The sequence below is a fragment of the Acinonyx jubatus genome, chromosome D3 (genome assembly GCF_027475565.1).
Source record: "Acinonyx jubatus isolate Ajub_Pintada_27869175 chromosome D3, VMU_Ajub_asm_v1.0, whole genome shotgun sequence".
Lineage (NCBI taxonomy): Eukaryota > Metazoa > Chordata > Mammalia > Carnivora > Felidae > Acinonyx > Acinonyx jubatus.
In genome coordinates, this window is record NC_069392.1 from 87,400,571 (window position 1) to 87,472,659 (window position 72,089).

Below are 72,089 nucleotides of genomic sequence, written 5' to 3' on the forward strand. Positions count from 1 at the left end.
CTATCGGTGGGGTGCAATGACTTGGACAGAGTAAAAGAACCTTCTAGAGAAGTGGAAAATATCTGTATTTTACCTGAGTGGAGAGTGCATGAGTAAAATGTAAAATGTCATATAACTGTAGAGTTTAGATTTGTGTACTTAATGTTCATTATAACTCGAAGTTTAAAAAATCTAAAATGGACAATGAAAGGAGGAAAATGTCAAGAATCTCCTTGATTCCCTTTCTTGTCTGTCAACAGTTTACAAGTCTGATGACCTCCTGTTGACGAGCTGTGAGGAAAGAGATGCTGTCACATATTCTGCCAGCAGACAGAGGAACCCAGTGGCTACGAAGGCTGATTGGCGACGTCTATCACAATTACATATGCACGTGCGGGCACCCTTTCACCCAGACATCCCACTTCAGGGAATTTACCACATGTGAAAGGATGTATGTATAATGTCATTCACTGATGTTCAGTCGGCAATAACTAGAAAAGGTCTGGGGATGTCCCAATGTCCACCCATAGGTCACTGGTGAAGCACACTCTGAGAGCTCCACACAACAGAACCCTACTCAGATGGAAGAGAGATAAAACCCTCCCTGCTCACTCACACGGAAGGGGCTCTAGGAAAAATGGCTAACTGAGAAAAGCGAGGTTTAAGCCTGATATGGAAACATGTCATTCGTATTTAAGAAAGGGAAAATAAGAATATCTTTTCCTATTTATTTGCATGGAGAAACCCAGAACAATGCAGGATGGGGAGGAGAGGGTGCGTGGGGTAAAGCTAGGAACAAAATCACTCAGTATGTATTTTGTAACATTATTCTGGTCTTCGAACCAAAAGAATGTGTTACCTATTCAGAAAACTAAGTTAAATTATTTAAATGGTGCTGGCTCACATGGCTACATGTGTTAAAAATCAAAAGAAATTATGGGGCACCTGGGTGGCTCAGCTGGTTAAGCATCTGACTTTGGCTCAGGTCATGATCTCATGGTTCGTGAGTTCAAGCCCTGCGTCAGGCTCTGTGCTAACAGCTCAGAGCCTGGACCCTGCTTTGGATTCTGTGTCTCCCTCTCTCTCTGCCCCTTCCCTGCTCTCTCTCTCTCTCTCAAAAATAAACATTTTTTAAAAACATTTAAAAAAATAATAAAAACAAAAATAAATTAGATCCCTATCACATACCATACTGAAAAGATAAGAAAAGAAAGCAAACTTCAGAGTTTAGAAGAAAATATAGGAGAACATTTTTATAATATAAGAGCTAGGAAGGATTTCTTTAAAATATATAGAGACAAGTCAAACATGAAGGACAATACTGCATTAAATTTGAGACACATACAGAAAAAAAGACACTATAAATAAATTGAAAAGAAACCCACAGATTGTGAGATGATATTTGCAATGCGAATAAACCACCAAGTATTTTTATAGAGCATTCATAAACAGCCCCTTCAAGCCAATAAGGGACAAACAACCCAAGAGCAAAACAGGCACAAATATGAACAAGGAACCTAGAAGGGAAGAAACTTGAATGACCAATAAGCATATGGGGAGGAGAAAGACACAAGTGTAATAATGGGGGAAATGCAAGATGAAAATGAGATACATAAGACACCTGTCAGATATGTAAAATTTTTAAATATGATAACTAGAAATGTTGATTAGGATGTGGGAAATGGAATTACACTTTATAAAATGATACCAACAGTTTTGGCCACTTGATAGATCCAGCAATGTTGCAGTTGCCTTTAACCTCTGGTCCAATGGTTCTACTTCTATGGGTCTTACCTAGAGGAACTCTCACCCACGCGCATGAGAGACCCCTCCCTCCAAAATAAACACAACTTAACTATAACTCAGTAGGGGGATGGATAAATAAACCATTTATTCATTCAGTGGAACACTACACAACAGTTATGTTGTATAACTAAACCTACAAGGGTCAACATGGATTAATCCTAAAGACATTTTGGGATCAGAAAAGAAAAGTCAAGTTGCAAAGCAATATGTACAATATGATGTCATTTGTGTGAAAATTTTGCACTCAGGTTTACACGAAATCTACATGGGTACATAAATATGTGATAAATATAGCAATGTGGAAGTAGGCTTAAAACCAATCAACTTAAAAATAGTAGCCACTTTTGGAGGAAAGCAAGCTAATGAGATCTGGTCACCCATTCAGTAAGTGCGTATTAAGGATTTACTCTGTGCCAGACACATAGGTATGAGGGATGCTGTGAAGAGCAAGACAAATTTACGAAGTTTATATTCCGAGTCCAGGGATGTGAGAGAGACAAACCAATGAATATGTAATGATCTCAGTTGTTTATAAACACAATGGGAAAAATGGAGCAGAAGGAGAGAATGCAGTGTACTGATGCAGGGAATCTGTGTGGGAATATCTCCCAGAGGACATGCCCTTGAGTGGGGATCTGAGGGAAGGAAGGGAAGGAGCCAGTGAAGATCCGGGGAACAAGCTCTCCAGAAAGAAGAGCCCAGAGCAGGAATGAGCTTGTCGTGCTCAAGGAGCAGCAGACAGGCCAGAGCTGGAGGGAGGCAAGAGGCCAGACAGACCAATAGCCCAGATGGTGTTGGCCCCTGGCAGCCACCATGACAAATGTGGATCATTTCTGAATACGATATGAGGAGTGTCTCAGTCCGTTCAGGCTACTATAATAGAATGCCACAGACTCGGCGACTTATAAACAACAGACATTTATTTCTCACAGTTCTGGAGGCCGGAAGTCCAAGATCAAGGTGCAAGCAGATTCAGGGTCTGGTGAGAACCCACCTTCCAGATGGCCATCTTCTCGATGTGTCCTCACCCGGGGGAAGGAGCTAGGGAGCTCCGTGGGTTCTCTCATTAGGGCCCTAATCCCATTCGTGAAGGCTCTGCCCTCGTGCCTTCGAGCCTGGGCTCGAAGCCTGGCCTCGAGCCTGGCCTCATGCCTGGGCTCCGCCCAGGCCTTTCCCAAAGGCCCCGCCTCCTACTACCTCGCTCTGGGGATTAGGTTTTAACAGGAATTTTAGGGACACAAATGTTCAGTCCACAGCTGGCAGTGACTGGATATAACTTGCTCTTTAGGAATCACTGGGTTGTGGTGTGACAGACTGACTGTAGAAGATGGGGGGAAACAGGGGGACCATCTGGGAGATGATCACCAAAGCCTGGGAGGGAGATGAGGATACAGGGAGACTGTGTATTTGGGAGAAATCGTGGATCAATTGATGCACTGCAGGGGTGCGGCGTGAAGGAAAGACGGGAGTCAGGGAAAGATCCTTCATGCTAAGCAGGTGGGGGAATGTGAACACCTTTTACTGACAGGGAGGAGTCTGAGGCATGAACATATTCGGTGGGAAATCAGAAGTTTTGTTTTGTGAAGTTGATCTGGGGTGGATGGTATACTCTCAACCTGACCTGAAACATCTCATTTCTTAATTTAAAAGTTGTAGGGCAAATACTGCAGAATATTCACATGTGTTAAAAATCTCAGCACTGGGTACATGGGCATCAATAACCCAGAGTATGTTCAAAATGTTTCATTTGTAACAAAAGGAATAGTCGGGCTCACAGTGGAGCAGTGCTTTCTGGGTAGGGCCAGCTGATTTATCTGCACTACAGAAAGGTGCATGAACCATAATGCCATTTCCATCCAAAAACTAAGAAGAGAAGGAAGTGGGAAGAGCAGAGAGGAGAGGAAGTAGAGAATGTGGCTGCTTTATCTGGTTCAGTTAGAAGTTACAAGGAAAGCGTGTGAAAGCTGGCAAGCAAGGCTTCATCACGGAGTCTCCCTGAGCCCAGGGTCTGAAATCACACCATCCAGCCCCACGCTCATGATCCCTGAAGACCCGTCTGTAAAACCACATTTCATACTCACAGAAGGCTGTGTAACACACATGGTGTTTCATGTGCCTCACATGCCTGGGTTTCCAGCTCAGTCCTTGGGCAAGATGTCTGACCCTCTGCATGGCTCTGTCTTCTCATCTGGAGACAGACCTGAGGGGCTACCATGAGCATGTGTGTGGCCAAAGTCCCTCACAGAGGAAGCAGTCAGAGAATGGTGGCTGTAGGAACTGTTACCATGGGTGCTGCTGCACTCACTGTGTCCCTCCTGAATCCAACGTCAGATCAACAAAATAGGACAACTATGAGACGATCGGACCTAAGCATGCCACAGAGGACCCTTGAGAAAACAGGTCATGTGGGATTACATCATGACATTTTTTACACAGACAGGGTCCTGAACTTGATTCTTGCTCTGTCTCTGTCTACTCTGTGACCTTGAACAATCACTAAAATATTCCCAGTACCAGCTGCTCAATCCAAACATGAAGATAGGATCTGCCATATCTCTTCTCGGGGCTTTGGGGACCAGGAGGTAAGGGATATTAAAGCATTTAAAGAGCAAGCCAGAAAGCATGACTGCCTACCCGGCCAGAGTGTGCGTTTTTGCAAAGGAACGTGGACAGGTGTGCCCAGAAATGCCCCAAGCACATTGACAGCCAGGTCCAATTCTTGCCTTTCCCACGCAAAGCCCAACATGGCTTCGAAATGCCCTGAACTTCTCCTCTCTCCACAGGCAGCATTTTATTCTCTCTCCGTGATAGAAACAGGCAATTCCCCATATCAGTGCCAATGTGAGAAGGAACCTGCAGTCATCTGCATGATATGCCGTGAGCCAAAACTTCATAAATATGAGATTTGGGGTAAATTATTAAATATTTCCAAAGTCTGTTTTTTTAATCCATAAAGGGGGAAAAGTGAAGCTTCATGTATAGAACAGTTGGAAGCAGTAAATGTAATCATTTGGGTGGAATGTCTCATGTTGTGTTTAACACGTAGCAAGTTCACAAAAAATGTGTCCTCCTGTCTCCTGAAAGTCCACGATGCTATAGTCTCTCAACATGTCCTGTAACGAGGGATTACTCTTTTCTTTAGGTCAGGGAACACACCTCTGAGAATGCCTTCTTAAAACCAAAATGAAATACCAACACAGACCTACCGGAATTGCTGAAACTGAAGAGAATGGTAACGCCAAGCACTGACAAGGACACAAAGCAATTGTAACGTTGGTAAGGGTAAATGGAATGGAACTGTGGAGAGATGATGCTCGAGAGATGTAGAAGCCAATCAGCCTCGCCGTCTTAGCTTTCAACCTGTTCATCACATTACTATCTAGCACTTTCAGTGGCCGGGAGCCAAACCTGAAGGGAATGAGGTTTGATGCTTTTGCAGGAGGGGAAACATGTTCCTTTAGATTGAGCAAGAAAGGTTCAGATGAGTGAAGGGTAGAAAACCTTCAAGGTATTCTGGGTACCAAAGACAAGATCCAGCAGGTGGGAGAAATATGAAGACAGGCACAGGCATCAAAAGGGAGGGGATGAAAGTCAAGCAGGAAGGTATCCCACACGAACCTGACAGCCCAAGATGATCTATGAAGCATCCCTCAATCATGAGGATAAGAAAATCACGAAGTACACATTCTTATGTTAAAAGCATTTTTTGTGCACAACATAGAAAATAAATGGCAACCTGAGGAGTTTAACTTCCATATGCACAGTGCCTTACAGCTTAAAAAGTGAACGTGTTGTGTACATGAATTTCTGAATGCTCTGAATAGTGGTTATTATTTCAGTTTTATAGATGAGGAAACTGGAGCCTCCATGGCCTCGGTTACCCAGGATCAGGGAGCTAGTGAGTGGCAGAAATAAACTTAAGAAGCCCTCCCATTCTAAGCCAGAGTTTCTTTCTTCTGTGCCAGTGGTTCTCAACCAGAGGATGACATTGCATAGCAGGGGCCACTGGCAATGTCTGAAGACATCTGTGATTGTCAACTCGGAGGGGGTAGTGAGTGATGCTATTGTCATCTGGTGGGTAGAGACCAGGGATGCTGTTAAACACTGACGGTGTATAACAACAGCCTCTATAACAAAGAATTACCCATCCCAAATATCAATAAAGCCAGGTTTGAGAAACCTGGCTTTATACCACATCTAGCTTCCCAAGTATATATTGCAAAACGAGTATTTTAAACAGCTTTTTCTCCAATTTAAAGATGAAATAACAGAAGCATAACAAAAATATATGAATTTTGCCTCTTCTTTCCTTTATTATTGGTTTTACCACCACTCAGGACAAATGCTAATCTCTGTTTTCTTTTGCTTTCAAGTCACAGCTAGTAGCTGCAGTGTGGTTGGACACATTACCATGAACTGTGAGTCTGTCCATTGATCAAGATAACATTAGGTCATTCTGTGGAAACAAAACAAATAAACCAAAACTAAAGAGGAAAACAAAGATGAATTTCTCATTAACAGTACATGTCCAAAAAGTGTGGGTGGGATCACTGCTCCACAAATACTCAGGGACACAGGACACCAGTGGCTTCACCATCTGGGAACTACGCCACCTCTAGCACATGGACCCCTCAACTGCATGACAGGAGAGAGCTTGAAGGCTGCATGCCAGTAATTAAAGACTTCACTGCCCACCATCTAGAACGAAGCACATACCAAGAGAGTATGGGGAGGCTGGAAGTAAATATAGGAGGTGCTCTGAATAAAAGGTGCCCCTCTCTTCCATGGAGGATACCCTGCACTCACTCTGTAGAAAGCGATGGGCTTAACTGAGAGCCAAGAGTGACACAACGAAAGCAAGTTCTCTCTGGGCAGGGGTGAGATAATTCGGTTCTCGGAGACACAGAATGAACTGTTGTCCCTTGTATGTTTATGGCTTGGCCATATGACCATTTAGCAATGCCTTGCACTTCACAAAAGTGGAGTCAATAGTTATGCAGTCAATTCAATGTCATTGCACGCCCTATTTGTACAAGGTAGTATATGCTTCATAGGATTGTACAAGGAATATGGGGTTTCCAGAAAGTACACGAAGGAACTGGAAGTTTGCAACTGCACACAAGTGTGATGATGTGGTTTTAGAATATGTGAATAATTGCAGCGGGTAATTTAATAGGAGGTGGGCATTTCTAGAAGGACTTTAAGCACAAGAATGCTAGAAGAGGACAAGGACTGCAAACAGACTTCTCAAATGCAATTCAAATGATGTAATGGCTGCCCAGAGCCTTGTGTTAAGCAGGACTCTGAGGCTGTGAGACCAGCACATACCTGGAATGAAAGTCCAGGTTAAGAGCATTGTGCTCCAGGCTGCCAGGTCTGTCCAAGACTTCTGACACCAGCCACCGGTACTCAGATGTCCATGGACACCCTCCCTTCAGATCACCTAGCTACAAATTCACGGATGCCCATGGACTCTCTCAGACTTGAAAATTTGCTAGAATGACTCACAGAACTCAGGAAAAACACCATGCTACAATCACAGGGGCTTTCCATAGCACTTTGTATTTCCATAACAATCAGTGCCTGCTAAAGGAAGAGACACTACTACAGACTGAATGTCTGTGTCTCCCAAATTCGTATAACACTTAACCCCTAGTGAGACGATATTAGGAGGAGGGCTTTGGGGAGGTGATAAGATCATGAGGGTGGCACTCTCATGAATGGGATTAGTGCTCTTATAAAGAGGCCCCAGAGAGTTCCCTCACCCTTTCCACCACGTAAGGACATGTGGAACATCCATGGTCCGGAAGCTCTCCCTACATACCATATCTGCCAGTGTCATGATCTTGGATTTCCCAGCCTCCAGAACTGTGAGAAATGAATTTATGTTGTTATGAGCCACCCAGTTTGTGGTAGTTTTGTCACAGCAGCCCAAATGGACTAAGCACATAGGGTTGAATCAGGGAATAGGAAGGTTCCATGCCCTCCGGGACACCTTCTCAGTATCTATCTACGGAAATATGCAGACAGAGCATTAACACCTCGGGGCCCCTGAGCTCGGTGTCCATAGTCTGTGTTGGGGTTTCATTACACAGGCATGACTGATTGAACCATGTCCCATGTGGCTGTCCAAAGTGCCACCCCTCACATCACATGTTTGATCTTTCTGGTTTGGCCAGCTCCTCACCCTGAGTCATCTAAGCATGAGCTATCAGATCTGGTCAAGCAGCCCACCACAAATCACGAAGAGGTGCCAATCCCTGGGATAATTCCACGGATTTAGAGGTTACCTCCCAGGAGCCAGGGACAAAGGCCAGACATCCCTTTGGGTAAAGCCAATTCTTCACTCAGCAGTAGGAAATACGAAGAATGTTAGTAATGATTTTATTATTAATGACTTCACACATAATTTCATAAATATTTCATTGTCAGGGATTCTGTTTATTAAGAGCAAATAGTGGGCCAGGTCCTGTGCTAAATATTTTATACAATTATTTCATTCACTCTTCCTAAAAACTTTTGAGATGGGTAATATTTGCAGATGAGGGCTCTTCATTTTATGAGGTAACTTACCCATGCATTGTTAGAGGAGAAGCTGTTGGAGACACAGGCCTAACTCCAGAACACGTGCCCTTAACCACTCTGCTGTGCTGCTGTGACCAATGAGCACTGTCCACCTCGGGCAGAGGAGCGGCACAAAGGGTGCACAGCTACTGTTACTAGGGCAGGTTTCTAGAAGGCAAGAAGTGGATGTGTGAAGCTCAGCTCCTGGGTCCACACCAGCTCCTCTACAGGTCATGTTTACCATCAACTCTGCACAGTCTCTCCCCAACCCTACAGCATCTCAGGGGACAGCACAAGCCCTGTACCCACCAGCCAGCAGACTTTGGACCTGACCACAGCTGAGAACAATGGCTCTGCATCCCTGAACTGTGTCGTACATGGCAGTCACTTGGGGGCCCCTTTGTCCTCCATGCACATGGTCTGTTTATGTGTGTCTGAAACCCTAGTCAGTAGGCTGGAGTCTGATTTTCGGACTCATTCCCACGTCCTCATCTTGTGAGTTCCATTTATTCTTTTCCCTTAATTCAAGGAATGCCCTGACTGGACCCACTGTAACAAGGGACTTCCACACTTCAGGAAGATTTTCCTCTACCCCAGAAGCGTTGCTCTGACCCTACTGCCAGGCTCAGCCACCACACTGCTCACTGCCTCCCACTAAGCCGAATCTCCTCTGATGCCACTTGGACTTGATTTCTGTCCCTCCCTATGGCTACAGTCTGCAGCCCTGTTGGCTGTGCACTCCTGACTGGCTTTCTCCTGCAGCTTCCCCTTCCCTTGCTTGGTCTCTGCCCCATATCTGCAGCCCTAGCCTTCGGCTTGCTCTTAGTCTCTGACCATGCCAGCATTTTTACCCCTTTGGGACAGGAGGTGGGCAAGAAGAAATTAAAAGATGGAAATGCTTCAAAATTAGCTCCCAGTTTGTGCAAGATGCTGGAAAATCACTCCAACTATAATTTGATTGATGCTGGCCAAAGAACAAAAAAGTTTCCTTAGACTTTCTAACATGCCTGAGGTCTCCTAGGTCTGTGGGAGATTATGCATATCAGCTGGGCCCTCACCCTGTACAACTCCTCCTTCCTCACCTACTTACCTACCTTTGAACATGTGAGAGCCTACTAGGAGAGCAGGCTTTCCAAAGACACACTCAGAACTGAAGGTTTAATTCAGCAAAGAGATAAAAAATCGTATCACAGAACATGGGAAAGAAAAAGAATGTTACTATTCTGGCATTTTGCTCTAATGAAATAATCTCCATCTGTACAGGGAGGCATGTTGGAGCAAGGAAGCTAAGGGTGGGCTCTATAAGGCCAAGGATTTCTTCTGTGTTCCCACACTTGTTCCAGATGGCTACCCACGTAGTCAGGGAAGAGTTTGAGAAACCAGCTCAGGCCACATTTGCCATCAGCTTTGGCCCTCAGAATTTTCTAGAGGTTGTCATTAAACACTCTAAGCATTCTGCCTAAAGGTTGAAGCACTTCTAAGAATCCCTCCTGGTTCAAGCAGCTATTTCAAATCTCCTAAAAGCAGCAAATTTGGCAACACTGGAAAGCAGCTTCAGGTTAATTTTTTACTTTGGACAGATGCATCAAAAATTAATCCAGAATGGCACTTATCTGTTGTTCCTTGGACACTAGTGGTCAAATGTGCCTAAGTTGGGGTTGGGACCCCCACCAAAGGGAAGAGGTCCCGATGACCACTAGCCACAGTGATCCTTGAAAGAAAGCTATTTGTAGTCCAAAATCAAAAGCCTATCTTTCCCATCCTATTTTCAAATTATGAGAAGCATTTTGAAAGTTGTACTTTCCTCAAACCCAGGCACAGCCACTTAGCAAATTGTGTTTTTGCTGCATCCTGTCCATGGGCTTCCACATTCCTCAGGATTCCTGATTATGCAAAACTCTGACTCAGTCACTCTTTCTCAGGATGTTGTCAGAGTTTCTTGGAAACAGTCATTTCCTGACTAACTAATGTAAGAATAAAACTTGGCGAAGGTAAAACATGGCAGGGAAGCCACTGGAAATGTGTCTGCAATAAATTCACAGCCCTGTTCCGATCTGGGCAAGACCTATTCCAGTGAGGGTTCTCAGCATTTTCTGTATCCCAGATAATGTATATAATGAGATTGCTTTACCTTTGAAGCTATTGGAAGAGTGACAAATGTCATGATAGGGGTCTGGTCTACAATGTCCCCTTGGGTTAGAGGAAAGATTTCCATGAATGCCACTTTTAGTAGAAAGCTGCAAAGAACAGTAAAGGGAGCTTTGGATTCAAAACTAGGGTTCTGAGCACCAGAATTAGGCCTCTGAACTAGAGGGGGAGGGTGGCCTGGCAAAGACAGTGGGGAAGGGCGAGACAGAAGACACAGCCCCACTTGTGGACGGCAGTTCCTTGTTAGGAAGGCATGGGTCTGAGTCTGTCTCACACACACACCCCTTGCACACCTCACACACCTGCTTTGCACACAGCTCTGGGGAACTCGCCCCAGGCTCCCAGTCGGGGCAAGGGATGCCGTATACCCGATGGTGCCAGGCTCCTTTGTAGGAACAGGAAAACTAACTCAGTGAGCAGCTGGGGGGAACCAGAAGGAAGAGCTGGGCCATTCAAAACTTGCCCTTTTATTCACAGTAGATCCTGGGGAGAAGCAATTGCCTGCATGTCAGCCTCAGAGATTGGCGGGTTGGAAGTCAGACAAGAGCTGGAACAGTCATGGTGCCAGATGTGTAGTTCAAGCCCTTCCAGGGACAAGCTGGAGGCACAGGGTTTTTCCCTGGAGTGAGCCGGAGGAGGAGGAGCCATGTGGAGTGTTGACATCATCGGGGGTATCTGAGGTCCTTCTTCTTGCGGGAAGATTTCTCTCCAATGGCTGAGGCAGCAGCAATGGTAAGAAGCGGACAAACTAAATGGGCACACAGCATGGCCACGAAGGAAGAGCGCGGCCACGAAGGAAGAGCACTACCATGGTAGTGGGAAAGCCTCCGGGACCAAAGCAGAACTCACCTCCTGGGACACACGTGCTGGGAGAAGAGGGGACAGGAGGGTCCAGGAATCCCACTGAATGACTGACACTGTCCTTGCAAGGTACTTCATTTCCCCATCACAGGCCTTACCTTGGGGGTAGCGGTCATCAAGGACACAGAGAGCAAAACTAGGATCCGACAGACTCCACACAAGAGCTTTCTTTTGGTAGGACTCATGGTACCTCTTTTGTTTCTTTTTCCATGGGAGGAAAGGGATACATTTAAAAACCGCTATTTTGGGGTGCCTGGGTGGCTCAGTCAGTTAGGCGTCTGACTTTGGTTCAGGTCATGATCTCATGGTTCGTGGGTTCAAGCCCCACTTTGGGCTCTGTGCCAACAGTTCAGAGCCTGGATCGTTCTTCAGATTCTGTGTCTTCCCCTCTCTCTCTGCCCCTGCTCTGTTGGCACTCTGTCTCTCTCCCTCTCTCCCTCTCTCTAAAACATAAATTAAAAAAAAAAAACATTTTAAAATATTTAAAGACTGCTGTTTTAATTTATTATTTTATTTCCAATTGACACTTTTCTTCATAAGCATCTATGGTGGATTGAATTCTGCCTCCGAAAATGATATGTCCAAGTTCAAACCCAGGGAACCTGTGAATGTGATTTTGTTTGAAAAAGGATCTTCATAGATATGATCAAGTTACAATGCAGTCCTAGTAGGTGAGGGTGGGCCCCAATGCAATGACTGTTTCCTCCTTCAGGGAGCAGCTCAGCACAGAGACACAGAGAGAGAAGGCCATGTGAAGACAGAGACAGATTGGGTGGAGGGTCTACGAGACAGAGAAGGCCAAGGGTGGCCGGCAACCCCAGGAGCTAAGAGAGGCCTGAAACAGGTTCTCCAGAAGGAAGCAAACCGGCTGGCACTTTAATTTCTGTCCGCAGCCCCCAGAGCTGTGAGAGAATACATTTCTGTTGTCTTAAGCCACTCAGTTTGTGATCACTTGTCACGGCAGCCCCAGCAAACTAATAAACAGCTTTTAAATTTTTCTCAAAACTCATAAATTAAGTCAATCAGGTGAATTTAGTGCACACACTTGTTACCCACCATTTTATCAATTATTTTACTTCCGTCCTCTGTAATTCCTGTCTCTGACCCAGCTGTCACTATAGCCTTGGACATGGTGCTTCTGGGGACAAGGCCAGCTGAGCCCCAGAGCAGCAAGGACGAGGACAGATGAGGCAGGAGGAGGAACAGGGATGGTTTCATGCAGACCTTCTAGATGCTGCTCCCAGCAATGGTGTCCTTTCCTGCCCTTCCCTTCTCTTTCTCTTCTCTTCTTTCTCACTCCCTGTCTCCTTGTCTCTCTCTCTCTGTCTCTCTGTTTCTCTATCTCTCCCTCCCTCATCTCTCTGTCTCCCCCCTTTCTGTGTCTGTCTCTATCTCTCTGCCCCCCTCTGTCCCTCTGTCTCTGTCTGTCCTCCTGGCACCATGCTGCAGGGGCATGAACATAGTAGGATCAACCCCAGCCCTGAAGCAGCTTATCCTAAGCAATACTTTTGTCTGCCAGACTGGAAGTGGAGCATTAAAAAAGAGTCATTCTGGGGGCGCCTGGGTGGCTCAGTCGGTTAAGCGGCCGACTTCGGCTCAGGTCACGATCTCACGGTCCGTGAGTTCGAGCCCCGCGTCGGGCTCTGTGCTGACGGCTCAGAGCCTGGAGCCTGTTTCCGATTCTGTGTCTCCCTCTCTCTGACCCTCCCCCGTTCATGCTCTGTCTCTCTCTGTCTCAAAAATAAATAAACGTTAAAAAAAAATTAAAAAAAAAAGTCATTCTGGGGTTCCTAGGTGACTCAGTCAGTTAAGAGTCTGACTCTTGGTTTCAGCTCAGGTCATAATCTCACGGTTCCATGAGTTCGAGCCCCATGTTGGGCTCTGTATTGACAGAGTGGAGCCTGCTTGGGATTCTCTCTCTCTCTCTCTCTCTCTCTCTCAAAATAAATAAATAAACTTAAAAAAGAATAAAAGTCATTCTGTCTTTGTTTCCAAAACAGAAGAGAAAGCAGCTACAGTAAAGTCCTTTTATCAACATGAAATAGATGCCAATTGCTTTTTTATTTAAAAACATTTATTTATTTTTGAGAGGCAGAGAGAGACAGAGTGCAAGTGGGAGAGGGACAGAGAGAGGGGAAGGCACAGAATCCGAAGCAGGCTCCAGGCTCTGAGCTGTCAGCACAGAGCCTGGCACAGGGCTTGAACCCATGAACTGTGAGATCATGACCCGAGCCAAAGTCTGAAGCTCAACCAACTGAGCCATCCAGGTGCCCCATGCTGTCTTTTTCTTAAGATACCTTCTTTTTAAAAGAAGGCAGGTTAGGAAATATTCAGATCAGTAATAGGAGAAACATGGATCAATAAACAAGTTCTTGAAGGCAGTGGTAAGCGTGGCTGCTGTGGCACTGTGGGCCACCGGTGCCTATCAAGTGTTTACTTGGAGTAGTTTACTGGGCACAGGGCCCAGAGGGAGGAGAGATTCCAAACATGTCAGGAAATAGTTGACGCTTACAAGAAAGTCATCACTAATAGAGAAGGAATATTTCCATCAAATTAAGCTTTTCTGAACTTGAGATGTCCTTGGGGACACAATAGACAAATGAAAAAGGTAACACGTGAGAATACTCACAGGAGAAAACCAAAAATAAGTGCAAATCAATACGTACGAACCTTTGCTGATTTGGGTTAACTGAAAGGCCAATATTAATTAGTGAAAGGTCTGAAATATAGAACCTTACCTAAAAATATCTGTTCATTACTTGAATGTTCCCTTGGAAGCACACACCAGCCTGCACCTGCCACTAACAGAGATTGGAAACCAGTCTACGGAGTGATTCGCAGGATCTAGAAGTTTCGCCGAATCTGGGTTCTAGAACAGTCAAACAGTGCATGGACAGAGTGTGGTGTATCCACAGCAAGAACTCAGAGCCCAGAACTGGAGCTGCAGAATTCCTCCAGCAGGGCTCGGGGACCACACACACCTCACAGAGCGAACCAACACCAGAAGGCAGTCGGCCGGGAGGCCGACGCTGGATTCCAATCCAGTCTCTCCAGGGGTGTCAATAAACATGGGCAAGTTACCTAACGACTCTCTGCCTCCACATCCTCCTCAGTAAATGGGCATAACAGGAGCACTTGATCCCACGGACGGTTGGATCCCACGGACGGTGCTGAGTAAAGTGAGTCACTTCTGCCACCACATCTGCTACCACCACCGCCTGTCAGGTCTTTGTAGCGGAGGCTGGACAAAGAGATCCAGTCGGAGCAGTGGCTCCCATGGGCCTACTGTCCGTAGCCCCCCTTGACCCAACTGCAATCCTAAAGGCTCTGCCACAGAACTGGACTTTGCCCCGCCTCCGGGACACCCTTCCATTCTACTGGCAGGGTAAGCGTGATTATCCCACCTGGGGCAAAGCTGGTCCGCTGAGCAGCACCTGCCCCCAAGTGGCTGGCCCCCACACAAGCCACCATGTCACTTCGCTGATGACAAGTTGGGCAGCAATGGTGGTGTTATCTAAATCTGCCATGGCGTGGGAGACATGCCGACAGCTTGTACTTGGCCTTCGCGCCCAACACCTTAACCAACTCTCTTCACGGCCCGTCCTAAGGCACTGGGGCTAAGGACAGAGGCTGGCTGACACCCACGGAGCAGTCACCTTTGTGGCCGGTGCCATTACTTAGCATTCCACAAGGTGCTCACGTATGTTCCCACTGCCATGAGACCACTGACGCCCTCTTCCTAAATTTACATGCATCCTGTCATCTTCCTTTGGGTCCCTGAGCAACAGCCAAGCCATCTGACACAGGCCAGAAGTCTGCAAACATACCAGTACCTGGAACGCGTCCACTCCATCCAAAGTGGCTGATCCAGCTCCCAGGCTGCCCCTGAGTGAGGCCGCAGTGTGGCTGAACTCCATTCTCTTCTAGCACCACGATATGGAGCCCACTGTCCAGGAACCAGGCCCGGGTCTTTCTTCTCCTGTTAGTGGTCACAGCAAACCTCCAAGGCCACAGCTGTAAGCCGAGGTGTTAGTGTGACACAGGTGCACAGGCCTGTTCATGTAGCTGACAGGACCTCTAGACCTGCTCGAGAGTGATCTCCAAAGAAACAGTTTCAGTGTAAGATCTGATGCTACACCTGCCTGGCCCACTGGCTGGGTCTGATAAGACCCAGCTCCCCACAGACACCTCCAGCCATGCCTTCAGGCCAGAAACACATGTCTTTCAAGTGGGGAGTAGCTCCTTGCTGCAGACGGTATGTTCTTGCTCCGGATCTCAAGGGGTCTATGCTGACTCTTGTATGTGGGGGTTACTACACCTCTAATGAGCACCGTTGTCCACCACGGATACTTCTCTACCCATCCGACTTGCTGAGTCATACACTCTGATCAACAGAGCTGTTTGCTCTGCAGCTAGACCTGCTGCAAAGCTCAATTTTGTTCTGGGAATCTTTCAAAACTGAAAGCGTTTGAGTCACCTGATAAATGGGTTGAACTACACTCTGCTTCCAAACGCCAGGGAGTCTTACCCAGCAACATGCCTCCTTCTTACGAGTAGGGAAGGTGAATGCAATCACTTGCCATTTATCTGAAAGAGGATAAGACAGTGTGCTCCAAACAACGGGCACCTGAAACCTCATCGAGGTGGCTGGGCCACTGACTCTGCATGGAACCCATCTCCCACCACAGGGCGTTAGTGTCTCCTTGTGGTAGTCCAGGATTCATTTTCTTTTTTAAGTTTATTTATTTATTTTGAGAGAGAGACAGAAGTCAAGTGGGGAGGGGCAGAGAGGGAGAAAAGAGAGAGAGAGAATCCCAAGCAGACTCTGCACCATCAGTGCAGAGCCTGATGCAGGACTCGAGCTCATGAACCATGAGATCATGCCCTGGGCCAAAGTCAGACGCTTAGCCAACTGAGCCACCCAGGTGTGCCAATGGTATTCCAGGATTCTTAAAGGCACTGGTGTTTGTCCCTCTCACCAGGGTTCCCAGACTGCTTTATTAAAGGGTGTGTCCTCTGAGCCTCTCCCAGGAACATAATTCTAGTGACAGGTTTTCTGCTCTCACATAATAAATATATCCCCACATCTCTTCCACCTTGAGCCTTCCTTCTGATCCCTTCTCGATACCATGCCAAGGCATTTGGGGATCTCTAGCTCATTTCTGTAGTGCATTATGTGTCTCAGCTTCAAGGGTGCACTCCAGCATCACCATGGGACCTGCCCTGACATCCCTGGAAGGATGCTGAATCACAAGCAAGAAAGCTCTCATGACCATAATTCTCTCTTAGCTGAAACTTATCCCAAATCACTGCTGGTGCAGCGTGAATCACTGGGACACATCTACACACCCAGGGCTCTCACACCCCGGTTACTCAGTCCCCCTAGAACATGGTCCCCTCAGTCTAGAACATGGTCCAGTTCTAGAACACCATCCCCCACACTACCATCCCCCTGTCTTTTCCTGAAAGCAGAGCCAGACACATACCCCAGTACAGGTACTCTTTGGAGCCACATGGTCTCAGAAACAGAAGTGGGGGCTGAGCAGAACAAAACAGGGAAAGAGAACTAACACACAGGTATGTTTTTCAGCTGTTCACCATTGTGGACATGAGCTCGAGTCTGCTGGGCCCCCCTGAGGAATGATGTATAAAGTGTCTCAGTGTATAAAGAACTGTTCAGAAAAGAGGAAGGTTTATCCATCAGAGCCCCTGTGTCAATGGTGACCCAATAGGTGTGGACCCCTTATCCTGTTGGGCTCGCACCCGAGCCCAGGTGTGAACCCCTCGCACTGCCAGCTTCACACCTGAGCCCCACACGTCAGCCTCAGAGAAGCTCTGGAACACGAAGAGGAGGTCGCGAAACCATGGGAAATTTCGTGAGGTCACGTGCGAAGTGGCTCCCAGCAATATGAATGGAGTCGAAGATAAACGGAGAGGATGTGAGACACAAGCCGTGTCTGGTCTAGAAGTACAGAGGCTTAGAAACAAGAAAGCCACAAAGAAAAAAAGTGAGTAACCGATTCTCAGTACCAGTTCTCATAGCGGAAGGCATCTATTTGCGGACCTGGACGCAGCAGCAGACGGCCCTCACGTGCCATGAATACTTGCGCCATGCGACAGGCCCTCCTTGCTCTCAGTTCCACGCTCAGCACGCTCACTGTCCGAATACAATCTGGCCTCCACGTGACTCAGCTTCAGCAGGAGAATGCGCCAGAGAGAATGTGATTTTCTTGTCCTTACGGCAATTACAGTCTTCATTATAAACTAATTAGGGCGATAGGATTTGATACATCAGGCTCTTGTGTCCTATGAGACTGAGTCAGCAGTCCCAGGGCCAATAACCACACATAAGATTGACTTTGGAGACTGAAATGCTTTTGCTGTGAGCAGGGAGAGAAAAATTTTCAGGGGTCCAAGTTACCTTGGTGCAAGCGAGCCTGGAGGAGAGGGGCCAGTACAATTATTAGTCAGCATTATTTGACTTTATGTGTATCAACAGACTGTCAAACCTTAGGAAAACCTCAAATTATAACATCCATATACAGCGACTCAGTTTGTCATTAGCTAAAAGGCTCCTTTTGCACTCTGGAGGTAAGGTCCAAGAGGGGGTAATTTACAGTATAAAACCGAATCGCTGGGTTCTACCCCTGAAGCCAAGAATACACTGGATGTTAACTAACTTGAATTTAAATTTGTAAAAAAGGAAGAAGATTGGGAGTTTAAAAAAAAAAGACTCGAGGTAAGAAGTCTCTGTGTGTGTGTGTGAGAGAGAGAGACACTTAACGTAAGCTCCACTCTCTTGACAAATTCAGTGCACCCTCCAGCCCTGTTAACCCTGGGTGGTATCGTACAACAGACCTGTAGAGCTCATTCACCTTGTGTGATGGAAACTCTGTACCCACTGGATGGCAGTTCCCTCGTCTCCTGTCCCCTCGCCCCTGGTAACCACCAGCCTCCCCTCTGTTTCTGGGAGTTCGACTATTTTAGACACCTTACGTAAGTGGAATTGGGCAGTACCTGTCCTTCTGCGACTGGCTTACGTCACTCGGCATAATGTCCTCAAGATTCAGCCACGTTGTTGCAGATGGCAGGATTCCCTTGTTTAATGCTGAGTAATATCCCATTGTATGCATGTACCACATTCTCTCTATCTACTCCTCTGTCCACGGATATTCAGGCTGTTTCCACGTCTTAGCGATAGCGAACATTGCTGCAATGGACAGGGGAGCGCTAATATCTCTTTGAGATCCTGATTTCAATTCTTTTTAATACCTGCATGTGGGACCCTGAACAGTAGGGCAGTGCTAGCATAATTTTTTGAGAACCTCCACATTGTTTTCCTTAGTGACTTCACTATTTTCCAACACTAGCTTATACTGCTTAAAACCCAACAGTGTACAAGGGTTTAAACGTTACATTCTAACACTTGTTATCTTTTGTTGTTTTTTAAGGTAGCCATCCTCATTTGTGTGAGACCATCTCTCGTTGTGATGTTGATTTGCATTTCCTCACAATTCTGATGATTCCTGCCGATATGGGACCATCCTTTCATGCACGTGCCGGCCACTTGTGTGTCTTCTTTGAAGAAATGTCTGTTCAAGTCCCTTGCCCATTTTTAAATCAGGTTATTTGGGGGTTCTTTCTACGATTGAATTGTTGGATATTCACCTATTATCAGATACATACGGCTTGTAAAAAAAAAAAATCTCCCTTTCTATTGATCGCTTTTTACTCTGCTCTTCCCTTTTCCAAGTAAAAACTTTTTAGTTTGATGTAGCCCCACTGGCCTATTTAAACCTAGTTTTGCTTTTGTTGCCTGTGGTTTTGGTGATAGATTCAAGAACCTTAATCATTGCCTAGACCAATGTCGTGAAGCTTTGCCCCCTATGTTTACCTTAGGAGTTTTATAGATTCAGGTCTTACATTTAAATATTTAACCCATAGTGAGTTGAGTTTTGTGAACAGTGTACGAAAAGGGGGAGAAGAATTTCATTCTTTTGCATAGGGACATCCAGTTTTCCCAATACCATTTGTCAAAGACTGATGAGAATTCTTGACGGCTAATTAGCTGGCCTCTCCCGGTCTTCAAGAGAGTCTTTTAATTAGTGTTTTTACCACCTGAGAATATGCAAAAAAAAAAAAAAAAAAAAGCCAGCAAGTGCTCAGAACTTACTATATACAAAACACTACACATAAAAGAAGGGAAACTCAAGAGCAAAGGGGAAGAAAAACAAAACACAAACCACACCCTATTAAGTGGAAAAGTGAGTATAAGCAGCATAATATTGGGGTGCCGGACATTCCATTTTTATGTTCAGAGTCCCAGGCCCACAGTGCCTCTGCCTTCAGAGTATGATTTGCAATTCATATAAAAGCCATGGTAGCTTCAGACCCCACCCACCACCCTCCCTTGTTTTCAAGTTTCCTCCTGTTTCCACTACAAAAGAGTAGCCACCTTGGGCGTTGGGGGGAATCTTACTTCCCAAGTCCTGATAAGAGGATTGAGGTTCTTTGGTAAATACAGATGTTCTGTCACTATTCCAGAAAAGGTTCCATTTGCCGGGAAAATAACCCTGCCCCTTTGCCACCTACAAGCATCCTACACTTCTGAGTGTTTTGGCATAAAGGGCTATTTAAGCAAGCACTTCTATTGCTTTTAGAATGCGACGCAATAAACAACAGCTGTGATTATTTGAATGCTGAAGCGGGCTGAATGCATTTAATTCATCACAAAAGACATTCACTGCAAATGAGCTGCAGAGGCAAAGAGATGCCTGTGATTATACCAAATCGGGCAACCTGAGAACGTTGCTCTTAACTTCAATAGTGGTTTCAAAACACAAATGCACCCGCCCTTCTCGTTTGCTCTAATAATTTAGTGTACATATTTCAGGAATATATTTAATGCAGTCACCAACGTCAACTGGGTAGGGATGTGCGCAAATCACAAGAATTTCAACAAGGTAGAGGGTTTCTTCCTCTATAATTCAAAATGAAGAGTAGAGATGAGCCTTCTTGGGGATGTTCTTGACGCAGAGAGAAAAGGGAATCCTCGCTATCAAGGTATTCTTAGAGAAGAATTCTCAGACAGAGTGTGTTTGGGTAGTAGCTCTAGAGGTAGGATTGCCAGATAAACTTAAATCTCAAGGGGAAAATCATGCTATTTGTTGTTTATCTGAAATTCAAATTTAACTGGGTGTTCTGTAATTTCCGATGAGATACCCAACTTAGAGGTCACTGGGTCTAACTGAATGACTCTCCCAATGAAAAGTAACATCTACTGAAAAGAGTTGGCACAGAGTTTAGGTATTTCAGCCAGTTCTAAAAGTAACACGTATCACAAAACAATAAGAGGGGAAATATCCCATCTCCAGGGTAAAGGAAGTGCATCCTGTGGAACAGGAAATGAAGGGACCCGGTGGAGTCACCTAATGTCCTTGTGTCTCTCTTAGCAGGAGGATCTTCTAGTCAGGGGAAGAGGGTCACCCCTGATGGAGGCAGCAAGGAAGGTGTTTACCTCTGATTCCCGGTCTCCATACTCGAACTCCGTAAAACACAACCTAATTGCAAGAAGTTAGACTCAGACATTCTGCCCACGTGCCTCTATGGGAGACAAGCAGAGAAATGGTGGAAGAGAACTTAAGGTCACTCATCATCAGCCGAGAAAGAGAAAGGAAGCTGAGTCCAACAAGGACAACAGATCACCCCCATGACATCTCAAGAAAAGAACAGGACCGACAGAGCGGATGAGAAAATGCCCTCCACTGAGGCAAAATGGGAAGCCTGCAGAAGAATGTGCAGAGAACATCAAGGCCCCTCTTCCTCTGGTCTCCTGAGAAACGGGAACTTGAGGATTGTGATTGGTCTCTTGATTCCCTCACAGCTTTACAAGGAAGCCCCGGGAATCTCCATCTGAAGGTTACAATCCTAGAGCTGCAGGGATAAGGAGACAAACTGATGTGACATTAGGAGAAGTCACATGAGGAAAAGCAGTGGCCCCCACCCAAGCCCTCACTCCCCCTGTGATCAGGAACACAGTAGAGCTATTTGGAGACAGGCAGCCAGCGAAGCCAGTGAAAGCCAGTGAAGGCTGATGTTTCGGTTTGTTTTATTCAACCAACTTCTACTTCAGGAAATTGCTAAACAAACATTTGAAATAGTCAGCCGCCTCACCATAAAATCCCAGAGTTGTTAAGGAATCCTGCAGTTACTGAACTCCAACTAGTCCCGCCCTGACACTCTACAAGCAATACAGTCTCCCTCTGGCACATTCTCCACAGCTCATTTAATCCGAATATTGTCAAACATCGAGGACACCGTGGAGATTGGCCTGGCCCAGCCCCCCTGCGGCCCTGTACCCCTTCCTCACCCCCTGGGAGAGCCGGGTGCCAGCCAGTGTAGGTTGGCTAAAACAGCTAGTCTTAATAGAGTCACAGCAGGGTGGGGGGAAAGTGAAAATACATTACCTAAAGATAGGTAGCTTGGCTTTATTTATTTAATGAAGGAAAAACAAAGAAATGTGCCTCCAAGAGAAAGTATGCTGAATGGCCGATCCTATGCATCTCACGTGGAAAAATACAGTCAAGGTTGTAGCGGACTCGTCAGCCTTGACGTGTAATTCGTTAAAAGGACCAATCCTTGACAAGGCTGGGATCTTGGTTGTGTCCACTCCATAAAAAGGCATCACTGTAGCCCCGGCCGTTAAGTGACACGCGGTCCCCACTCCCCCACAGATCTGGTGAACAGCCCTCTCGGGAAGGGCAGGATTCTGTACTACACCAACCAGAAGCTAGCCCGCAACAGCCTGGGCCGGTCAAGGCAACGGACCAGCCGACCCGGCCCACCGGAGCGGCACCAGCTCGAAACTGCTCACTGCAAATTGCTCACATGGCCAGCAGCACCTCTGACAGGCACCGCATCCAAGCTGCAGGTCTGAAAAAAATGAGGGCAGCAGTAATTCAAAAAAATGCTTGCAGCAATTGCTGTAGAGTTAGAACGCTGTGTGGGTTCCACCCCCTCCCTTCTTTCTTAATGCGGTCATTATGGAGCTAATGGTCTAATTAGAACATTCGTGTCGCCCAGCGCTGTGCCCTCCTGGCATTAAGAGCTCTGGGTTTGCAAAGCCATAACTTTCCAGAGTCTAACTCAGCGTTAAATGTAAAGAAGGAAGAGCACAAACTTGAGGCGTAAAGTCGGAAGGCGGCTCAGAGCATCACATGCATTTCAGTGACAATCCCCGTAACCTTGGAAGAGTCAGCAAATCCCCGCGTCCCTCACACCATATTGCAGCAGGGCCTTGAGTCAATAAGCAATGAAGTTAGCGATGCGTCCTCCCGGGGAGGTGGCGGTCGAGGCATCCATCATGTCGCTCTCTCAGCCTGTTCCAAGAAGCGAGCCTCAGAGAGCTGGAAAGCTACTTCCTGGGCCCATTAGGCTTCTGTCCTGTGGCGACCTAGCAGCTGTCACCCTGCACGGAGGCCAAGTGGGGGCAGAGGGAAAGGCCGGTGCACAAGCCCGAACCTGGAGGCGAAGCGGGGCCTCGGCCCCAGAGCACAGAGAGCCAAGGCCTCCCCCTGCTCCTCGGTGTTAGCCAGCTCAGAGTCCACCCTGAGGCCCCAGCCAGGTCCGGGGACGCAGGGGTCACCAACACCCCCAAACCACCCGACGATGCCCCAGACACTGATGCTTCATTTAGGGAGTGAACCCACTTTGCTTCACATAATGTACTTTGCAGGATACACACAGAAGACGAACAATATAGAGAAACAACATGCCCCCCCTTCCCCTTGGCTCTCTTTCCTGACGATAACAGCTGTCACTTTCTTGCTCATTTTTCCAGATTTTTCTATGCCATCTAAGCATCCACACAAACCTGTAGCTACATAATTAATGGCTCCTTACTTTTTAAATTTTTTTTAACACTAATTTATTGTTGAGAGACAGCAGAGATATAGCACGAGTGGGGGAGATGCAGAGAGAGAGGGAGACACAGAATCCAAAGCAGCTCCCACTCCACGCTGTGAGCACAGAGCCCGATGCAGGGCTCGAACCCGCAAACCGTGAGATCATGACCTGGGCCACAGTCGGATGCTTAACTGACTGAGCCACCCAGGTGTCCCTATGGTTCCTTACTTTTTATACAAATGGTAACATGTCACAAATGCCATTCTGCATTTTTTTCGCTTAATTGTTCCTGGATGTTGTTTGAAGAGATGTCAATATATGGGTGACATTTCAGTAAGTCAGTGTAATTAATCTGTCTGAATAACTACACTGCATTCCCTTGTATGGACATACCCTCATTCATTCAATCAATCCCTTAGTGGTAGATGTTTAGGTTGTTTCCAGACTTTTGTTCTTACGAACAAGGCTGCAATAAAAAAATCTTCACACGTGCCTTTGACTTTTGGTGCAAGCATGCAGGTCGGTTGTATCCCAAGCCCTGGAATGGCTGGGTCAAAGGATACGTGCCCTTTAAATGCCACTGTATGTTCCGCGTTGCTCTCCAGAGAGGTCATAACTATTCACATCTACCCATAATAGTGATTGAGCTCACTAGGGAAGGAGCACCTCTCCTCTAGCTAATAAAAGAGTCTGCATCAGTAAAATGTAAAATCAAAGTTCACAAACATATTCTAATACCAATAGCAATTGGCTAAATACCTGAATCAAAGCTTAGATTGGATAAGCTCTAAGCAGAACTAATCCCAAACAAAATGAAACATTTTTGTAGGTAAGAGTGGGGAATGAGAGCAGGGCACATGGAGAGTGGTCCATGGTTTAATCGCAGGGTGTGTTTGTTCTACGTGGCTCCAGAGAGCCCGTGTGTTGTCTTTCAATAAAGATGTTTGTTAAATGGGAGAACAATGCTGTGCGTTGAATATGTATTGAGCCTCACATATGCCCAAGCTGTTCATCGCTTCCATTACCAGGGAGGTAATATCTTGCCTGAGAAGGCTTAAAGCCAAACAGGATAGAGACCTCACGGGGAAGGCTGCATTCATACATACAAATGAAGACAACAGAGGATTATTCTTTCATTTTCTTTCCCCTGTTTTTTGCCTTCAGAAAAGTAGGAACTGCTATAAATAAAAAATCAATAAAATGAGGTAAAACAAATGAAATAAAATAAGATGCATGCCTAAATTTGAATCAAAAGTCTATTTTCTCTTAATGTGCTTAACTAGAAACGTTATTAATTTTGTGCTGGATAGATAAGAAGCTGTCAAGCTGATATTTTATTCCAGAGCTCTCTACCACCGTTGTCAAAAAAGGCAAACAGTCATCGCTTTATCCACAGACCCATCAAGAGTCTCATTATTTATTTCTTCCATCATTTCAAACGCTGAATGCAAATACTTTCTCCAGCGGCTCCACCTAGCGGATCACACAGGCTATTGCAGCTCTGGTTGCTCCCTTGAGGCAAAGCCCCAATACGGCCAGAGAGAAATCTTTATCCATGTAAGAATGGCATCATTTGTTTAATTCTGATAAGTATTTCCTAACAAAAGTTACAAAACTCAGGTGGAAATAATACCCACCATGAAGATGCGCTCATACTTTCCTTGGAGAGAAGAGAAATGTTGTTGTCAAGATAGCAAGAAGAAAGACAGCCTTAAGCTCGTGTGGTACCCAGAGTTCCCTAAAGAATCAATCAAGAATGTCATCAGAAAGTGAATAGAAGATAGTTGGCATGGTAACTGGGACACTGAGGCAGTTCTTTGTTGTCTGTGCTCACATTCACTTAGAACTCACGAACCGTCATCCCAGGCAAGCAGGGGAAAATGCTAATTAATAAAATGCCATCCAAGTATTACGTATTCCATAACCAGCAGGGCTCGTGCTACCTCTACAAAGCGTGACGACTGGACAACTGTCCTGGTTTCTAATCTAATGACATGACTACCACTGCTGTGATTCCACAGCCAACGTGTTCACCATTGTCTCCGAGCATAACAAAATGGGGCAGTTCAAGAAACTCAAGCTGCATGGAAGAAGCAACAGGCTGCGTTCCACTCAAAACTCCTGACACAGTGAATCACAAATGAGATGCGGGCTTTAAGCACACAAGCAATCAAGCGTGCACAGCAGGAAACTAATGATTCCGTAAATGGCAGTTTAATCAAATGCTTTATTCCTGCCTGGAGTGAACTTGTCCACAAGCCACAAATCAAATTTCACTCAGTTGCATTTTCTATCTGGTGCAGCAAGATCGTCCCTCTCTTGCCCACTCGAGGCAGGGTCCCTGCCATCCACCTGGGCGCACGCCCTGGGGAGCTGTTGTAAACAGGTGTCTGGAATCGGCCCCAAAACCGACACACTGAGGATGAACCAAAAGTAAATTCCAGGTAAAATCACATGTAAAATATCTTCCATAGCTCAGTTCCTAACACGGAAGAATCGTGGCATCAAAAACACACTCAAACTCGGAATAGATTTCCTGTCTCAAAAGCACACAGACTACAAGCAAAAGGGCACTAAGAAAATAACCTGTTTCAGTAGTCTCTGGTATTATCATGAGAGGCACCCGTGGGCCCACTACGGGACAGGATGGAGGGAGAGCTTTCCTCGGCTGCTAAAACGTTTGTGTACCCGCCTTGATTAAACAGAAGAGAGGGCGTCGGGAGACTTTTTCGATCAATACGTGTAGGAAATGACAGCATTGATGTTTTTTGTGTGATTACAGCCGAAGTTTCTGAGGCCTCCTGTGACTCCCTGTCCATGTCGGGAAAACAGTAAGATGACCAGGGGACACATGCGGAAAGGCTCCTGGGTCACAGTATCAGTTTGCTAGCACTGCGGTAACAGAATGCCACAGACCGAGCAGCTTAAACCACACGCACTTGTTTTGCCACACTTCCGGAGACTGGAAGCCCAGCATCAAGGCATCTGTCTTCTTGTGAGGCCTCTCTTGTGGGCTCACAGACGGTTCATGTTCTTTCTGTGTCTTCACGGGACCTTCCCCTGGTGTGTGTCCTTCTCCCCTGACAAGGACACCAGTCACGTTGGATTAGGGCTGAAGGGGTTCAGAAGGTGCCACTTTGAGTTAAAGTGATGGGAAACCAGCAGACACAGAAAAAGTTCTTAACCTCCCCCCTAACCGCTTAAAATACGTATCTCCCCTTTGTAAAGGAAAGTTCTATTAGTCAAAGTATAGTTCCAGAAAGAGGACTACTCCCAGAGATAATTTTGTTACCTGAGAGACTGTCATCTGCATAACAAAGTAAACTCTACCATAATCTCCTCTCTCCCTTTCCCATAATTTGTCTCCCGCCACCCCCCCCCCCCCGCTCCCCACTGAAACTCCAAACCTCTGTCCATTCTGTAGCTCAGGGTGGCATAGATCTCAATCATCTGGCTGCCCGCCTCACTGAGTCTCATACTTTGGTGAAATTCCCATGCATACGTATGTAATTAAACTGATTGGTTCTTTCCTCCTGCTTATCAATTTTAGGTCAGCTTCGTTCTTAGACCAGCCGCATATCCAAGAAGGGTAGAAGGAAGATTTTTTCCTCCCCTGCACGACCTCATTTTACTTCAGTTACCACTTTAAAGACCTCTCTCCAAACAGGCACATTCTCAGGTCCCTGGGGTTAGGATTTCAACGTAGGAATTTGAGGGGGGACAATTCACTTGATAGCTATTCACTCACAGGCCCTTGGAGCCTGGAAAATGGGGGAGATAGCTGAAGAAAGCATAGGGAGAGGATTCCTCCCCAGGAAATGTGGGGTGTAGGCACGGGCCATCTGTCTCAGAGAGGGTCCCAGAAAGAAGGTTCAGGGGGTGAGTGGAGGGTGACTGCACTTTGTCCCCCGATGACTCAGGGTGATAAGGCAGGAGGGTGAAGCGTGGTGCACTGACCCTGTGCCAGATACGGGCAGGGAAGAGAGGTGTCCACAGACCCCTTTTAAGACTCCATAGGAGTCCGGCTTCTCTCTGCCAGTAAGACAAGGACTCTCCCACATGCTCCCCTATCCCTTGTTGGGGGATATGTAAATAAAAGCAAAATCTCCTCCCAACCCAGAAGCCCTCTCCTCAAAGGTAGAAAGGAAAGAAAACACTTTTATTACTGAGTAAGCTCTAAACCAGAATGTGGCATGCATCGCAGTCAGTCTGCTAAGAGATTGGAAAGACAGAAGGAAATCTCACCCCGAACATAGCCAAGCAGATACAAGACATCACATACACGTTATCAAGGTGAAGCGATAACTAGTCCTCCAGGAGAGGACTTGATGGCACCATTTGTCAATGTAGAGTTCATCCTAGAGTCCCCTGGTCCTGGGGGTGCCCATCTGTGTGAGCTGCATAGCTCTATTCAGAGGAAAAACAAACTTCTCATACCTTTAGGACATGAGATAGCTTTGCAACTTGGAGCAAGCTCCCACAGGAGTCAGACTTCTAGCCCCCCACGGGAACTGGGAGATGAGGGTGCTTCTTCCCAGATGATTGTGTTTCAGAGGTGGCTTTCTGGCCCTTGAGAAAGGCCCTTGGGTCCTAAAGCTCACCAGAGACCCATCTACTCTGCGAAAGGATTTATATACACTTTAGAGAGGGGAAAGAATTTACAATAGCATGTTTTCTCAGGTAACTGATCTAAAACAAAAGGGAGGGGGACAGAAGTTTTTTCCCTTATTTTCAACTGGGAGATTTAAGCCTCTTCTTTCTAATTTGTATTTGTCCTTTGCCTTCAAAGAAGGCTCTGCCAAGTCCCCCCTGGAGGCAGCAGTGGCCATGGATGGTATGCCCCAGGTGTGGCAGGCAAGTGAGATGTGGGCAGGATCCCAGCGGGGGGTCAGCCGCGCCCCATGGAAAGCTCTCAGTGGGCAGAGGTAGTGACATGTCACTGCCTGCAGAAGCTTGAGTGGGAATGAAAAACGTGAATTGGCCAATGATTATTGTGGTGCTCAGAGAAATGCCTGGAGTCATTAAAGAACCAAGCCTTATGCTGATCGACTTAGCAATGCTGAATAAATAAAAGGAAACACCGGGTAGAGCCAGGAATGCTGGGAGTCAGCCTCTCTCTGGTCTGCTCTGGGCTCTCCCAGGTGTCTGTGGGGCTCTCCATCCATGCAAGGGTCTATACAGCTTCTTCTTCCCCCAGACAGACAAGAGAGAGAGAGAGAGAGAGAGAGAGAGAGAGAGAGAGAGAGGAGACAGTCGATAACCAGGAATCAGCTACAGCTTCTTCAAGGGCATGAGACTGACAAATGGGTTGTGTTACATCGAAGACATTTGGTGAAAATTACATATTCTTGTAAGATTGAAGAGGGAGCTTCTGAGGATCACAAACATAGCTTTCGATGTAAGTGTGTTGAATATATACATACACTGGTGCTTAATGTATGCCTTCTTCTCCAAACAAAAGCCCAGACCCCAAACACCTCTTTTAAAATGGTCATTGACACTTCTCAGGGATGTTTTAAATAGGAATCACAACTTCCAATTTATTTTGTGAAATGCATGAAAAATGTCTTTTTTTAAAAAATCAGATTGTAAGTTTCTAAGACTACAAATAGAAAATATTTGCTTATTCTTTCCCCAGCAAATCTCCACATATTCATCTTAGAACCCACTTAACATATTAAGGCAAAGTGTTTGCAGAAGACCTCCCACCACAACGGGGAGTGAGCTGGGGTGCGTCCCCACTAGCTGCACATGGGCCCCCGCTCTCTGCTCACGACTGCATCATGTGGCCAAGTCTCGATGGCCCTACCCATTCTCAGTCTCCAGGATCCCAAATGTGAGTCAGGATGACAATTTACAAAGCCCTTAGAAGGACCGAGTTGAAATGGTATCTATTATATATGAATTATAGACAAGAGTTCCTGGCAAATATGTGGTCAACGCCTAACTGGTAAATGGTGGATATTATTGAAATTGTAAATATCCTGCCATGTGATAAAATGTCTAGTGTGGTCACAGTAAACACATGCATGAACATTTTTTGAAAATGTGTTTGTTTATCCAAATCCTACCACATTGTGGTCTGCTCAATTCCTATAAGAATCCTGACTGAAATACCTTGATGATGGGGTTTGTTTTCCTCTTTTCAGAAAGTGCTTTTTCCCCCTGCATTTCTACACTTATTAATCAAATCTCACAGTTTCCCTCTATCTTTCCCTCTGACCCTCACATGTACCTTCGTGTTCACTCACTCAAATAGCCACCATTTATATGCTTCTTTCTTTGAATAATCTCACAAGTTCATGAATATCGAAATAACCTCATCTTCAAAGCACTGCATGTTAAAATTGAATTTGTATAAACACGGATACCTAATATATAGGTTAGAAGGAAAAGGGAAATGATAAAAGGAAAATCCCATTTATTCTGAAACCATAACGTGGATTGTCTGCACCTCATCAGAAGCACTCAGCCCTGGGGACATATGAGGCTATGGAGGAGTCTAAGAAATGTGCGGAAAGGACTCACCCCACCCCTCCCCTGGCCTCCCAGGAACTGGGATGTGAGCAGGAGCCTTAGGAGGGACCACTGGTTAAAACATTTACAGGCTGGGGCGCCTGGGTGGCTCAGTCGGTTAAACATCCGACTTCGGCTCAGGTCATGATCTCACGGTTCATGAGTTCGTGCCCCGTGTTGGGTTCTGTGCTGGCAGCTCAGAGCCTGGAGCCTGCTTCGGATCCCTCTGTGCCCCTCCCCCACTCATACTCTGTCTCAGTCTCTCTCAGAAATAAATAAACACCAAAAAAAAGTTAAAAAAAAAAAAAAACACATTTACAGGCTGAGGCACTCAGAAGGCAGAGAGCCTCTCCCCATCTCCTGCCAAGACTCCCTTTGTGAGGAAACAGACATCACAATGAACGGCCAGGGAAACAGCTTCTCTATCTTCTCTGGCACAGACACCACACAAATACCTTTTCTCATCCCCATTAGCCAAAGGCAAATAAATAAGATGTCCCCTTTCAAGTAACCTTCCAGTGGCTTCTGTTCACACAACCATCAGGATTTAGGCTCCACCTTGTTCCCTTGAAATAAAGGGGTATTGGTTTGCCCCACATTATAGGACATTTAAATAAAATATTATCACTTTCTAAATGAACTGTACACTTTGACAAAATATACTCAGTATTTTTTAAGGCTGGCATTACGTAGAAGGCGTAATGGGAACAATCAACAGTGACCCCCACCTGAAAGCCTATACTCTAGAAGAGAAATGAGACAAAAATACAAAAACTATGTCACAAAGATTTAAACATGACTAAGGGTTTTGAAACTGAGAGACTGGGGAAATTGGTCTTTCATTAATAACTACAGACAAACCAAAAGCAAAGCCTATATTTTTGGATAAGAGAGATATGACAGATTTGGTGCTGGCGATGTTGAGTAGTTTGGTCCACCAGGGACATTTGCATGAGTCTCGAGTAGAGCTACCTGGGACCCAGCAAGAGGGACCAGAGCAGCAACTTGAAGAACACCACATTTTAGGACAAAGATTATGGATGGAGAAAGAGTTGACATAGAGTTAGAAGAATTGGTGAAATCTGGTGGCCAGCAAGTCAGTGGAGGAGACAGCTTTAGAAAGACAGAGTAACCAACTGTGTGGGGGTGGTGACTCTGGAGAAAAAGCCCCCGTATTTAGTGATTAGGGCTCACCCTCTGTGTAAGATCTAGTTCATGGCTTCTATCTTCTTAGTGACTTTGGCAGCCAGGTCCCTTGGTAAGTCCTGGTGAGTACTGAAGGCTCAACACAACAGAAATCCAGAGAAGGAGTAGGGCAGATACCCAGCCAGAAACAATCAGTTTGACAGTCAACAGACTGGGAGGAAAGCTTGGTTTATAGCCAGCCAATTTCAGGATGAAAATGCAACACTTAGCACAGAGTTGGGAGAGAATGCAGTGGTAAACCATTACTCAGCATTTCCACAATCCAGACATAAGAGGTGTGAATAACCTAGCAAGCACAGATAAAAGTAAAAGGTATTAAATAAATGACTGTAGAGTTTGGGGTATTTATCACTTGTGCTTGTTTTAAATACAAGTTTACATTATTTAATGTGTGATAATTGCTATGTTTAAAAACCAGCTCACAAAATTCCCGAGAAGGTAACAATCAGTTGGTGTAAGCTGCTCCCAGTATTCCACTAGGCATGATGGAATTGATTGTCAAATACCACTGTTTCAGGGGGGGCCCAGGTGGGTAATCTAACTCTTGATTTTGGCTCAGGTCATGATCTCATGGTTGGTGAGTTCGAGCCCTGCATCAGGATCTGTGCCGACAGTACAGAGCCTGCTTAGGATTCTCTCTCTCTGCCCCTCCCCCGCTTGTTTTCTCTCTCTCTCTCTCTCAAAATAAATAAATGAACTTAAAATAAAAAAGTTTCCTTTTTCATTAGTAAATAGCCACCGCCCCCACCCCTGGGTGGTCCAGCCCCTCTTTAGAACCTGCTGGACCTTCCCATGATTCCCAGACTAAAGACAACAATTCCTGGGTGAGGAAGGGTATGGAGAGCTCCAGGCCCCCTCTCCAAGAGCACCGCCTGTAACGGTCCACTCTGAGTGCCCAGTGCCTCTGTCACACTCATCACTACCTATCCTGAATGTCACCTTACATGGGCACACGTGGGGAGTCTCTATGTTCATGGTGAGAGAAACTCTGAGCACCAGCTGCATGCATAAAAACATCATATATTTTCATCTCCCATCACTCACCTCCCACTGTTTCCTTTAAGGTCAGGTGCAGAAGACCCTTGGAAGCACCTGTCATCATCCAGAGCATTCGTTTCCAAAGGCTACTGAGTTGTCAATGGAGTCTGTCACCTTACTGCTAAGACCAGCTCTTGAAAGCCACAAAGGGAGGAAATCATTTTCAATGGTTTGCTCAGAAATTCTAAAATTGCTACAAATTCTACATAAGGTACTATCCAAGAAAACCATCTTAAGCTACAACATCCGTGGGCCACCATCAGCTCTGGCTGAGAAGAGTGTGAACGGCAGAGCTTGCCTCCTCCTTCTCAAGGTTCCAGTTTCATGGCCAACCACCCAAGAAAACAGAACAAATCAGGCCAAAGAACGGCTGAAGAGCCAGTGACGAAAATCATTAAAGTTCTTGGTATAGAAGAACTCAGTTATCAAGAGACATGAGTCAGGGGTAAGCTGAAGCCAAAAAGGAAGAAAAAAAAAAAGTCTGCCTTGGGGCATTACTGGAATTCTTGCTTACTTCAGGAAAGTTCTCTTTTCAAAGAACATCTTGAATCTGTAAAAATCTTGAGCAATGAGGAAATGCAGTGAAGAGATGGTGTTGCAAGGATTTCTACTTTGGAAGCATCAGCAAGTATGGCTCAAGAAGGAAGTCGGTAGGGGAGGAAGAAGGGGTCAGTGGAGGAATATAAGATAGGGCTCTTTGTTCTGGCTAAAATTCTTAGCTAGCTGAGTAACCTCCTGACAATCACTTCTCAACTCCGGGCCTCGTTTTCTCAACTATCAAGAAGAAACGGTGAGGATCCATAACACGGTGCAGAGTTTATCCTCAATAGAAAACAGTTTCAGTATCTTTAGGATCTGTCCCCTACCGGCTGAAATAAATGGCGTTGCAGCTCCCCTGAGATCAAACAGGTCGATGAAACAGGGTGAGTCCAGCAGGTGAACATCTGTATGTGTTTTTCCTCTGATAACCAGTTCCAGCTTAGCCACTTGAGATCCACCAATCTTTGAATTACTCCACTGTGAGGTATTTTATAAATAAACTTGCGATATAGGATATGCATGGGAAGGGAGGGGAAGCAAAGATCCAGTTGTGAAATCAGAAGCTGCTCTTCATCATTTCCGGAGCCCGGAACCCCGGAACCAGTGCAGACCCTCGTGGAGTCGGGGGGCCTTGCTCGGAAAGGCCTTCACCATAATACATCCCAGACTCGTACAACCCACGTTGTTTTCCCCTGATGCAAACTGTGTCAACCAGGCCATGCTTTTGAATATCATGATTTGAAGGCATTTTTCCCCGCTTTGCAAAGATTAAATATGGCACAAAAGACTTAGTCCTCCTTGGTTTTTGTTTTTGCTGTTTTTAATCTGGTCATAATCTCAGTGAGTCAGCATCTTGAGGCCATGGAATGATGATCCTGTTAAGATTCTTCTACAGTTTAGGGCAAGCCAAGTTTCACCAAATAAACTTTTAAGAGTCCCTTTAGGTCAACTGAAATGTTTAAAATAGGAATTAAATTAGAACAAATGGTCTGTGTATCTAAAACCCCTTCCGCACACCCGGTCCTGACAGTAGGTCCAAGGGCATGAACCGGAATGCCAGTTACCGTGTCTTGGGAGCTGTCTCCTTCAATGCCCCCGCCACACCGGCTCAAGGCCAGGCGGTACCCTGCTGTCCCCTCCCTGGCCCTGTGCTCTGCGTTCCTGTAAAGACTTGCTCCCACCTTGGGCGAATCTGGGAGAACTGGTTGCAGCTGCACAAGAGTCAGGCACGTGACCTTGACAACACACTGGCTGGGAAAGAAGTGTTCCTGAAATAGCGCTGGGGAAGGGCTTTGGGGAAAGTTGTCTTCATAAAGTGACCCTGAAACAGGTCATGCAGAAAATCGCTCCTTGCAACAATTTCTTCAAAGAGGCAGGATGGAGGTAAAGGGAGAGGGAAATTAGTCTCTGTGCGCGAGAGCCAACTGAACAGAGGTTTAAAGGTCTTCTATTTTGCAGCATACAGCTTCTGATGTGAAATCCGTGCCGATAACTCATAGAGAATCATCACAGGCCGAGAGGCTGTGCAAATTAGTTGTTTTCAAAGGAAATTTTTTTGAAGTTTGAGTGACTGCAAACTGATTAATATGATCCCTTACACGCCTTTTTTTTACCATTAATTCTCCTTAGATCTTCCCTCTGAAACTAAGTTTTGAAAGGCGAAGTCAGATCACAGGCATCCTCCTCTCTGAACAGATGGTCAGCCAGAAACCGTGTGTTAGAACATGCCGCTTTCTCCCGCATGTTGATTAGAGGTCACACGCCTCAACCTTAGGAAATGCTTCCAGCTTTCCAGAGCTTCAAGCAAGCAAATGACACTGGTTCTCTAATAGCACATAAAGGGGAGGGTCATGAGCACTACCAGACATTCGATTGGCTGACATCAGTGCACCAGACCAAGTGCAGAAATGGACACAGCATGCTTGCACGCAGCACCTGGGGCTCTTCAAGAGTGCATGGATCCAGGTCGTATAGTAAGTTCTTGAGCATGAACTTCCCAGGTATCTTTTAAAATGAAAAAAAAAAAGCCACTTTTAAGAAAAGCATATTGGGTTTTAAAAGTTTCAGAGAGGATAATATTAATCAGAAATTAAATGCCAGCAGAGGTCTCCCGGGGAAATTTGGAGGCAACTCAAGCAGGTTGACATTTAATTTCATATACAAAGGCCTCATCCGAAATGTCTCAAAGCTCTTCACAATGTCAGTGCGTGGTGGGCGTAGGGAAGATGCCAAAAGATGCTGAAGAAGAAAGGGAAAAATCTCCAAGAGGCTCGCGGGGGAATGTCTATAACAACCCAGGTACTTATATGGCAAGTCACTGATGCTAGTACAAAGTTTTAGTACAAACTTTCCGCTGGTACTGCTTTCTTAAAATGTATACTTTTAGAGGAGATTAGTAGCATGTCTGACAAATCTGAGGAAACTGAGGTTCATAAAGACTGAAGAGCTAGCTACCCCAAAACATGGAACCAGGTGGCACCCATCGGCGTGCAGGTTCCTCCCTCTGTCCTGGGCCATCACAACACTTGTCAGTGTCTCAGCACTAAGCCATCGCTTACATGTGGACGACTGGTGGTGGCGCAAGGGGTAGGATATTGGATCTGGAATTCTAGCGCCAGGATTTGGACCCCAGGGCTGCTGCAAACCAGCTCTAACATTCCCCAAAGGACTAGCCTTCTGTGAGCTGAGATTTTCCCATTTAGAGAGTAGGGATGTCAAACGATAGGTGTAAGATATGAGGAAGAAACATAATCTGGCACAAGGTAGACACACTCAATGTGCTTAAGGTTAATAGAATACCCACATTCTTCTAGGAAGGCAGCTTTGGGCATGAGGCATAGGAATGGGTGAGATGTCATTGACAAAGACCCTTTCTCGAAAGTATCTCCCAAGCAAATATCATCGGAGAAGTCCACAGATGAGGAAATTGAGACAGAGAGAAGATAAATAACTTGTCGAATGTCTCACAAGTAGTAAGTGCAAAACCCAAGATTCAAATCTGGGCAGCCTGACCCCTCTTGAGTCCTTTCTCTTGACCATAATATATAGCAAATATTATCAAGAAAATTAAGATAACCATTCACACCCTAGTATGTATGACTAATTCTTGCTGTAATGGTTTATTTTTAGATCAACTAAATTATAAATGGGAATTTGGGGGGAACTGGGAATTCTGACTGGAAGCAAATGTGACAAGCAAGTTTTGGTGCATTTTTTGAGTCTTTGTATAACTAAATAGTCTTAAGACTGCTATTGGGGTCAGAGGGGGAGGGGCAGTTGTGGACAACAGGTCAGCAAAGTTGACTTGTCATCAGCAGAGCACCCCTCTACTACGGTGTGATGTTAATTTGGGGTCAACTGACTGGATCATAGTGTGCCAGATATTTGGTTAAACATGACTTCTGGATGTGTCTGTGAGGGTGTTTCCAGATGAGATTGACATTTGAATTCATAATCCGAGTAAAGAAGATTGCCCTCCACAGTGAAGGTGGGTATCCTCCGATATGCAGAGGGCCTGAATAGAACAAGAACAGAGGAAGGAAGAATTTGCTCTCTCTGCCTGACTCCTTGAGCTAGACACTGTTCTTCTGTCCTTAGTCTAGGACTTGTAGCACCAGCTTCCCCGGGTCTCTGGCTTGCAGATGACATATTGTGGAACTTCTCAGCCTCCATAATCACACGAGCCATTCCTTGTAATAAATCAGTGGAAGCCTCCCCTGAGAGCTGGACGCAGGCTTCCCAGGCGACCCTCCATCAGCCAACAATCCCCCAGGAGTCTGCTATTTCTCAACACACCCCAGGCCCCGTATGACTCTCTCTCAAAAACCCAGTCCTGCCTGGTAACTATTTCATGGCCAGGAGCAGAGCTCACCAATGCCAGACTGAAAGAAAGAAATAATTTCTATCCACATGCCTAAAAACAAAAAAAAATATTCATTTTGAGTATTGTTATCTCAAACCTCTGTTGAAAAAATCCAAAGCCATTTATATAGAACTTTGTAGAAATGTCAGGTGGAAATGTGATTTGGTAAAAATGTAGCCCTTAATTCCTGCACATTCCTCTTCCCTCAATCCCCAGTTCATCTTGCACTGCACCCAGAGCCTTTTCCTCAAAGCAGCCTTGGGGACAGCCCCACTAACGCTCATTGGACAAGACACCCAGAGTCTAATCACCTCTCCCGAGTTGGCTTGCTGCCTCTAGTTATTTTAGCTTCTCCCTCTTCATGGGTTAGGGTTTCAGACTGAAAATCTACAAGTGAAAAAAATCCGTGCATAAAGAATCCCTTCTCATGGGTGCGATCTTAGTATTTTCTATTTTGACAGAGACATCAGCCCGGCACCCTAAAGATGCTGTCTAGGGAAGCATTCGGCCCTCTGGCCTCCCATGTAAGACATGTGCTAACAATTCTAGCAGCAGACAGAATGCCCTGCCCCATCTGCCTTGTCAGGGAATAATCCCCAGGCCTAAATATGAAATTGGTATTGATCTGATACCATTGAACTTCTGTCTGCCATTTATGAGAGAACACTTGTTCCACAAGGCAGTGATCTGTTTCACTCTAATGAGAGAGAAAAACCTAGCAGGTATAGCGAAAGATCTTATTTTCTATTTCAAAATAAAAATAGCATGGGGCTCTGCATTCTTTCTAGAACCATCTCTACCAAAGGGGTGGGGGGGGGGGGGGAAGAGGGATGGATCTTCTAGATATGCCTACTGGTAACTAACTGGGGTGAAGCCCAGGTGGTCATCTGGACTGGGATCAGTATTACAGGCTGATTTGAATAACAGAAGCCCAAGGAACAGGCCACATCAGCAGAAGGCTGTCACAGACTGTGGTAAGACCCCATCCCATATCCCAAGTTAGGTCTGTTTTGTTTACCCTATGAGTAGAGATGAGGATAATGTTATTGAACCTTTTATCAATCTTCTTTAGTCTTTCCCTATCTTGTCAATTTTTTTGGGGGGGGGGATTTACCAATGACATACTTAATATCCATTGCCAGGACTCACAAAATTATAGAAAACAAAATAAAAATAACAAGAAAACATGATGCTTGTTATAGGTTGAATTGCTCCCCCACTGGAAAAAGGTATATTGGATCTTAACCCCCAGTACCTCATCATGTGACCTTATTTGGCTATAGGATCTTTGCAGATGTAATCAAGTTAAAAGGAAATCATCAGGGTAGGTTCTACTCCAATACAACTGATGTCCTCATAAGTAGGGGAATCTGAAAAAAAAGAGGAAAAAAGAATGGGAATCTGGATATAGACACACATAGAGGGAGAAATCTTCCATGAAGATGAAGACAGAGAAGATACGAGTGATGCTTCTAACAGAAAGGAATGCCAGTAAACCACCAGAAAGAAGTTAGGAGAGAGGCATGGAACGTGTTCTTCTTCACAGCTTTAGAAGGAATCATCCCTACTGACACCTTAATCTTGGACTTGTCACCTCCAGAACTGAGACAATAAATTTCAGTTGTCTGAGCCACTGGTTTGTGGAACTTCGTTATGGTAACACTAGCAAATTAATACAGTGTAGCGTGTCTATCATAAAATAAAAGGGTAATCTCTAGGCAAGCACATTCTCAATAGAAGGGATATAGCAAAGGGTAATGTAGCTCATTCATTCATTCATTCATTCATTCATCAAGGATTGATTTTTTGTGCTAGGTTGTGGAAGACAGCGATGAACAGGACATCACAGGTGTACCTTCATGGAGCTTTCAGTCAATCGTGTACATACGTACATACAACCCCTGTCTATGTCTGTAAGAGTCGGCTTCAAGTCATCCCAGGAAACACTGCGAGTTTATGACTAATGGTGCCAAATTCCCTGCGTCCATCTTGAATACGAAAAACCAGAGATGATTATCGCAGGGTTTGGAGTATGATTTTCCTCAGAAACATGTGCCAGTAACTCTATAGCCCTATAATTTCAAGCAATCAAAAGTTATAATTGAGTGTCTGCACTTCCAATTCCAAGGGAGAAAAGTACACAGAGTTCTTGATTTAGTGGTGGAAGCCACTTAAATGAGCCTTCGGTTTGCATTAAGAAGCTGAAGGGTGTAGCAGTGAGAGCACAGACCTAGGAGACCTTCTGTGTCTCTTTGCACAGCTCCTGGGCCATGAGCAGGGCAGCTCAACTTCCTCTTAGTTTTCTTATGAATAAAAAAAGGATTCTTTTGAGGATTAAAATAAAAAAGGGCTGGTAATTTTTTTTTTTGTAAAAATGTGAGCACTTTAATACAGGCTTTATTTTTATATGATAAAGTAACACTTTACAAAGTATTTTCCAAGACATTAACTCATCCAGTCTTATCAGCAGCTGTATGAGGACTGCCCCATTAACTATATTTTACACAAGAAAACTAAAGCCCCAGTAAATCTCATCATCCACCCAAAGTCACACAGCAAATGGAAGAGGAGAAATCAAACCTAAATACCTCTACTTTACTTTTCCAGTGTTTCACCCCCACCATGCCGCTTCTCATCCAATCAGGTCTCATTCATTCGTTCATTCATTCATGCATGCGTGCATGCGTTTATTATGTTTTTGTTCGTATTGCTAATCTACAGGGGCTAATCTCTGGTGCACTAGGAGCTGCTGGCCACAAACAGCGTCTGTCCCCAAAGTGAGACAACATGAGCTTGCCATCATTCTTATGATAACCCGCTGGAAAAAAAAACAAAATCTGGGTATATCGCTAATGACTGGAGCCTGACAGCTCATTGGGAAAATGCCAATCTAACAAGAGATGGGTGTGAGATAAGCACTAATCTTGGGAACAGAGCACAGTGATGCAATAATGGCACAGGCCCTGGAGGCAGGAATTATCCAGAAAGGAGGCTGCTGTCAACAGCTGGAAGGGTTTTGCCTGACTGCATCAGTTCTTTGGACAGAACATCCCACGACTGACAACAGAGACACAAACCCTCCAGCCAGCCTCCTTGGTTGGGGACGTTTCTTCACATCATCTTCTCCTTTGCTCTAATTTTCTACTCATCAAACAATCTTCAGATCTGTAATTTGGTCTCTTGAGTGAATTCTGGAAGGGGGCCTTGCAAATGTCTGATTATTTTATCCCTGATTAAAACCCTTCAACGTATCCGCATCACCCTACAAAATAACACTCTTGTCTCACTTTCAAAAGCCGTGATAAGATCCTTCCTCTCTCTCCAGGCCTGTACCTCACCAACCCCCACCATGTGAAATCTATGCTCAGACAAACACACTGAATGCTAACAATTCAGCCTGATTCAGGATGCTCTCTTCCTCCCCACTCCCCACCCCCGCCCGCCGCCCCAGGCTGGCAAACACACCATTTGCTCTGTCAGGGTTCCCTCCCCACTCTCCTCTCCCCAGGGGCTCTCACACCCAACTAACCTCAGCCCCAAATCTCCTCTGAGGACGCAGTCCCCGTTAGGCTGGCAAAGGACCCACAGCACCTGAACTTAACTCCACCATCGCTTTTGAGTTATCTGTCCCTCTGGCTCACCAGAATGGAAGCACCTTGAGGGAAGGAAGAAGCTCGTATTTATTACCGTATCCCTCATAGAGTTTGTCACCCAGTGTGTAACAGACAAGGCACAAGTATTGGATGAGTGAACAATGAAGTCTCAGGCCTTGAACCAGATCCCTCTCCCACTGTGATTCAACAACCCATCCCAGTCCCCCAGCCTGCTACCTCCAATACAATCAGGCTTCTGACATTGCGTAGCTTGAGAGCACTTTGGTAGCCTGGCAAAGATACTGACACACAAAATGTGAAGCCTGTTCCCAAACACCCATGGCTGAGCTTCAGAATTAACCTATTGCAACAAGAGGAAATCACAAAAGCTGAACACACAGCAGTCTCAAGCCTCTGAGACCGCAGCAGCAGGATCGTATGCCATGTGAAAATACCTCCCCAATGTGGCCCCGGTGTAGAGCCACATAACTAGAGTGAGCAATGAGGGTTCCCTCAGGTCTGCAGCGGGCACTGGCCGCTATTTCGTGCTGGCGGGAATTATGGCTCTCGACAGCATTTCATCTCCATGGGAGCCACAAGGGGCCTCTGCGCAGATGGTTCCAGTGAATGAGTGTCTCCAGGAGAACTCTGGGTCCACCTCACAAAGCCCCTTCCCCTTCAGAATACAACTGAAGGTGGCACAGGCTACCGACATAACTCAATTTTCTGACTCGCGATACACTTGGATTTATTTGCAGGGTTTTCTGCGAAAAGATTTTTAGGGATGTAGCCAGTGGAATGATTGAGTCTTTGCGCGTAAATTGCCTTTTTGGACTGATGTGTTGGGTGCAAGTTGCAAGTTAAACATCTTCTACAGGCATGTCTGTGTTCAAGTGGACCAAAAAAGAAAACTGAAAACAAACAGTTGAAGAACTTTCTACATGTTAAAAACATCCTGTGGCCCTGGGAAAGGTCAGAAACAGTATTATTGGACATGAGAAAATCTCGGATGGCCATCACTTATTAGCAATGGCTAACATTTTTCCCACATTGAGGTTGTACGTGGCATTTGACAAGGCACTCTTGAGGCCCTGTCTCACTGTTTTAGCCTCCTCAAAACACAGCAATGGAAGCACTCTGGTCATTCCATTCTACAGATGAGCAAATGAGGTGTACGGAGGTTAACTGCTTCCCAAAGTCATGCAGCTGGCAAGTGGTCCTCACACCCACCACTCCCTGAACTCCAGAGCTCCAGAGCTCCAGAGTACTGGCTCTCTCGGCTCTTGGCCGCCATATTGCAGTGGGAACCTGCTGAGTGTTTGGCAGTCTGCACAGGGCATCTCTCAGTCTTGCAGCCACGCTCTAGTGTCCCAATTCTACCAGGGAGGGACATGGCAGTCAGCGGTTAAGTGACTTGTGGGACGTCCCAGGATGAATCTGGGGTTGAGTCTGAACCAGACGCTGCACCTTCTGCAAAACCTTTGTCTTTGCTTTGGGCTCCCCTACACCTCACTGACCCTTTCCAAGTTCCTCCTTCCCCCCTGCCCCTTCCATTCTCCACCTCCCTCACTGCTCACAGTTACCCAGGGCCACAAGGTTGAGCTCTAAGCAGCACCACATGGCCCAGCAAGGTCAGTAGCTCAGATCAGTAGCTCAGTAGCTTTTCCACTCTCCTTACCCAGGGCAAAATGTCCCAGTCCCCCTTCTCACCAAACCCTGGCCTACTGCCAAATATATGCACATGCACACAAATGCATATCACACACACACACACACACACATGCATATGTGTAGTGGAATGTGTCTCACTTTAGTCTTGACTCTTACTATTATTATTATTTTATATTTATTATAAGTATCTAATATATTCAATTTAATGCATGTTTAATACATAATATGCTAAATATTGGGTATAATTTAATCTAGTAAGTTATAAGCTTAGTTGTATTTATTATTGTGCCTCATATTTTACCTCATGCTGTCTTTATAAACCACAGGCTAGATCCATACACCAAGTCTACAGACAAGTGTAAAGTTGAGTTCCTGGAATCAAAATTCATCTGGATGCAGAAGATTTGACTAAAAAGCCACATCTATGCAAAGACTCTGCAGTTCTAGTCATCTTTGTGCTCAAGATGAGTCAACACACAAACTTACATCAGAGCTCCATGGCCAGGATGTAAGGGGGTCCAGTCCGGCCTCAGTTGGCCAGCCGCACCCTGCGCACCAGCCGGTTGTGGAAGCCACAGCACATGCGGCAAGTAAGAGGTACCTACAAACTGGGGCAGGGCTAGCCATCAGGAGTGTGACATGTCTGGAACCATGACATGTCTAAGAAGTGACTGACAATAAAAATAACTCAATGAAGAGGATAGTAAGTCATTGTAGACCTTGTTAAAATATAGAACTGTGAAGACATAAATGTATGAGTTTGTGGGAATCCAAATGTGTTCATGGAAGTTTACCAAAATACAAAAAAAAAAAAAAAAAAAAAAAAAAAAACTTAGCCAGCTAAAATAATTCAGCTGAACTCCCTGTTTTGAAGGCTCCCCTTCCAGGAAGGACTGATGTCAAGCCTTTTAAGAACAGGAACTTGAAAAGACATTCTGTACCCAAAGTTCTTTGAGACTAGGACAGCAAAACCACTGATGTAAACAGCAGACCTACAAAATTATTCACCCTAAAAAAGTGCCAATGCCACATAGAGCATCTCCACACTCGAGGAAGTGTGTGGGCATCCCAGATGGTGTATGGAAAATCCATGAAAAAAATGACTTTTCTCAAGGGCATGTCATTGAAAGTATAACTGAATCTGATTCTTCTTCCTAAGCAAGAGCGTGTGTGCATGTGTGTGTATTCTCACACACCTGTGCATACATGAGAGAGAAGACAGAGGAAACTTGTGTTTATATAACTATTCTTTTGGCTCAAAGGTAAGAATTATGTTCCAACGGTGATCTTTCATATACTGAATTTCTACTATTTGTTATACAATCCCTTCTGAGATGTCACACCAGAGAGAGAACGGGAGAGATGGAGAGCGGTCTCTGGTTCTCATCTTTTCCTCAGAGTCCACCTCCTTTACATTTTCCTTCTTTTGATGAGAAGTGTCAACCATCTTCTCAAATTCCCCAGTCAGAATCCTGATGGTCACTCCAGACGCTCCACCTCCCACATCTGACTGATTATAGGTCTCTTCCAGTTCACTCTCCTGAATACGCCCTTGGACCCACACTGCTAGCACCTTATCTTAGGCTTCCCACACCTCTCACCGGGGGCCTGCCGTGGCTGTCTAACTGGTCCTCTGGCTTCCAATATGACCCTTTTCAAGCCATTCTCCTCTCTGCCACCAAAGCGATGCTTCTAAAAGGCAAAACTGAACACATCATAGCTGTCATTAGAATCCCTCAATAACTCCTGGTAAGCTTCATAACAAAACCCCAGTTCCTTACAATGGCAACCAGGTCCCTTTCTGAGTTCATGCCTACCTACCTCGACCTGTGCACCCTCCCACCCCCACCTGGTGCTCTAGGCATACCTCTCCACGTGCAGCGTGCCAGTCTGGGGCCTCCAGGTCTTCAGATGTCTGTCCCTCCCACACCTCCTTGCTTTACCAACTCCTTGCTATACTCCAGATACAACATCTCTGTGCTGAGTACTTTCTCTGGAGTCTTAGGCCCTCCACAAGTACATGTTAATGAGCGACTGAAGATGTGATCAAATCTTAGCATGGCGGTCAGAACCACAAGTGCAGCTCTCTGGAGAGTTATGGAGACATAAAGTTGAAAGAAAAGGTTTTCACAGGGCATCAATCACCAAGGAGAATGAGGAAACATCCGTGGTAGAACATTGGCGGATGCCTGCACTTGATAGGCAGTAATTCCCAACACTTCTCAAGCTGGGCAGAATGTGGACCGAAAAGGGGCTTTGGAATCAGCAGCTAAGAGTTTGTGAGCAGCCTCTCAGAAATGAATTTCAACAGTAGTGGAGGTAGTGGTTTTTAACATTTTACTTCTCTTCCTTTAAATATATCATTATGAATGTCCTTTGTGTCTCTGAGCTGTTCACTATTTCCTAACACTATTGCAACCTACTACCAAAGATGTCCCCAAACAGCCATGCAATTTCTCGTAAACTCATCAGAAATAGAGAATTATCTACTTGGGCTCTGTAAGTCATGATTTGGGATAATTTACCCAAAGATAGTGTTCCTAATCACCAAGATTATATCTGATTCGCTTTTTATTGCAGACAATGCCATTTACTCTCCATCACTGAAATACTTCTTGGTTATCAATCACATTCAGATGACTTCTTGAGCTTTTTTTTCTCACTATTGCCTATATTAGTTGCAATCTTGTCCTCTAAATAAAATGCTACTGACAGTTGCTAACCACATCTTCCCGTGTCATGATTTAAATTGGCATTTCGGTTCCAAAACTCCCAACTTTTCAATTACTTTTGAAGACTGTTGTTTCTTTCCTTTCTGCAATCAGGGCACAGTATCTCCTAGGGTCACCGCTTGCATTCGAAGGTAATGAATAATGCTTAGGTTTGTTGTTGTTGTTGTTGTTGTTGTTGTTGTTGTTCCAACTAGGTGGAATCACCATTGGGTTCTCCTGGCGGGGCTGATCTCTTCTCCAACTAGTTCTTGAGAAGTAAGCTAAAGCATAGCACAAATGTCTTACTTTTGTAAAGTTGAATTGCCAAAAATCTGTCTTACATTTATACCATTGACTTGTTGAGAGTCCCTAGTGCATATGGTCTTGCTGGACAGCTCCTCATGTGCCCCAGGATATTGGAAAGGGTCATCCTTTAGTCGAGAGCCTTCACTATTACATCAGTACAAAGTATTTTTTTTTTCCTTTTCTTGCCTTCTCTCCTGCCTTGACTCCATCATTCTAGTTCTACTCCTGGGCTTCTCTGCACAGTCTACATTCCAGGGGCTGTGTCTTAGAGTCCCAGGTACCGCTGCGCCTCTGTGTCTGTCTGGTTTCTGCTTTCCCCTAGGTTCTTCATTGCCTCTTCCCACCCACACTTTCCAGGCTGCCCCTCATACTCTCCCAGATGTCTGCATTGTGTCTAGGGTCTTTAGACAAGACTGAGTGCCCGTGTCACTGGAGAGATTTCAGTCACGCCACAGGATGGCTATTATTCCATGCTTACATCTCCTCCCTCAAGATCATCTTTCCCCACTGGCTGAATTCAGGAACTTGAAACCCAGTACACTTTTGTAAATTTTAAATTGAGCTCTTGGGGGTTCTTCCAAGATGCTGGAAAACTTGCCTGTGGAAAGTAGTCTCTTTAAAACCTGCTTTAAATTCAAAGTTTTCTCCATATTGTTGTTTATTGCCTCGAACTGTCTTTAAGCAAAGGCATTTTGCTTACATGAATAAAAATTTCAAACACTTTAATGGGAACATTAAATTCGGCTTCACTTGATTCTCCCAACTGCCGCAGGTCTTTTGTCGAAAGCACTGACAGGACCACAACTCTTTTCCACCTTTTTATAAGCAGCTTGTTTATAGGAGTCTATGAAATAAAAGCCCTTCCTGCCCCCGTCACCTGGGTCCTGTGGCCGAGGGTCATCTGCATTTAAGCATTTGGATTCAGCTTGCAAGACTGTGAGATTTGGGAACCGTTCAAGTTCCACTGCTGTCAACGTGAACAGCGGCTTTGAACGCTACGATGAACAGGTACAGGGGTGCGTGAGGGGACAAGGTTTCTCAGAATATCATACGGGGTTTGTACTCCTTCGGGTTATGCTGGTAGAAAATAAATACTGTCCTCACTTTATTTGGAAGTAAGTAGTTTGTCATTTTTCTGTTAGAATTTATACTTAATGACCATTAAAATTTCCTATAATTCCAAAATATTCCTAATGTGAGTTCTAACCCAATATTAAGTGGAAAGTCACAGTTGCTGGAAGAAGAAAATCAAATGTCCTGGACTTCTCTTGATGCTAGTGATGGTAGAAGAACTTCCATGAGGAACATTCCAGAAAACGAGTAGACGTCCTTAGCTCCTTGCACAGCCCCGGCACTAGAAGACCCCGGAGCCTCCTATGGTACTTCCATATGCCACATGCAGGGATCCACTTCAACCCTTCAGTGGCCCACCAGACAGGGATGCAGCACTTGGCTTTCCTGCCCATACAGTAGCCACATGCTTTTTCTAATAGACAATGACACCAAAGGAGGCCACAAAGTCACAGAGAACCAGTGTTCTGGCCAGGGAAATGTGTTGTCACGTGTCCTTCACTCAAAATCACTCATTGTAGAATGGGTGGAGACCCTAACTCTTCAAGGAAATAACACCTTTAGTAGACTTTTTAGGTTCTCCTTCAGCTTCTTCAGAATTTCTGTTTGGATTTGATCCTTTTCTCTTTCTTCTCTATCTACATCTGCCTACCCTTGTATTCTATTCCGTTCCTACTCCCTTTTGCTAAGGCCCTGAGTGTATCCACTCTGGAGTTAAATTCCCTGGTGGGAGAGCCCACTGTGGGGTGACTGACAATCCTGCCAGTGTACAAATACCTTAAGTGCATGTCCCCCAAGGCCTGTAGCTGCTGGAACAATGGTCTCAGGAGGCCTCAGCAGTGCCTGTGGGTAAATCTACAGCCACAAGATGAAAAGAGCCTTCATAGAATCACCATGACAACATTAGTATAACTTGAGGCACTGTTTTTTCACGAACCATGCAAAAAAAAAAAAAAAAAGTAAGTGCACACATTTTTTAAGCCATTAACTTTACAGCTGTAAAAGTAGTGAGCATGTTTTTCTTTTCCCCCCTCTCTTATTTTATCAGCTCAACATGACGCTTGAAGTAAACCTGTCCACTAAATCTTGATGTGAAGCAAGAATAAATGTGTGTGACTTTTACAGCTGTCAGAATTTAATGCTGTTCAGAAAATGTAGTCTGGTTTTTCAGGTACAGTGGTGATTACAGATAGCCTTGGAAGAATGTTCCTCTTATTTCCTTTAAGAATCGCTACCTCCGTCAGATCTGATCTTTCACTGCAGCCTATCTTCTTCATGTCAGCTATGCAAATGCCCATAAATAGATGAAACTTTCTATGGTCTCCTATCAAAGATAGCAATGCAGAGAAGCTACCCACCCAAGCATTAGAATAAGGCAGCCTTACTTAGAGGGCATGCTGTAACTGCTAATAACACCAGAGATAAACCAGAATGCACGATAGTGGCTAAACTGTGGTTATGCTGAAAGCAGACAGATAGCAATCACACATTTTAAGGAAGTTTTTGGGGACTCATTAATTGCCTGGAAAAGAACACAGAAAGATCATGTCATAACTGGACTGCCATTTTGTTGGAAATAGAGTTGAGGGTACATCTAAATCAGATCCATCAATGCCATCGTGTTATGTACGTGGTTGATGTTGGTGAATTCTATTCAGTTGATTCTTTACATGCAGTAGGTCAGCTCAGCAGCTGCCAGTATATTGTTTGAACATCCCTGCTATTTACTGACAGAAGCTAAACACATTATCCCAGGAAAAAAGGCAGTCTTGGTGCTATTTGATGTCAAAATCCACTCCTGAGTCTAAAAGCTGCCCTTGACATTAGGAAAAGCTGGACCATAAACCTTGCTCACCCCAGGGAACATGGCTTCTACTCCCTTTGTAACTCTCCACTGGATAAAGGACAGTCCTCTGTCTGCAGGCTCACTTGACAATGCCCCTGACTCATTCACTGGTTGGCAAATGACAAGGGTTAGTGGTGAAAAAAGAGGGTAGGGAAGAGGAGAATGCACGGGGTGGGGCGTGAAGGGATGAGACGTCAGACTTCCACCCCCGACTCCCTGGAAATGTCACCGTGGCACCACCGGCAGAGGTAGAATGAACTGTCCCACACTGTCCTTGGCTTGCTCACTTTTCTAATTTTTTTTAACAGACCCCTCTCGTCCAACACTGAGGCACATTTGGGTAGCTGAATGGAGAGCTAACCACTTAACACCCAGTGTGACCACTTTGGAACACGATCATTTTTCTACTAGAGGAAAGCATTTGAAGCCCAGACTCTCACTGGTTACATGACATGGAATGGTAGGTAATTCTTGAGAAACTCATTGGGTGCAACTGATAGGTCTTTCATGACAGGCAACACTAGATTTAGAGCCAGGGGCACCTAGGTGGCTCAGTTGGTTGAGCCTCTGACTCTTGATTTTGATTCAGGTCATGATCCCAGGGTCGTGGGATCAAGCCCCGAGTTGGGCTCCATGCTAAGCATGGAATCTACTTAACATTCTTTCTCTCTCTCTTTCTCCCTCTGCCCTTTTCCCCAGCTTGCTCACTCTCTCTCTCTCTCTCTCCCTCTCTCTCAAAAATAAAATAAAATAATAGAGTTAAGAACAGGAGACATGACTTCTAGCCCCAGCTTTCCCACTTAGAAGCTATGTGGCCTTGGGCAAATCATAATCTCACTCACTCCACACTCTTTTGTATAAAGGGGTGGTAATTCTCCCAGCCCATAGGGCCAACGTGTAACATTCTAACTATAAATGCCCTGCAGGTCACAAAGGGCTATGAAACTGTTCATAAGCATACTGTTCAGCTTGCTATACACACACACACACACACACACACACACACACAAACACACACACACACACAGGCACACTTACCCTGCAGAGATAGCCATAAGAGCATAGCTTCAACAGATAAGGAAAGTAGCATCTGGTGGCTGAGAGGCAGGATGCAACCACACATTCTGGCCACCAGAGGGCTTCCCCATCCCCAGGGTGTGCCACCCGCAGGACAAATCCAACCCTTCGCAGCTACTCTTACTCTACGAAGCCCAGGAGAAGTGTGGAGAACACTCGTTGACACTCATGACGATGACCCCTCCACCTGTTCTGGAACTTAAACGTTTCCTTTCTGCAAAGCGTGTGTGTGTGTGTGTGTGTGTGTGTGTGTGTGTGGTGTCACATTTAGCTAATTAGGTGAATTAAGCACCATTCTGTAGTCTACAAGACCTCTGCAAGGTACTCCCTGCTAGGTAACAACTAGGTAGTCTCCTGGGGCTCCTGGGGGGGCTCAGTCAGTTAAGCGTCCAACTTCAGCTCAGGTCATGATCTCATGGTTTGTGGGTTCGAGCCCCTCATCAGGCTTTGTGCTGACAGCTCGGAGCCTGGAACCTGCTTCAGATTCTGTGTCTCCCTCTCTCTCTCTCTGCCCTCCCCTGCTCGCACTCTGTCTGTGTCTCTGTCTTTCAAAAATAAATACACATTGAAAACAACAACAACAACTAGGTGGTCTCCTCACAAGGAATACTCAAACCAAATTTCATAAGACACAAAATTAGTCAAAGGGGTCCCTTGACAGCCACCACACCCATGTGATCCAGGAGCTCACACCCTGACTGGTTCTTCTGAGGTGAACACCATGGGGCAGACCTCTAGAGACCCTCTCCCAAAGGTATATTTCAATAATGAGGAAGGCTCAGCCTCAGGATATCCAACCTCTTGCTCTGAAAACACGTGCTGGGCACTACAGGCAAGTCACTGAGAATGCAGACTTGTAACATATTCCATCTCAAGGTGTTTGCCATCTAGTGCATGCACAACAAACACGTTCATGCTGAATCAGATGGGGAAGGTCTGAACAGAGTCCTGGCAGGGTGTCTGGAGGGCCACCAACAGACCTAAGAACAAATACTCCAGGAGTGGCTGATGAAATACCTCTAGGAGATGGGGAAGGAGAGGGGTCCCCTCAGGTTTTGGTCTTTGGGAGCAGGGTTTGGAAAAGAAGAAACACAGCTCAGCTTGGGCGTGTGTAGCTGGAGGTGCCAGCAAGTGGTCCCCAGAGATGTGCAGGAAGTTGGTGGGTAGTCCGGTCGGGAGCTTCGGAGATAACCCTGGGCAGTAGCTAGAAGTCCAGTAGGGACAAGTCAAGCTGTGTGAGCAGGTGAGCTTGGCCACTGGGGCCACTAAAGCAGCAGCAGGAAACGCATGACCTGCATCCACGGAGGAGGATGAATTACTCTTAGAATTTTAGCTATTGTTGGTACTTGCAAAACAGAGGCTGAGAGAAGGAAAAACAGGTGGATGAAAGAAGAAAATGTTGGGATACAGAAGAAACAAACAATGGTCTGTGGTGGGGAAAAAGCAACAGGAAGACGAAGAGATGCTAGAGAAGGAAAAGGGCAAATATGAATTCAGAGATCCCAAGAGCAAAGGTTTAGAGGCAGGAATGTGCAGTAGATCAAAGCTACGGACACATCAACATGGTCTTAAGAGGCCAGCACAGGGATTTCCCAAAGACCAAAGGAAGTAAGCTAAAACTCAGTCCCAAAAGCATTCAAAAGGCACAGAACATGGAAAGTAAAGCAAATGGGAACAAATACTTTTATGTTTGCATTGTTCTTTTCAGATTTCAAAATGATGCCCAATGTCAGGACACCTGGATGGCTCAGTCGGTGAAGCATCTGACTCTGGTTTTGGCTCCCATCATGATCTCACTGTTCGTGAGTTAAAGCCATCAGTGTGGAGCTTACTTGAGATTCTCTCTCTCCCTCTCTCTGCCCCACTCCTGCTTGCTCTCTCTGTCTCTCAAAATAAATTTAAAAACTTCAAAAAAAAATGTTTTTTAATGGTGAGCTATCTCTGGTGGGTAACATTACATATATAACCATCTATTGGATAATATTAGAATAATGGTATTGTATCATTGTCCTGACTTCACAAATTGGGACACCCACAGAGGCTGAGTGACTGACCCAAGGTCACAGGTGTACACACGGCAGTTTCACGTGGTGAGCCCTCATTCCCTGGAGCTGATAGTGCATCGTGCCGCCTGCCAACAGTGCATGGAAACCAGCCTGAAACAAAAGGAAAACAACACCAGGGAGATAAAATGCTTTCCCTATATCTTCCCCATTTTTAAAGACACACTTGAGTAAAACTTCTAACACTAAAGGAAAATATATATTAAGTAAAACTTCTAACACTAAAGGAAAATATATATTCTTTCTGTCACTGAATAAAACTGACCCCAGGAGACCAAACAAATACCAAAGGAAAAGGTAAAGAAAAAGTTAGAAATGTTTTTGTGTTCAAAATCTTTGATCAGAATGTCAACTGTTGGCGAAGCACATTAACTATGCTAAGTACTCGCCTATGCAGAATAGCTCCAAGTGATCTGCCAGGGCTCAAATGAGATGTTGAATAATGATGGCACATCATGCCATGTTCCGTTGCTGAAAATAAATCACCATGCACAGTCCTAATCAGAGGGATGTCATACAAGGCTTTGACAAAACAGGATTAACTCTCATAATTTGGACTCCATAAATAAACTTGCAACATGTCAAAGATAGGTACTCATTGACTACAATGAGTAGGGAAATATTGTGCCCTTCTTAGGGTTCCTGAAATACATCCACCATATGCCCAACTCTGACCGTAAACCCATGTCATGGTGTTTCCATAAAGGACGAGGTCACAGACAGTGTGCCTCAAATAAGTGGCAAGCAATTGTGTGTTGTTTCAAGAGACCAAAACTGGTTACATTAAGTGAACATCAACAGTCAAATGTGGGCATGCTGGTTTTGTTTTTGTGTCCGACCTGAAAACTATTCAGGGTTCCTTGATGAGAACCATGGGAACATGAGACTCAGTTGGCATGTCCTAGATCAAGGAGAAAGGCTCAGCGAATTAATCTCCACGTGCTAAGGGCTGGAATCAAAGAAAGCGTTCTTCACTAAAAAGTCAGTCTTGCTATTATAAGACCAAGCGGAAGTACAATCTTTGGACTTATGGGTGTGGTTTCCAAATAAAAGCAGGAACTACTGATTGTACTTTCTATGTGCAAAGCACTACGGAGCAAATGAGAGGTGACCCGAAGAAGCAAAAGATTCCATCTCTATCCTCAAAAAGTTCATAAGCAGAAAAACAGATGGGTGGTCTCAGAGGCAAGGATAGATAGAAGTGGGGAGGTGAAATGGCTGAAGATGGTCAAAAAGAACAAACCTTCCATTATAAAATAAGTAAGTGCTGGGATATAACATAGCGTATGTGACTACAGCCAACAGTGTTTTATTGCATATTTGAAAGTTGCTGGAAGAGTGGTTCTTGAAAGTTCTCACTGTAAGAAAAAAATTTTGGTAACCCTGTGTGGTGACAGACAGCAACTAGAATTATTGTGACGATCATTTCACAGTATATTCAAATATTGAATCCTTATGCTTAGCTGCTTTGGTACAGAAAATTACCCTGGTGCAGCCGGAGGAGCCGGAGCAAATCCCCAGCTCTTCTCTGCATGACGTGTGTGGCATGGAGCAAAGGTGCTTCATCCCAAACATCTTCCAGTTCCTCATCTATAAATTGGGCCAATGATACAGTTTTAAGGATTAAATAGCAAAATGTTTGCAAAGCATCTACCATAACGTCTGGCATAAAGTAAGTTCTCTCTTATATTTTTTCTATTTCTCTTACAGGCCCAGGGGTTTTGCTCCCTGACTTTCTCATTGTCAAAATTTAGCTTTTCGGGCTACAGAGTAGGGACCACTTTCATTTCAAGATGCTCCTCAGCTCCCCACCCCCTACACCTGCTTCCTTGACACCTCCGAAATAAATGCAAAGCACCTTTTTTTTAAGTGTTAAGGAACCTAACTGATCTCTACCCGGACACATATAGAAGGCATCAAAATTAGCAAACCCCTAACCTGCTCCTTCAGGACTCCACCCCTACAGCTATAGGATGGAAACTTTAGGATAGTTATCATCTTCTCTAACTTTGGTTCTTTTTAAACTCGGAGATAAGAACTTCTGTGTTCCGCCCCTCCACTGGGCTTCAGACAGCTTCACCACATGGGAGTCACAATCCTTTATCCTCCTGCTGTCTGCTGTGTAGGCGGAACTTTCTTATTCACCTCACCTGCCCTGGGAATGCTAGATTCTGAGAACACATATGCATGTTCGAGGGCTACGCTTGATGCTAAGGTATCAGGGATGCCCATGACAATCTAGACACCTCTACAGAGTTCACTGAATGTGTGTTTCACAAAATGCCAAGATCACAAAGGAAGAGAGTGAAAGCTTCAGATGGGACCTTGAAGGAAACCACGAAAAGGACCCCCTGTATGGAATGTATGCTGGCATAGTGCAGGGCGGGGGTGGATACAATTGAAAGGAGTCTTTAAAAGATATGGGGCGCCTGGGTGGCTCAGTCAGTTAAGTGTTGGACTTCAGCTCAGGTCATGATGTAACGGTCCATGAGTTTGAGCCCCATGTTAGGCTCTGTGCTGACAGCTCAGAGCCTGGAGCCTGCTTCAGATTCTGTGTTTCCCTCTCTCTCTGCCCCTCCCCAACTCATGCACTGTCTCTCTCTCTCTCTCTCTCTCTCTCTCTCAAATAAACATTAAAAATAAATAAATAAATAAATAAATAAATAAATAAATAAATAAGTAAGTAAGTAAGTAAGTAAATAAAGCTGTGATATGGAAAAGTATACCCATCTCTATAAATGTCAAAAACATTCGACCTGCTGAGCAGAACACAGACATAGTAGCTCTTCCTTCCATGCTAGAGTGCATCACGAGGTTAGAAATCATCCCCAAGACTATGAAACGCATCCTGATCTCCACCTACCCCAGGGTACCCCACCGTATGGGGTAGTCAGGGCCCTGAAGGGTGCTGGGGGAAACTGGAAATTGATCACTGTTGTGTGAACAATCTGTGTCCTGGAGGAAAAGGCAGCCAATTATTCAATCTGTCGCTTTAACAGACATTGTTCTTAGGTCTACTGATGCTAATTCTGAAACTTTCAGGATTTTGAAGGGTAATCAAAGACACTGGGGAAGATCTGGCACCATTCCTAATTTCTATTTCCCAGATGCAGAATCTGGTCTCAGTCTAATTTGGAAACTTCATTCCTAATTACACACTAAATCAACTCTTCCACCAGAATGTCCAAGTGGTTCCTGAAAAAAATATATATGCCTTGGAAACATTGCATATATTATAGGTACACTTTTTATGGACAAGTGTAAATTGTGATTATGTAATTATAGAATCCCCAAATCAAAGTCTGACTCTGGGAACAATTTAGTGGAGGTATGAAAATTCCAGTCAGTGTCTAATTTTGTACTTTGTAATCACGCGTCACCCATATCTCTCTGTGTAATTACTACTTTGTTTGTCTCTTATCATCACCAGCAAAAGTCCCTATTCTTTAATTGGATATTAAACATGTAGTCACAGTCCATAGAATGCATAAATGCTTTTCATAACGCTGGTCATCTGGAGCTCTAGCATACTAATTTCTGGCACAGTGTTTGAGGTTTGACTGAAACTGTGGAAGTGATGTTTGTATTGGGTTAACTTGAGGGGTTTGCAGGAGCTAGGACATTTGAAGTTTGTCTACAGCAATGAGCACTCATTTGCCTTTCTCAGAAGGCGGGGGGGTGGGGGGTGCTGTGGGGTGGTCCAAGCCTGTCTTAACAACTCCCAGCCATAATGTGGCTTTTTGTGCAAACTAACATGATTGGGATAAAGGAATGAGCTAGAAGCAAAACTAATTTGAAAACAGAAAAATAATAAACCAAGATATTCCACTGAACGGTGATAGGAAACTTATTTCTAAAACCTGGTTTGGATGTGGTCACGTACTCGAATGAAGATGTGGATTTGTGTCTAGTGAAGTGGTAACAGGAAATAAATACAGAGCTTGCATCCTATGAACAGAAAGGAAATTCTCTAATTACCAGGAGCTCAGCGGACAGTGAAGTTCAGTGAAGCCAAACCAGACCCACAGAAGTAAGGGGACAAAAGGGACCATTTCAGAACACTGAGGCCTACTCACCACCTAGCTGTCGGTGGAGGTCCAATGTGGGAGTTGGACTAATGGAAATCTGCCTAAGGATCCTAGAAGACCAACAGGGACCATGACCTGAAGTTGCCCTGGGGCCAAGTGTGAGGCCCTCACAAGCTGATGTCCCTGTGGCACAAAAAGGAGCTGATATCTGCACTGTAAAGGAAACAATCAACAAAACTAAAAGGCAGCTGACGGAATGGGAAAAGATATTTGCAAATGACATATCGGACAAAGGGCTAGTATCCAAAATCTATAAAGAACTCACCAAACTCCACACCTGAAAAACAAATAAGCCAGTGAAGAAATGGGCAGAAAACATGAATAGACACTTCTCTAAAGAAGACATCCAGATGGCCAACAGGCACATGAAAAGATGCTCAACGTTGCTCCTCATCAGGGAGATACAAATCAAAACCACACTGAGATATTACCTCACACCAGTCAGAGTGGCTAACATGAACAAATCAGGAGACTATAGATGTTGGAGAGAATGTGGAGAAACAGGAACCCTCTTGCACTGTCGGTGGGAATGCAAATTGGTGCAGCTGCTCTGGAAAACAGTGTGGTGGTTCCTCAAAAAATTAAAAATAGATCTACCCTATGACCCAGCAATAGCACTGCTAGGAATTGACCCAAGGGATACAGGAGTGCTCATGCATAGGGGCACTTATACCCCAATGTTTATAGCAGCACTTTCAACAATAGCCAAATTATGGAAAGAGCCTAAATGTCCATCAACTGATGAATGGATAAAGAAATTGTGGTTTATATACACCATGGAATACTACGTGGCAATGAGAAAGAATGAAATACGGCCTTTTGTAGCCATGTGGATGGAACTGGAGAGTGTTATGCTAAGTGAAATAAGTCAGGCAGAGAAAGACCGATACCATATGTTTTCACTCTTAAGTGGATCCTGAGAAAGTTAACAGAAGACCATGGGGGAGGGGAAGGAAAGAAAAAACAGTTAGAGAGGGAGGGAGCCAAACAATAAAAGACTCTTAAAAATTGAGAATAAACTGAGAGTTGATGGGGGGTGGGAGGGAGGGGAAATTGGGTGATGGGCATTGAGAAGGGCACCTGTTGGGATGAGCCCTGGGTGTTGTATGGAAACCAATTTGACAATAAATTTTATATTTTAAAGAAAAGGAGCTGATAAACCACATCTTATTTATCCATTCATCAGAAGATGTGGCTTATATATAAAATGGAATACTACTTGGCAATGAGAAAGAATGAAATTCTGCCATTTGCAACAACGTGGATGGAACTGGAGGGTATTATGCGAAGTGAAATAAGTCAGTCAGAGAAAGACAGCATATGTTTTCACTCATATGTAGAACTTGAGAAACTTAACAGAAGACCATGGGGAAAGGGAAGGAGAAAAAATAGTTTCAAATGGAGGGGGAGGCAAACCCATAAGAGACTCTTAAGTACAGAGAACAAACAGGGTTGATGTGGGGGCAGCGGTGGGGAAAATGAGTGATGGGCATTGAGGAGGGCACTTGTTGGGAGGAGCCCTGGGTGTTGTATGTAAGCGATGAATCACAGGAATCTACTCCTGAAACCAAGAGCATACTGTATACACTGTATGTTAGCCAACTTGACATTAAATTATATTAAATTAAAAAAAAAGGAGCTGACAAAGTGAGAGGCAGGTATCATGTTTTATACTTTTCCAGCCATTCTCACATCATTCACTATCTAGAAGATTCCTATTCTAATTTTGTGCATCCCAGACTATGGCTGGAAGCATTCTAATTGGAAAATGCACACTTTTCTTGGGAGCTCATCAACGTAAAGTTGTGTTTCCCAAAATATGTGGCATAGAGCATGCGTCCTATGAACTGCTATCACTTGGAGGAAAATTTTGGTTAAAAATAAAGGTTCCACAACATAAGCGTATGAAAGCAAAGACCTTATCACAGCTGTACCCCTAGGTCCAGAAGAATTGACAGGCCCTCAAATAGGTGTCTGTTGTATTAATAAATAAAAGTACTTGTGACCAAAAATAGGAAAAATACTAGAATATACTTATATAGCGTTAAATGGGTTTCTCTCTGTAAGTTTTCTCAGAGCCTGTTAATTACTAAGATATACCAGAGTCTTTGGGAGCTAATCTAGTTGGCATGCTTCCCAGATATAATTTACCACAGGAACCTTTTGTCTCAGATCATCTGAGACCAGTGTTAAATGGAGTGCATGAAATTAACAGCATTTAAACTCTGAGGACCGTTCTTCCCTAGGCAAAATACACCGTTTTTAATAGGACTTTGCAGCGGTGATGATTATCTCTAATGCTACCTGTTTCTGAAATAATATTCTAAAATTATTTTACAATGTACATAAGCAGTCCTTTCCAGTACTATGTGATCTATCGACTGATTGATTAATCAATTAACAGAAAGTGAAAGCACTGTGATATATTACAAGTGTGTGTATCACACATGCCACTTCCTCTCCGGGGCCTCTCTTTCTGGTAATTATCCTGTTTCCTGGCAAACAGTTTTGACCTATATAAGTTCATGGGAGGTATACAAGTGAAAACACTCCTGTCACCAGAAAACAAAAGAAAGGTGTCACGCTAGCTGCTCAAAAGCCTGCCATTAGCAGGGCTCAAGGATTCTTTAAGGTCATCGTCAATGGGGAGAAACCTGTGATGGCCAGCCAGCAGCCAGGAACTGGTGAAAGGCCTCCGGCCAAGCTGACTGAGGCCTGATGGTGGCTGGTGGACGTCCACCGTTGACAGGGTCACCCGCTGAGAGGGACTGAGCCCTACAGGGATAGAACTGCCCCAAGCTCCCACCATATGCCGACTCATAGACCCTTCCAGGGGTAGAGTTACTGGAGTGGTTCCACCAAATGAATGCACTGAGCAGACCCTCCATACCCCAGACCCAAATCAAATAGCTGGACAGTGGAGGGTTGTTGCCGTGAACTGTTTCCAGTTTCCTCTCTCAAACTTCTGCTCCAGTTCTCAGAACATCTGAGGAGGCCCCCATGTAGTTCCAACTCTCTCCCGCTCTGCCACCAGCGGAAATGGGGACACTGCAGAGACTCACATTTCTTGTGGTTTTCCATGGTACTTTCCAGGCCATGTGATTGTGTGAGCAAATAAAAGACAACATCAAATGTTAGATCAGAACGTATCTTAAGAATACAAACACAGGAAAGTTCATCTGTTGTTATGAATTTAACTGGGAGAAAAACTCTCCTGAAGGTTTTTTGTTTTTGTTTTTGTTTTTTTCTGAATAAAGACATTACCCTGAAAGGCAAAGATGCTTTTGGCTCCTAGGACGAGTTACATGTAGCCCGAACACGGTGTCCGGCCACATAGACTTTGAAGGTGGGACAGAGGCATGAGCATGAGACAGAGGCCCAGGCTGAGCTGAGGGTCGACAGTGACTCAACAAACAGGTGCCAAGACAGAAAGCAGAGTCACCGACTCCCCTTGCCTCCGTTTCCCTACTACTGACAAAAATGAGGGGGGTCTGGGTGGCTCAGTCGATGAAGGATCCAACTTCAGCTAAGGTCATGATCTCACAGTTCATGAGTTCAAGCCCCGTGTCAGGCTCTGCATTGACAGCAAAGATCCTGCTTGGGATTCTCTCTCTCCCTATTTCTCTGCCCCACTCCTGCTTGCACTCTCTCTGTCTCTTAAAAATAAACAAACACTTAAAAATAAATAAATAAAAATGAAAGAACTAGCTCTAACCCGCTTTTCCTGAAGGAAATGAGCAAGAACAGTGTGCAAAACTGTTTTCTCTTGGGCAAGGTGTCTTTTCTCTTAAAATGTCCTATATAAATATTAAATAGTATGTAAGTAAGGTCTCTTGTTAGAGGAGTATTTAAAAGTCAATAGTAGATATCATGTCAGTTTAAAGGGCAATTGGACCCCCTCATGCTTAATGAAGAAATAAAGGAATTGAATTGGCAATTGGACATGTATTAAAGTCTAGAGAACGGTTAAGAAATGGAAACAGAGCCTAAAGGAAGGGCACACTGACAGGCAGCAGGGTCAGGGGACTCCACACCCACATGGGTGGGTGGTGTGGAAGGGCACACTGACAGGCAGCAGGAGGAAGGGGACGGGGCCTTGCAGAAAGACCCACTGAGAAGCCGGGGTGGCCCTTGAGGCCAACTGTCAATACACTCTTGTGACAAGCACCATGCCTACCCATTCAGCCCACTCCCCTTTTCCGGAGCAACCTGACCATGTGGCAGTGGGATCACCATTCCCCAGCATGGCTCTGGAAGGCTGAACCCCAGTCCACGGCTCCTCCTGGCCCCTATGTGTGTGACCTCAGAGAAGGATCAGCCACAGTCATGGCGAGGTGTTAACATGGTCTTCCCCATGGGGGAGTCACATTTCTGCCACGTGATTTGCCTTCACGTAAAGGTCTCTGGACTAAAACAATGAGATACACAGAGTCATCCATCGCTACAGTTGTACTATATGTTATATGAAATTCGGACGATCTGGAGAAATCCAGATCCCTGGTTACCATTCACATCTCTTACAAAACCTTCCTGGAAATTATGAACCTTAATGTTATCCCTCTGTCACCTATTTTTATTCATATTTAAAAGATCATTTTGGGCTCTCACCTTCATAATGCTTTTATTGTCATTTCCTGGTGTAGCTGTAGACGCAGAAGTAGAGAAATTTAATTATTTTGCATAAGAAGAGAGTGGACGTAAGCTTATATTAAATACTTTGCAAAGAGGGGAAAAGAATGTTCTTCTCTACTCCCTCCCCAGTACACACAAGTAAAATCTTCATTTTGTGCTGAGTGACCTGGGTTCAGAGTCGAAATAAACGTGTGGGCTTCGTGGTTGCTCCTCACCGGGTGCAAATCGGCTCAGACGTGGCACCTGCTGACATTACACACTGAGAGTGAATGAGAATTACCACGCACAGGTTGAGGCCATCTGGGGTGGCCAGGCAGGCCCTCACACCCTCCAAAGTGCCCAGAGGGGCCTAGTTTTCCCTGTGGCCGGGGTGTGGTCGGGGTGAGGGTCCCCCCATCACCAAGAGCCCAGATAGCTCGTTCCCAGAACCGGGACAGTCATCCAGGAGCCCAGATGTCATCCGACAGTGTACTGACATCGAACCGAGTCTGAACACAAAGATAGCTTACAATTAAAGTGGGGCAAGGGGCCTCCAGGGGAACTGCCGAAATGTCCGTGTCACCCCAGAAGGCTCTGCGGTGCTCACCAGCTCAAATGCCACTCGTCCCTGAAATAAAATCATCAGACTCCCGTCCCTCAAGCAAGATGCTTGACAGCTGGTGCACCGACTCAGCACGAAATCGGATCCTTCCACCTTATGACCCTGACCCTGTCAGGCGCTGATCACACGCAGGCAGGTCGAGGATGCCCTGCTGGAACGAACTGCTTCCACCCCCGGCACTGCCGAGGCAATGCACATCTAGACAATGGGCCACAGGGGTTCCCATCGCGGGAAATGCCACCCGGGCCTGTCACACCAGGAGGGCAGCAGCCGGTGGGCAGGTGAACCGGAGAGGGTGTAGAGTCCAAGGAAAACCATCCCCCCATTTGTGCAAAAAGGAGCTGCTGTAGCTCAGACTCCAAGTGAACATCCAGGACCATGAACAAGCATGGCCGCAAAGCATGTTAAAGAAATTAGCACCACTGTTTCAGCACTGCTGTTGCTGTGCATCTGCTCCCTTTTAACACGATGAATTAGTAGTGAGGCCCACAATATTTGCTGATAGCCCAGCCGTGCCTGGCAGCAAGTAGTGCACAATTTAAGAGGTGAACCAAAATCCCGGGGTGCCTGGGTGGCTCCGTCAGTTAAGCGTCCAACTTTGGCTCAGGTCATGAGCTCACGGTCCTTGAGTTCGAGCCCCACGTCAGATTCTCTGCTTGGGATTCTCTCTCTCCCTCTCTCTCTCTCTGTCCCTCCCCCACTTGTGCATTCTTCTCTCTTTCAAAATAAATGAATAAACTTTAAAAAGAGAGAGAGAGAGAGGGATGAACCAAAATCCCTACAAGTCTACCTGTAAAGACAACCAGGCAAACATCACAGACAACATTAGCATGGTCACGCTTGTGCCGGGTAGGTGAGAAGGTCTACAGGGACTCAGATGATGCCCGAGTCACCTGTGTGTCCCCAGATATACGTGTGTGGTCACATGGTAGGCATCCAGTAAGTACTTGCTGAATCGACAGGCAGACCAATGTCTTAGTAGTTCACAGTGTTTTGCATGAAAACAAAATATAGTTTCCTCTACACTTAAAAAAAAAATTTAGTACCAATATCCTAAACACGGACATAGTGATGTAATCAATTGTTCTGTTTCACTCCATCGTCCCTTATGAGCCATCAAATAAATAAATAAATACACAGTGTCTATTCGTGAGTAGTGACCAGAGCTTTAGAAATGTCTTCTTCTAAGATACTGACCAAAGGGCAGGATCTATGGGGGCATTGGATCATATGGGGAAAAGCACTGGGCTGGAAGACACCGGATTCCAACCCAGTTCTGACTAAGTCAGCCGTGTAGCCTGGGGAAAGTCGTGCACGGAGTTTTACTCTCTTGGCTATGAAAGAAAGCAGTTAAACTGAATAGCACTGCAGTCTACTTGACTTCCACTACCCTGCTCTTCTGAGCTGCCCCCTCCCTGAATTCAGCACCTGCTGAAAGGCACATCCCCTTACCCCCGTGAAACCCTGCCCTCAGGCACACCAAGAATATGACTAGTGATTTTTCTTCGCTAGAGTGCCTGCCTGGGGAAAAAAAGTTTTGTCACATTTGCAAATGTATGTGTGACTTCCTTTAGAATTATCTATCCGAAGAAAATAGAGAAATATTTTTTTTGATAGAGAATTTTTTAAGTGAGCATATCTCCGGAGGATCTTCCTTAGAAATAAGGCGGTAACAGTATTCTTCTCCTGCCAAATTCAAATGCCATTTTTGATTAGAGCAGCAAGATTATCATCTGAGTTCTGAAATTCATTTTTTACGTATGAAAAGCCACTTAAGAGAACTTCAGAACTATCTTCAGGTCATTCAAAGTTATAGGATCTGTACATTTCGAATTTAAAAATCTAAATAAGTAACCCCCAAGGGGAAGAATACTCATTGTTCATGACGATGACACATGATCATTTCATGGATTTATAAGTATGTCACGAGAAGCAGTGTGAGTCAGGCAGCAGGTTGAGAGGTGGGACACAGCGTAGCAGCATCATCCCTGGGGGCAGAGGACACTCCCCCCCAGCTCTGGTGGGCCTTGGGCTTCCAGGCCACTGGCAAACTCCCCCCAGGACTCTGTCTGCTGCTACCCCACTCCTCCAGCTCGCCTCGCCTGCCCCTCTCTTGCTCTGCTTGTGACCTGGGCATCCCACCCCTCCAGCGGAGCCTGCTTCCCAGTCAGGGCCCAGCCGGGTTGGGCACAGTTAACCCTTAGAGCTCAGAGATCCGTTTTCTTTTCTGATTGCCCTGTTACCAACCAGGCTTGGGGGGACACTTGCCTTTGGCAAGTCATAATCTCCTGGGGCTACAACTTTACCATCTGAGAGCGGGAACAACAATACACAAACTGACACAAACTGACCCCAAAGACCACAATGGCTCCTTGACAAGGTGACTTACCATGTGCAAAGTCACGCCACAAATGTGAATTGCTGTTTTTCCTTCACTCTTTAAATAAGCCTTAAGGTAGCCCTCTAATTCCAGGAACTCTATAGAACCGGGGAACATGGACTTTTCTCCTGTTATCAGAGTGTCCTGCCTCTTTCCTCCTGCAAGTCCAGGTACGGAGGACAGTCAATGTCATGTGCGACTTGGAACGCCAGTCCCCAAAGCCTTTGGAAACTGGGGTAGCGTTGAGGTCACTCAAGGGCCTTGCAGACAGCCCTCTAGCAAGTAGGGAGTTGGTGATGGATACGTTCCCTCCCAGGTCACGTTGCTGGAAGCCGGACATGGAGACCACGAATTGCAAGGGGCCCTTCTTCTCAGTGGAAACTCTGCCAAGTGCTGAGACCCACAGGGTTGGGAATTGTGAGCTATAGCAGTACCAGAAAAGGCTGCAGCCATTGGGAGTGCTGCCCTTGCCTGGGGCCCGTCCTGACTGATTAAGAGATCAGCTATTTACTCTGCATAATGTTTTTCAGACCAGGGAAGAATTCCCTGAGGGTCCACCATTTCCCAGCTTCTGCCACGCTGAGGGCACTTGGAAGTCCCTGCCACTTTCGTACACACTTACCGTCGCTGGCTACCGCTATCAGAGGAGGTGAATAAACCCGTCTACTGAGTTCCACAGAAAGACAAACTGTGGTTAGTTAAGTGAAAGAGCTGGGGCCACAGCCATTTAGGAACCTGCGTGCTGCAGCCCTGAGTCTCCACCTGCACATTCGTCCCCGAGGACACATCTCCCACGTGCTCTGCCCAGGTTGAAGAGAACATGTACTGTGGAGGCTCCATAGCCTTTAAGTCGCTCACAGCTCAGGCCGCTGTACTAATGTCAAGAGAGATGGGACTTGGAGCCCTGATCCCGAAAAAACAGCAACTAAAGGTTTGCCAATTGTTTGCTGAAATTGTAATGTGCACACTTCTTTTGAAAGGAAATTCTGGGGTCAAACTTTATATATAATTATAACATTATTCTCCTTCAAGCTTCCCCCACATAATTAAAATAAAGCCAACATATCTCAGAACATATTCTATAAAACCAGCTGCTTTCACTGCATGGAATTACGTGTAGGACCACAGTGTCCACATTGCTTTACATGTTCATCATTGGCCACGGATTATAAGTTGCTTAAGGTTGTCTTCACTCTCTCCTCCTTTCAAACCCACAGGTAAGACTGCACTTAATTTTGCATTTCAATCCAGAGTCTGGTGTTTTGTTTTGTTCTGTTTTTGTGCATCATTCCTTTGCGAAGTATGGGAAGATATGGTAAAATACAAAATAACTAGATGCTTATAAATGACTGTAGTATGGTGTCTGATCCTTGAAATGGCGGGTGATGATATGATGATGATTGTAGCTTGCGGGTTACAAAAGTCCATGGGGGTAAATGCTTCCATAGTAAAAATGCAATCGGAGAAAAGTGTAGAGTTTCAGTAGAGAGATGCTAATATATTCAAGTGAACCATCATCTATTGCATCGATTGCAACTAATTAAAACCACTCTGTTAAGTATGTTGCCATCTATAGAAAATATGGAAATTTTGAGTTTTGGTAGCAAAGAGCCATAAGTGAGGTCATAAGTGTTTGCTCTGCTCATTCACATTGTAAGTCACTACAAAAACATCGTAAGCCATGTCATTGGTACTCCCAGTAATAAGAGCCCAGATTTACGGAACAGCTCCCAGTTGTAAGGCTCAGTGTTATGCTCTCTGAGGAGTGTGATGATGAACAAGACATAAGCTTTGCCCTTGACACCATTCTAGACTGAAAGATGAAAGAACAGGCAGGAGGAAAGAGAGCTCTGATGAGAGGAACAGCCACCGTATTTAGGATGACAGGGAGGGATAAATGAAATCTGACTCTGCTGCGGTCAGATGATGTTTCAGATGAGGAGAGGACTTCCTGCCATGGAAGAAGGGAGAGAGAAGCAGCTGCAGGGGCAGCTCACACAAAGCATGGGGTGAAAGCAGGGAAACAGAAAGTTGACTTTGCTGGAGTTGAGATCAGACACAAGCTAGAAGGGAGACTATAAAGCTTCAGTTACAGAAGATGAATAACCTCTTGAGATGTGGTGCACAAGACAGCACCTACTGTTAACAATACTGCACTGTGAACTTAAACTTTTAATAGAGTAGGGGCACCTGAGGGCTCGGCTGGCTGAGCATCTGACTCAATTTCAGCTCAGGCCATGATCTTGCGACTTCGTGAGTTCAAGCCCCACATCGGGCTCTGTGCGGACAGTGCGGAGCTTGCTGGGAATTTTCTCTCTCTCCTCTCTGCCCCTCCCTTGCTTACACTGTCTCTGTCTCTCTCAAAATAAATCAGTAAACTTTAAAAAAATAAAAATTTAAAAATAATTTAACAGAGTAAATCTCATATCAAGGGTTCTTAGCACACTACAGCATTATTTACAATCGCCAAATTACGGCAACAGCTCAGGTGTCCATGGATAGATGAATGGATAAAGAAGGTGTGGTGTATATATACAATGGAATATCACTCAGCCGTAAAAAAGAATGAAATCTTGCCATTTGCAACAACCTGGGTGGAGCTAGAGTGTACTATGCTAAGCAAAACACGTGAGTCAGAGAAAGACAAATACCATATGATATCATTCATACTTGGAATTTAAGAAACGAAACGAATGAGCAAAGAGGAAAAAAAGAGAGACAAACCAAGAAACAGACTCCTAACTATAGAGAACAAACTGATGGTCACCAGAGGGGAGGTGGGTGGGGGCAGGGGGGAGGTAGGTCAAGGGGATTAAGGGGGCACTTGTGGTGATGAGCACCGGGTGACATATGGAATTGTTGAATCCCTATAGTATACACCTGAAACTAATGTAACACTCTGTTAACTATACTGGAATTAAAATAAAAAACTTAATAAGAAAACAGAGTCTTCACACAAAAAAGAAAGGGACGTAAGGAAACTTTTGGAGGTGAAGGACATGTCTGTTACCTTGATTGTGGCAATGGTCTCATGGTTCGTGCACATGTACAAACGCATCAAACAGCATATGCTAAACATGCACACTTTTTCGTATATCAACTATGTCCCTTTGCCTTAAAAAAGGTGAAGAAAAAAACCCACGACAGTTGCATTGGTCAGTTTTTCTGCAGACACAAGGCCTGCTTCGCTTGGCCACTGCATCTACCTAAGGTGCCTCTAGTTTTAACACATGTGAAAGACCAGCATGATGCAGTGATAAGTGACAGGAAATATATAAATTAAGGGTAATTTTAATGAGATTAAAACTTTATATTCTGCTACATAAAGGAATCTCTTCTTTTAACTATGAAAAGAGAAACACAGATGTGCTCACAGGAAAGTGGATAGCTGTCCCTTACTGAGCAAATAAAGAATGCCCATTTACGGGGGCCCATCTGGGACGCCTGCTTGTACACACAGCTCCACGCCCCAGGCCGAGGGAGCCCCAGATGCAGTGCTGTCTGCCTCTCTGATCTGTCCTCATGTGCCAACCTTCCGTGTGAATTCAGGCGGTTCTCCTCGTCAGGAAAGAATGCCTCCCTGTTGGGGTGAGCCCAAATCAGTAGGGAATTGATCAGAGAAAACCCTCTGCCCGCATGACGTCCTACCAGGTCTGGTCTTGCTCCTCCCACCCGCCACGCCACGGCCCGCACAGTGGCAAAAAAAAGAAAAGAAAAGAAAGAGAAAACAAAGCAGACAATAAAGCAAGAGCTCCTGTAGAGCGGGAACAGGCCCCAGCCTGCCCTCGCGAGTGGCTGTGTTGCTGGGGATGTGCCAGGATCAGCATTACAGTCTCCTGGCCCACCCCGCCGTCTCTGAAGGGCATCTGTGTGTTAGGCTTGGTGCGTCTTAGCGACAGGGCACGAAGGGTCATGGTTCAAACCTCAATGTGTTCTTTGCCTGTTTTGCTTTTCCTTTAGCCCTTTCTGTCTTTTCTAGGAGGAGGGTTTGAATGCCTACTCTCGGGGTCCATTTTTTCCAGAACACACTGTGATTCTGACCAGCCCTGTGTCTCAGGGTCTGTCGTGGTCAGCCCCTGTCCTGAGGGCCGGCCAGTGGAGAAGGTTTACATCGGACAGGTGGCTGGCTTCCAGGGCTCTAGAAAACCTGCCTTCCAAGACCTGCATCTTGTTCATGAGCTGTCCCTCATATGCCAGGTGACACCCAAGAGACACACACTGGGTCAGTTTCATAACAGGGGAGGTGGGTTTGCATGAAGTCGCCCCCATTCACATCCCAAGAACAGAGCGGCAGCTGAATGACGACAGAGGAAGCCTCCCAGGGGCCCCTCTCCCACTCCCCCCACATTGCTGTTCACCTAAAAGTCAATGTTTAATGCTGGGGTGGAGAGACAGAACACATTATAGGCACTGTTAGAACAAAGAAACAATAGAAAAGAATCCTATAATTTTAAACCAGGATAAAAGAAGAGAAACTCAATGCTTACTTGCAGACATTCCAAGTTTCTACTGTATTTAGGAGGTAGGGGTAAAGATTTACGGTGATTTCTTCGAAACTGCGGATACAACAGTCGACACCTGCACACCAGAATTTCCCTCCACAACTTTTTTTTACAAATGTTTATTTTTGAGAGAGATAGTGAGACACAGTGCAAGCGGGAGAGGGGCAGAGAGAGAGGGAGACACAGAATCCGAAGCAGGCTCCAGGCTCCGAGCTGTCAGCACAGAGCCCGACGCGGGGCTCGAACTCACAAACAAGGAGATCATGACCTGAGCCGAAGTCAGACGCTCAACCGACTGAGCCACCCAGGTGCCCCTACCCTCCACAACTTTCTGAAGAATAACACCCCTCAAGCTCCATGGGCCTCAATTTGTCACACCAGCATGAAAGCCCCTCAGCGCACAGGGTTTTTAGAGGAGGAGGCTGCAGTGAACACAGCATACCTCACCGAACACAATCAGGGGGAGGATTTCTTACTCCTCTGATTCTTGGTCCCTCAATGCCATTTGTTCCGTGGCTGAAGACACCGGAGACTGGACAGAAGGACACCTGATCAGACCATCTCAGTGAAGTTCATCTCCAGCTTTGCAAACACGCAGGAGAACAAACAAAAAGAGAAGCGGATGAGGTGGGGTCTCCGGAATGAATAGCAAGTAGGTGTAGGTTCAGTAAGATCGGTGATGGAGTAGATGATGTGTCCAACCGCAGGTCAGGGGAAAGGGGTCGATTCTGATTAACTTATCTGACATCAGTCCAAGAGACAAATTTGTTGCATTTCAGGCCGATAGAACCATTTTGTGGGGAGGAAGATGGCGTTCAGGGACACGAGGGACACGCCCAAGGGGCTTTCTCCGCCCGCCATGCAGCACTCCCACGGATGGCCTTCCACATTTTGACTTCACAGAGCAGATTCTCTGAGAAGTATTGTGTTTAAATCTTGTCCTTTGGGGGGTGGAGATGAGTATAATTGCGATAAAAGGACTAAAATTGTGATCACCACCCCCTACCACCAGCAGAGCCTTCTGGAACAGGAGCTACGGGGCCTCCCTCCCCGTGGGCACTGGCAGACACCGAGACAAGCCACAGACACAGGGTTGGGCACTGGGAGAGCCCAGGGGGCCTGGAACCCGGGCCCATCAGCCTCTGGCATCATTATTTTGTGAAACTTGGCTAACTGACGGGACTAGTGTTAAAATGCTGTTTAGGGGCACCTGGGTGGCTCATTCGGTTACGTGTCCAACTCTTGACTTTGGCTCAGGTCATGATCTCACAGTTCATGAGTCCAAGCCCTGCATTGGGCTCTGTGCTGACAGTGTGAACCCGCTTGGGATTCTCTCTCTCAATCTCTCTCTCTCTTTCCCTCTCTCTCTGCTCCTACCCTGCTCATGTGCACACGCTCTCTGTGTCTCTAAAATAAAATTTTTAAAAAATACTGTTTAACTTTTTCTTAAATACTGTTAAAATACTGTTCAACTTCCTTAAAGTATAAGGTAAATACATACAGAAATATCATTCAGCGTTAACGAAGAAGGGGATCCTGCTACATCCATGGCATGGGTGACCTTAGAGGACATTTTGCTCAGGGACATAAGCACAGAAGGACAAGTACTGCACATGTCCACTCATGTGAGGCCAGAAGACAGTCAGACACTGAGCATTACAGAGTGCACTGGTGGTCACCAGGGACTGGGGGACGGAAACCAGAGGTTGCTAACTGAGAGGCATAAAGCCTCATGAGACAAGACGAAGGTGAATACGTTCCAGAGGTGGGCTGTAGGACGCAATGCCTGATGCTTAACAATGCTTGCTCATACACTTTGAACTTTATGAAGAGTAGGTCTCATGTTGTATTCTTATCACAATAAAAAAAAAAAACGAAATAAAAATGTGACGGGTTACCATACTAGTGAATGAACTGACAGACACCCTGAGACAAGTTATCTCCTCCACGATTCTTAGGTGGGGGTCCCGCAGCCTTCGACCCCTGAGCTTTGCTGGGGCCATTCAGCAATCTGGGTCTACCCACGCTTTCGGCATCAACCATCTATAGGTGGAGGACCCTCTCACAAATGAAGGGGGCACTCTTTAGAGCCGGCTTCATAATAAGCCAGGGCAAAGATGACTTGGCAGGCACCATCCACAGAACGAAAACAGCCCCTGCTCCTGCCCTGCCCACCCTAAGCCAATCCCTTCTTTTCAAGGCATAGAACACACGGGGTCTTGGCCGCTGCGACTTGCCCAAAGCCACCAGACATTAGGTTACAACTCTCTCCGGTAATGACTGTTCTTTTGTCCTTTGTTTTCCTCTCTACTGGGAATTAGTGCTCCCACAAGAGACACGTCTCTCTTTCAACCTTGCAGAGATGTTCTAACTAATCTTCCTGACGGTAAGTCACTCAGACTTCTCGCATCTTGCAAGTCCTCGAGCCCTTTCCCTTCCCCTTACCACAACACGGCCAAGCGCAGAATCCGCGAGCGGCTCCTCAGCACGGAGGGCCGATGACAGCATCCAGGAGACAGTCTCCAGAGCACATTAGGTTAGTGGGTTTTCATGTGTGCATTCTGCCTGCATGAGCAGGACAGTCGGGGAGGAGGGAGACTGGATGGCCCAGAGCCATGCTAGGACCGGAGGGACTCAGCCTGCAATATGTAGTTTTTCTAACAGACCTTTTGAGTATCCATTACATGAAAGAAATACTTGTGTGAAAGATGGTGTCACAGAGTTAGTACATGTTAAATGTTGGCTGTTGTCGTCTTTATCAGGTCTGGAAGACAAAAATAGGAAGAAGACAGGGGGACTCTACATTCATAGGGATGAACGTAGAAATCTGGCTGCAAAGTCACCCAGAAGGGGAGCCCACGACACTGCTACTCACGGCTCATCAAAGCGCACCTGCAGCCACACACGCTTCCAGTCTACTAAGTTGCAAAGTTAGGAAAATTAAATGTGATCTATGGATTTGGCTGGAAAAAATTCTATGTCACGAAAGTGGGGTTTACATTGTGGTCTTCAGAGACAGACTATGACTCTTACTGGCTTGCTTTCTGAGGAAACACAGGCCCCGCTCTCTCTCCATCCCCGGGAGCCCAAGATCCTGGCCCCACCCCAGACCCTGCTGTTCAAGAATGATTCCATGCAGTTTGCAGTAAAAAATTCAAATAGTAGGAGCAAAAACAGAACAACAACAACAAAGTGAGCCAAGTTAAAAAAGTAGGTGAAAGAAAATTATGCTGGAAATCACAAATTGAGAGACATCATTGTATAGTGGAATATAAACTTTAATTCTGAAATTGGCAGATGGTCAGAACCAAAAGGGAAACATTGTTTGCGTGCAAATTATTGTCTGGTAAGAGAAAGCAAGCAATTCATGGAAAGACATACATTTTACGTCTTTTTCATTATTTTGTTTAGCACATATTTAGTGAATGCCTACCGTGTGATAGGCAGTGTTCTAGAAGCTACCTGCCTAAAACGTAGTAGGTCCCTATGTTCACAAAACTAGCTGGAGGGTGTGTGTGGCAGCGGGGGCGGGGGGGTCTGAGGTAAAATTCCAACCAGATGTGCCAGTGAGCAGAGCTGTGTGACCCCAGACAGGTTACTCAATCTCTTGGAGTCCCCACTGCCTGTTCCTAAAACAGGCATAGCAAGATCTACTCTCCAGCACATCTTAAGAAATGAAATAGAATGAAATGAGGATTTGAAGAAATGAAATAAAAAGGCACCTAGTACAATGCTTAGAACCCAGTAAGCACCCCTATTTATTTATTTATTTATTTATTTATTTATTTATTTATTTATTTTTAATTTAATTTATTGTCAAGTTGGCTAACATACAGCGTATACAGTGTGCTCTCGGTTTTGGGGTTAGATTCCCGTGGTTCATCACCTACATACAGCACCCAGTTCTCATCCCAACAGGTGCCCTCCTCACTGCCCATCACCCATTTTCCCCTCTCCCCCCCAACATTAACCCTGTTTGTTCTCTGTATTTAAGAGTCTCTTACGGTTTGCCTCCCTACCTCTCTGTTTGTAACTATTTTTGTCCCCTTCCCCTCCCCCCTGGTCTTCTGTTAAGTTTCTCAAGCTCCACATTTGAGTGAAAACATATGCTGTCTTTCTCTGACTGACCTATTTCACTTAGTGTAATACCCTCCAGTTCTATCCACATTGCTGCAAATGGCGGGATTTCACTCTTTCTCATTGCCAAGTAGTATTCCATTGTGTATATAAACCACCTCTTCTTTATCCATTCATCAGTTGATGGACATTTGGGCTCTTTCCATAATTTGGCTATTGTTGAAAGCACTTTTATCAACACTGGGGTACAGGGACCTAATACAGTGCTTAGAACACACGCTTTAATTAGTTGCCTTTTGGGGGGGGGGGTACTTCCACTGTTGTTGCCATTAGCAGCTATTCACCATTTTAACAGGAAAGAATATTCTAGAAGATACCTGGGAGCAAGTTTTGACAAGGGAAGAAAATAGAAAATAGTCCAGAATAGCAACAAATTTATCTCCTCACACTTTTGACTAAAGCCACTTCCTTGTTTACTAAACAGCCCCAGGCTTCTCTTCCTGGTTCTAGTAAACACTGGAAACCAAACAGGGACTCCCTGTTTCTGGGGCCTGTCTAAAATCCTGCTACATGCAAGCAACAGTTTGATCTCTGACCTCTCAGAACTCTCTTGCTGAAGCCCCACATGCAATGCTGACGCACTAATGAGTACATGAGACTGCAAGTTCCTTGGTGGGTGGTAACAGGGAAAAGTAAGCCCCTCTTCTCCATCATTTATGGACTGGATGACCACCAGTTACCCACACAGCAGCCATCCCTGTGCGTAAGAGCAGATTCCCATCCCCATTTGCAGACTCCCCTTTCTCAACACACAGACAAGAGGAAGATTCTCCAACCAGACAGAGTATCTTTGGCTTCCCATAATGCACACTGTCGTTTTGGTTTTGAAGTGGAAAACAGTGCCCTCAGTCATAGTACTTGGATAGCACCCCTATAACAGTGAAGCCAGAACACCCCCAACAGTATCACTGTCAGAAGGAAGCTGGACTTTGAACAGGGTGAATGGGTGCAGTGAATTTAGATAACTTTGTGTTCCTTTCTTATTTT

General features: G+C 45.4%; 1 long non-coding RNA gene across 5 annotated transcripts; it reads right to left on the reverse strand.

Annotated features, from left to right (window-relative positions):
• Positions 1-1,180: 1,180 nt before the first annotated feature.
• Positions 1,181-43,509, reverse strand: LOC106982259 (uncharacterized). 5 transcript variants are annotated; one of them, XR_008291664.1, is made up of 5 exons: positions 32,029-43,509; positions 26,202-26,374; positions 14,097-15,372; positions 4,420-11,212; positions 1,181-3,973 (listed from the first exon to the last, which is right to left on the reverse strand). It is a non-coding gene; the product is annotated as an uncharacterized LOC106982259 (long non-coding RNA). The 5 variants fall into 5 exon arrangements; XR_008291667.1 differs by lacking the exon at positions 32,029-43,509 and having other exon boundaries at positions 14,097-14,153; positions 15,192-15,372; positions 26,202-29,994; XR_008291665.1 differs by lacking the exon at positions 32,029-43,509 and having other exon boundaries at positions 4,420-4,583; positions 8,355-11,212; positions 26,202-29,994.
• Between the last annotated feature and the right edge of the window lie 28,580 nt (positions 43,510-72,089).